Here is a 72,089-nt window from a genome sequence, read left to right on the forward strand (position 1 = left end):
AAGGCGTTCAATGTATATATTTTTTTCTGTATACTATGAAGAAATCGATTTAAACGTTTTTTTATTTCAAATAAAATTTAAAATAACGAGGAAAAATTTTACGTTTAGCAATAAACCTTTTAAAAAAAATTACATTGAAATATATTTTAACAATTAATTACAAAACTGATAATTTTTTCTACTGGCACACCTGTTTCTAATGTGTGCAGTATGAGTAAATAAACATTGCAATACTAAAGTTATAGTAGCAGAAATTAGAAAGTTAATTGAAAGCAGCCTGGAGACAGACATGTCCAGAGCTCCAGGAACGTTTAATTGTGACCTGTTCGTAATAAACAAAAAACCATACAACAGTACTAGTTGGTACGTTACACATAATCATAATTAGAGCATAAAATCAAATACAATATTTGAGTAACTTTTATCTTTTTTACAGTTCCTATTCAATAAAGTAAAATATATTTTATTTAATTATCCTATGTTCATATGTAAAAAACTTCATTTACAATTATCCGTAACATTTCTGCTATAAAAATGGTATTGTTAAATATTAAATTGCAATATTTTTAAAGATAATCTTGGTGAGAGATCTGAATTCATTTTTAATTATACCAACTGTATTATAATAATAGTCTATAAAAGATAAAATATTAGATAGTCGATAGGATGACTGACAAACATTTACTGTGTCTGATATCGATTTTAAAACAGATTGACCGTATCGAACATCAACCTAATTGATTTTTTATTCAATAGATAAAACCTACTCAAGATTAAATAAAAAATATGATACATTAAAAAATTTATATTTAAAATAAATGCATAAAATTGTATACGTATAATTGTAATAAATAATTTAGTATATAAAATTATAGCAAATATATTGTCTGATTTGCATTACAATATATTAAAATATGTTTTCTATTAAAAGGATTATGTATAATCAATTTATTCATTTCATGTGATGCAAATATACAAATTATTATTGCGCATAGCGGAAAAAATATTGTTATACTCGTATATAAATATTTTAATGTAGGAAGGTAATCAATTTTTATTTTATTAGATCTGTTTATTATTTTATTTTTGCTATTAATGCATTATTTACTTTAAAAAAGTATATAAATTAATATGCGGCTAGTATGAGGTATATTATTAGCGAAAGATGTAATATAAATAATAAATTTAAAGTAGTTAAAACTATTTATAAAAAAGTTTTTTAGTTCACGCTATACAGTAAATGTGAACCCACATGACTTCCTAGTACGCCTATTAAATAACATATACACATTTTTTTGTAGCACTTAATTTAAACTTATTTTATTTTAAAGTGTAATACGACCCTCCAATTCTTTAATAAACTGGACACTTACACTACTGCATTTTGTGCACAACCTTGCATCGCATTTTTTGTGGTGTCCGTATCAGCACTTTATATTAATTTATATATTAATTTTGTTTCACGTCGCTTAAGTAGTTAGGTAGTGTAAGTAAGAACGTATCAGATCCGTAACCATGCACACATCGATTCCACTCTGATTTCATGTACATATATTTTTTTAATGTTGTTTTTTTTTGACTGAAATTTATTAATTTAGTAATAATTATTAACCACTGTTAAGTTTTTTTGAATGAAAATGAAAAGTAAATAACATTTTATTTCACTAATAGCTTCTGATTTTTTAATATTTTTTTTTATTGTACAATCGGAGGTAAATAATTATGAATAAATTAATATGTTTAAATTAAAAAAAAAAGAAAGGAAATCAAGTCGTTTTCTAACCGATGTGCCTTCTCCTTGTAAGATCCAAATATTTCATTTATTTGGCTAAAACTCTGGAACCAATAAAAATAAGTATCTTCGTTGAAAAGCCCACAATGAATTACTGCAGTTACAAAAAAAATCCATATCCAAGTATTTTGGATTTTTTACTTTTTTTGGACACTTTTGATCCAGTAAATTACAATTAAAAGGGAAGGTGCACAACTAAATGTTATATAACAGTCCTAAATTCAAAATTTTAACATTCTACCGCTTATCGTTTTTGAGTTATGATATGTACGTACAAATATACATACTTACGTACGTACAATCGTCACACCGTAACTGGTCAAAATGGATTCAGGGATGATCAAAATGGATATTTCCGTTGAAATCTAAATACTGAAATTTTCCCAGACCATAATATTGCCTTAACTTCTTACAAGGAAGTAAAAATAAAGGAAACACGCGATTAATTAACCTCTGCATATAAAACTTAATAAATTACATTTCCTTATTTTTTAAAAATGTTTAATCATTGCCAATTTTTCGCAATAAAACGTTTAAACCAATTACATAGATCAATATGTATTTTGACCAAAAAATATTCCAAAAACCCTTGTGCAGTTGTACGCAAGAAGACAGACTTTTCGTTTCCAACGTCCTAACTACCAGGGTGGGCCATATTGATGGAACATATTTATATTTTAAATATTGCGAGCAATAAAATTCATACATATTTTTCATACAGCCTAACTGGAAGTGTCAGAATAAGAGTTCTGATACATGTTTCTTTTATTGTGGCAGGGAATCATCGTGATGTGGATCGCCGTTGAAATTTCGTACGTCGTGGAGGCGTTCTTCAGTAGTGAAAGCTCCATAATTACAGCACAAAGACATACACAAGGACATACACACAGACATACACAAAGGCTTTTCAAACATTTTAAGAAACGGATAGCACCATCCCGAAAGATCATATACACAAGGACATACACACAGACATACACAAAGGCTTTTCAAACATTTTAAGAAACGGATAGCACCATCCCGAAAGATCATACTGCGTGCTCTTCACAACTTTCGTGAGACCGGACGGAAACCAAAAACAAAACAGTGACCTAGGGGATCTCGATCATCACGTAGTGCAATAAATATTGAATGTGTGTCCGATGCCATGGACCAAAATCCAAAGAAGTCAACTCGGCAATTGTGTCGTGCACATTCCATGCACCAGTATGCGGCGAATCCTTTCTGCGAACCACATTCTGTGCTCATTTCCATTTCAGTGGTTATGTCAATAAACAAAAACTATCGATTCTGGGCTTGACAAAACCCGCAGCTGTTGAATAAAACGCCATTGTACAGTGTCAAGGTTACTGTGTGGTGTGCAGTGAGTCATGTCTGTGTGATAGGTCCCTATTTTTTTGAGAACGAACATAATGACACCGTCACAGTCACCACTAAGCGGTACAACACAATGTTAGGAACATTTTTCATTCCCGAAGTGAGATGGCGTGCCCTAAGGGACATGCGGATGCAGCAGGATGGTATCACCAGACATACTGCAGTAGTGTCAATGACAACCCTTCGACGACACTTCCTGGGACGCCTCATTTCCAGATTAGGTGATATCCATTGGCCACGCAGATCCCCCGATCTAAGCCATCGGACAATTTTCTGTGGGGTTATATAAGGAGAGGTGTATACCACAAAGCCCACAAGCGTCATTGAACTGAAGGACAGCATCCAAAGGGAGATAGCAGCCATCCCTGTTGAAACCCTGCGCCAGATTCTGCTGAATATGATTGTTAGGGCCAATGAATGTTCTCGTCAAGGAGGTGCCCATCTAAGGGATGTAATCTTCAAACACTGAACACAGTGCAAAACTCCTGCCCTGTGGCAATGTGTTTTACATAGTTGGTAATTATTATGCTGTGTTCAACATCCTCTATAATTACATTTTAAATCTGTCTAATCAATATGGCCCACCTGGTATTTTGATATCAGAAACGCACTACATAATTTCGGTTAAAGAATGGACCCTACTCACAAGAATCAAGTTACAATTCTCTCTACACTCTAACTCGCTGCATAAGCGTCTATGAAAAGTAAACCACTACACAGTCAAAATAACATCAAATTGAGGTTATGTTGATTGTTGTGGACCTTATATTAAGCTAACCTTATATTAAGTTAACTCAAAAACGACACAATCAATCTTCATCAAGTATTCAATGTACACTTCAGATACACTACTATAGCATATCAAAATTTCAATGATGATTTATAAGTTTTGGAGATTTTTGAGCTACAAAATTTTATACATGAATGGTATTTTCATACTCCTCATATCTCAAAAGGTAAAGAAAATTCATTTTCATCCATCAATCCTACCGTGCAACCGAAAGTAATACCGTACTTTTTTTCGAAATCAGCTGAAAATATTGTTGATACTTAAGCAGTAAACAAAAAAAAAACCAGTGAATCTTAAAAGGTTGATTTTATTAATAAATTGTAAAGTACAATCGTTTGTACTTCTATACAATTGTAAAGTACTTCTATATTTTCCCAAGTAAACTTTTAAGTATTACTTTTAAACTCAGTAATTAAGTTCTGAAATTTATCTATAATGTAAATAATTTTCATAAAAAAAAATCTTCATACAGATAAAATTACCGATTATTTTAGGATTATTTATCTTTATATGTAATAAAATAAAACGCAAAAACCCACCGCATTGGTCTAGTGGTAAACTCGTCGTCGTAAATCAGCTGATTTCGAAGTCGAAAGTTCTCAGGTTCAAATCCTAATAAAGGTTGTTGCTTTTATTCGGATTTGAGTACTAGATCGTGGAAACCGGTGTTCGTTGGTGGTTGGGTTTCAATTAACCACACGCCTCAGGAATGGTCGGCCTGAGTTTGTTCAAGACTACACATTTAGCGGTACTGTTACATTATACTGATAAGTCGCTAATAACTTTAATTGTTGATGCGACTATAAATAACAGTATTAAAAAAAAAAATCAACACAAAATGCTAAAAGGATCTTATTAATCTTAGATTATAAACCCATGACTGACTTTGCGTAACCTAATAAATTTGTATTTCACCAATCAATCAGGAGATATTTATATTAAAAAAAATGTATAATAATTTCATATTTTTGTTTTAAGTATGCGCGTGCTTATTTTGCATGTCACATAATTCGTCACAGATTTTAATATATTTTTAAATGTAATATTAAAGACAGAGTGGAAGCTAATGCTGTAATAATAAGGTGCCACAGAACGCTATGAAATTTCATGGTTTAAGTACGCAAAATTCAAACCGCACCATTACAAGCACGCACTCTGGGGGAGAAGTTGCTTTATATTTATTTATACTATTTTTGTGCTGTTATGCATAGACTTATATTTCATACACTATTAAAATGTTATTATGGCATTACGTAATATATCAAACAGTATGTCGACTAAACATAGTTACATCTAAAGAAAAATATACAATGAAACACGCATTCCAGTAATTTCATATTTAAAATTTCTGATCTTATTGTACAAAAATTGTCACTAAAATTATGTTCATAAATATCCTAAAAGCATATAGTTATTACAGCAATTAAATCGTAGATCAAATATATCCCGAATTAATTCCATAAATATAAATGCAAATGATAAAATAGAAAATAACTTCTTATCCAAATTCTATATTCTAGGTTTTTTTCTTTTATAAAGTGATGTCAAATGTACTTGACAAGGATATCGATAATGTATTTTTACATAAATAGGCTATAACTAACAATGCAGAAAATAATATCCATGGAAACGAAAATTACAAATTTAAAGTAAAACTTTTTTTTAATAAAAACGTACCACGTTATAGATTGTTAGTTATTTTTTAATAAAGTGTAGTCATTTTTCGATATTTTTTTTTATATATCCTAAGGAAAGAATTATTTCCTCATTTTTACTTCTCTGTACGAAGTAAAGTAGGTACTGTGATTGCGAAAAATTTCGGTTTTTCAGATTTCAACGGAAATATCCATCTTGACTAGTTTCGGCGTGACGTTTGTACGCACGCATATATCTCGTATAACTAAAAAACGATTAATTATACGATGTTGAAATTTTGAATTTAGGACTGCTATAACAGCTAGTTATGCACCTCCCTTTTTGATTCCCCTTTTAAAACTTGATTTTGGTATTTTTCTTAACTGCAGTAATAAGCTCTCATTGAGACCTTTGCAACGGTATATCATAAGTGGCACTTATTTTCATTTGTCCTAGAGTTAGAGCCAAATCAAACTTTAATTAATAAAATATTTGGATCATACAAGTGGAAAGCATATCGGTTCGAATCAGCTTCATCGCCTTTTTTTTTTTAATTTTTTCTCAATTTAAATATATTGATTTATTAATAAATATTAACTTCTGATTGTAAAAATGTTTTTCAATAAATAATTATTTAATAACAAAAACAAGAAAAAAATCAGAATTTATTAATGAAATAAAATTTTATGTAATTTTCATTTAAAAAAAAAACGTGTATATGTAACTTAATAGCTGTACAAGGAAGTCATGTGGTGTCCACATCAGTTTTTAAATGTTTATATTTCACGAAAATAAAGCATAAATTTATTGCAATGAAAACAAGGTACTTGTAACAACAATTCTTAGGATATAGATTTGTTTCGATTTCTGAACAAAAACCTTGTAAACCTTGGTGATTTTTTTTAAAATCTGTTATCTAATCTGCATTCTTTTTTATATCTGTTTAAAAATAATTTACTTTTTTTATCTGAATTTTTATGAAATAAATTAATTTTTTTGGTTAGCAAGTTATAACAACTTAGATGATTTAGACTGTTATTCGTAGATAATTAAAAAATCTCATAAAAAAATTCCAGATTTAATTTTCTGGGATATCAAAATATTCCCATTCCCATAGAAACAGTTAAGTAATAATATATAGTCTTCAGGATCACCATTAGCGTTAGGTATTGCTTCAGAGAATGAGATGAAATAACAATTTTGTAGTGTATGAAAATGCCATGGCGGGCCGGCAATCAAACCCGGGAATTCTTGATGAAAGACTCAAACATTACCACTCTGCCTCTATGGCGAGACTATGAAAACAACGTAATTTAAATAAATTACTACATAAATAGAACAATGAAAAAGATATAAATACAAAATTATTAGCGCATAAGAAACTAATACGGTTAACAGTGAATTAGAACCATTTTTTTTCAACATGATTACTTAAATCGAAATAAAATTACATTAAATAAATTTAGAATAGTGTGAAGAAATAAAGAATTTTTTATTTCTAATTTCTAATTTCACAATTAGAATTTGAAAAAGAAATTAATAATTTATCTACACATGAGCAGAAGAAAAGTGAGGAGGCGTGAAAATGTCTACCGTCTCAGAAAGTATTTCTGAGCAATAAAGATATGCCTCATTGTAGTAGGGCAGTTGGATGTTGTTATTCAATTGCAGTACTGAACGGCACTAAATAGTTTTCTCGCGAGCAGCATAAACGTACGAATGGAAAATGTATAGATTTAGTTAGTATTTAGAATAACATTCATAGACGAACATCCGTTAATAATTATCATGAGCTGATTGCACAATTTGGAATCAACAATATTGGAAAAAAACCAGATATATTATTCAATACTATATTTTTTTAAAGAATTAATTTTAAGAAAACATGTACGTTCATGTGTACTTGTATTTTTGTAAACTACCGATAGATAAATTTTGTTTTTAAAGGACATTACACTAAGATAACTATTATAAATAAAAATAAATACCACGATGTCAAAGATAAAACAAATCTGATTATGAAAAAATCCGGATTCGTAACCATGCACACATCGATTCGAATCCGACTTCATATACAAATATATATTTTTTTGATTTAAATCTATCGATTTATTAATAATTATTAACCTATGTAAAAATTTTAGAATTAAAATGAAAAGTACATGAAATTTTATTTCATTAATAACTTCTGATTTTTTAAATATTTTTTTTCAATCAGAGATCAATTATTATTAATAAATCAATATATTTAAATTAAAAAACAAGTTATAAAAAAAGGAAATAAAATCTGATTCGAACCGATGTGCCTTTCCCTTGTAAGATCCAAATATTTCATTAATTAAAATTTTATTTGGCTATAGCTCTGGGACCAATGAAAATAAGTTCCATCATTGTAAAGATCTCAATCAGAGCTTATTTATTACTGACGTACAGACGTCATGTCGAAACTAGACAAAATGAATTCAGGGATGGTCTAAATGGAAATTTTGAAATCTGAAAATCAAAATTTTTCGCGATCACAATACTTTCTTTACTTAGTACAAGGAAGTAAAAACTTAATAGTTGGAATCAGCTGTTAGGATTGACAACTTATGAAATAAATTATTTCAAACAACTTTAGATAAAATTAATTTTTAATCGTCAGCCATCTGTCGTTAACGAAGAGTTTCCAAATCTATGTTTACATGCACTTTCTTTAGTTTTACCAGTAGAACAAGTCCTGGAAGTTTGTTACATTCTTCATGAATACTCTGTACATAAAACATATGACTTCGGAAGTACGATGTAATAAAACTTCTGAGGTTAAAACATTTACTCAGAATAAAAAGCATCAAACGACTGAAATTTCATTTTTTGCAAATCATTATATTCCTAGTATAACTTTTTCTATTGAGTCAAACGTTTTAATATAACTACTTTATCCAACTATCATGATGAAATGTTCGATTTTATTAACATATTTTAGAGTTACAGGTGGGCAAAAAAATAACCAAATACACCCTTTCCTTAAGTAATGAAGTAAGTATTAAAAAAATAACAAAACGATCAGAGGATAAGGAAAATAGCAGTTATAAAGATCTCTGAAATAACAATCTAAAAGTAGAAAATAAATAATAAAAATCTAGAAACGGATTTTAGAAATATTTTATTAAATAAATTCGAAAAAGAAAAATCACATTTGGAAATAGCTATTTTTATAGTTAACGGAACGGGAAATATATGTGTATGTGTATATATATATATGAAGCCATGTAGAAAATAACATATAAAAAAGATAGAGTAAAATATATGACTACACTGAAAGAGAAATTGTTTTGAAGCGTAAGATTTATATGTTGAATAACAGACACATGAAAAATTCTTTCAAACTGTTAGAAAAAATTTAAAAAAAAAGAATACTAAAGACAAAATACGATAATTTATTTTATCACCTGTTTTAAAAGTATTGGATGTATAATTAAACATATTACCTTGAGAACTGATGTAAAATTGTTAAAAAGTAATAAACTAATGAAATTATTTTTGTCGTAAAACCAACTACCGTTCTGCACCCACTGATAATAATTAAGGATTCTTATTTTAACGCCAAGAGGTGATCGAACAAGTATTATTAAAACAAATTTTTTAGTAAAATCAATTTTAAATATATAACGCAATGGAAGCAATAAAATTAAGGTAATCTGTAAAGCTGTATAATTTATTATTATGAAGTTGTGTTCTTTTTATACACCTGTAATATTTTTATATTGAAGTTACTCGGTTCTTCTTCTTTTGCAATATGATCGATAAGATTTTGCAATAATTACATCACCTCTTACTGGTAAAGTAGACTTTATACTTTTGCTTCCTTTACTGTTATTTTAAGTAATTTGTAAATCAATTCTAAATCGTGTTTTGGTCAACCCAGCGATGAACAAGATTAGAATAATTAGGTGGAATATCAGAATTCTAAGTTTAATTCCACGATTTACGAAACTAAAAATCCTTTTTCTTTAAATAAGCTCGTATCGGTTGCAAATACTTTGAATACAGTAATCTTTTTAGGTGCACTTTAGGAAAAGAAATGTACGATGATCTTCCGCATAAAATGCCATATTTCTAAAAATTAAGAGGGAGAATTTACAACAAAAAAATGTATTGTTGTTTAATAATTACACTTTCGCAGTTCCATACCTATATATAACCTACATTGATCAAAAGATGAAAATTTACTCTTCTAATTTTTTTCAAAATTTTGTGTTTCTTAATTTCATCTTCAAGAAAATAATCATGTCATCCTAGACTATAAATCACAGCATATTCAATATATGATCTGATAATTAAAATAGATTGCAGCAGAATATGGTATAAAGATAAATATTATGAAAAAAAAATTAAGAAATATCAAAAATATTTGAGAAAATATGTAACCCAATAAGTTAATAAATATCTACACAATAAAAAGGAAAACTTTATCAGAAAAACAATACCATGTTACTTAGGTACCATACTTAACAGAAGAATTAGAAATCAAAATTAAATAATAAGTAGAAGAAGAATTAGAATAATAACAATAAAAATGGTTAAGGAAAAATGTAAGAAAAAATTGTTTTCCTTAAAATTTAAGGAAAAATTTAATAAGAAAGGTATTATTTGGAAGGACTTGAAGAAGCGTTATATTTGAATATATACTGTGTGGATATGAAACATAGATGTTAATAATAAGGGGAAAAGAGAAGCTGGAAGTATTTGTAATGTGGACATGGAGGGGAAACATGAAGAAGGATTTAAAAAAAAATTAATAAAGTGAAAAATTAAGTAATAAACATAATAAGAACAATTCAGAATAGAAAAGCTTAAGAATGGGAAATACTGGGATGTATAACAAGGGGCAGGATAATGATATAAACCCACCGGGTTGGTCTAGTGGTTAACGCGTCTTCCCAAATCAGCTGATTTGGAAGTCGAGAGTTACAGCGTTCAAGTCCTAGTAAAGCCAGATATTTTTACATGGATTTGAATACTAGATCGTGGATACCGGTGTTCTTTGGTGGTTGGGTTTCAATTAACCACACATCTCAGGAATGGTCGAACTGAGAATGTACAAGACTAACACTTCATTTACACTCATACATATCATCCTCTGAAGAATTATCTAAACGGTAGTTACCGGAGGCTAAACAGGAAAAAGAAAGAAAGGATAATGATATAAGTTTAGACGATTTTAAAGAAGCGATCAGAAGCTTATAATTTAAGCTGAGAATATATAAAAGTAGAAATGTACATGGTACAACCTGATTCCCGACAGGTAAGTATATGATGTAGAAAGTAAATTATAGATGTAATTTCTATAATTTGATATTTATTTTTTTAAATTTTTACCACAGTAATTATATTTCCTTCAGGAAAAGGTGATTTTTTTAAAAGGAATCATTCGTGTAGTTCATTTGTACTCCAGCGGAAAGAAAATTAAAAAAATAATTCACTGAACATTGAGTGTGTGTGACTTTTTGATTAATTTTCTAGCAACACTAACTTTTTCTGCTTTCATAGAGAAATAGGTTTTTTGTTTAACTTTAAATACAGAACGTGCTCTAAATAAAAAATCATAAGCAAAATTTCAAGAATAAATAAAAATTATTAAGAAAATAAAGAAGCTATTGTTTTTTTCTTGATGAATTGTTTCTAGAACATTAACGATTTGCAAAGTTCCTATACACTGGCACAAGTATTTATCTGTCATTTACTTTAAGTATATTCATTCTCTCAACTGAATTTTGGCGAATTTAATCATTTTGGTGAGTGAATGGAGAAAGCAGTAGGAAACCATTTCTAATTTTCCCTAATAAAGTTATTTATGGGATCCTAGTTGTTTTTAAGAATGACAATATGTTTTCAGGAATAAATTATTAAAGCTCATATCAAATGGTTAATAACAACCTACAACTTTAATTTTTAATTTTTTTTCTCACTAAATGAATTAAAAAAAATTATAATTAAAAGATTAAAGATAGTAGAATTTTTTATGAAACTGGTCTGAATATTTTTTAAACTACGGGCATAATTCAGTAAAAATTTAATATTAAACCTGTTTCTTATTTACGTAATTATCATTGAATAATAAAGGTTAGTCGTTTTAAAATCAGTTTTCTGTCTTTTACCTGAATGAATATATTATTTTACAGAAATTATTTAATATTTATCAAGCAAGCAAGTCGAAATAATTAATTTAGTTTTAATAAAAACCGATTGAAGTCTAAAACAACATTTATATTTTTACTTTTGTTCATTTAACTCACAATTTATTTATTTATACGCTAAGAAACTAGATTACTTTCAAGATTGCTCAAATGTTAAGAATTTTAACGAAAAAATAAAAAATAAAAATTGTTTTCAACAGTCTAAAGGCAAAAATACGAGTTAAAAACGAGTTGGGTGAGCAAGTTGGAAGGAAGCAGAAACAAGACGCAGCCTGTGATCGCTGAACCAAGAAAATGCCTTGTGGATCCTGGCCTTTCATCCAACGCAACGTACAAAAGCAAAGCAATACAATCTGAAAATACCCATCTTGTACATACATATATACAGTACATACCCATCCATACATATATATTTATATAAAATACAAACATATATACTTATGGGATGTCAACCTCTATGTTTAAGCATTTGTTACTTTTGACAGCCGCTGTCTCTGTACTAGACATGCCTGACAGACGGACAGACGTATAGAAAAGACCTCTTTAGCTATAAACATGTATAATGGTATCACGTAGTCCTATATGGACTTTGTAACAATCATTGTAAAATAATGATCTTAATATTTAACAGCGTCCCGCATAAACCTTTTATTTCATTTAAATTACGGCCTTTAAAAGAATATATTTTATTTAACTTTTATAATTTCTATGTCGCTGAGTAAATTTTAAAAATGAAATTATCAATAACATAGTTTTAATACATTGATCTGCATTTGATTGTCTATCTTATGTTTTAATTTGAAAATCCAAATTTATTGCACATCCAAATTCGATCGCACATTTATAATACTGATTTAGAAATTATTTCCAAAGTTAATTAGTTGATTACTGAAAAAAATTATGTTTTGGAATAAGTACAGTATTTGTTACTCGTAATATCAGGATCTATTTTAGTGAAAAAGAATGAAAATCGAAGACCAGACATTTAGGTTACAATAACGCGTAGAAGGCTGGAACAATTGGGATAAAGATAAAATTGAGGACATTATGGACTAGAAATAATGGTTAAATGATTGCTACATGAGAAGAGATGAAAAAGTGGATTTGGATGACGATGAAATAGTTTCAAGGTGACAAATAAACATTAGTGAAAGTGATTATTAAGGTATGTACCAAAATACAACAGACTAGGATCGGATTATGCACTTCGGCTTTTCAGTAAACATCGAACAGGAAACAAAATCCCAAGATTAATTGAAAGAAAATTTTTTTCCCTGCTTCCCGGAACCAGACCTCCCAATTAAACATGAACACGGTTCCGGGAGATGCCTTTGCCTCTAGTCGCCAGACGAGAGAAATGCCAGGCCCGGCTATGCCGTTCCTGATCTCTATCACCCAACAACCGGGACTCGGTCCTTTGTGCTTCGCCTCTAACGGGGAAACCCCCGTAGGGACGGTCCCGCCGAGATTCCGTCTTTTAGCTCAGGGGTTCGAGAGACCCCGTACTTTATCACCACCATCCACCCATGCAAGCACGAGCGAACGGAAGCTCCGTACGGAGTTGTCCCTTACCCCCTCGCAAACGATATTTCAGTTGCAGTATTCCCGAAAAAACCCCGACATAGTCCACCGAACTGCATAACATCGTTCCAACGATGGTCATCACCTCGAAATGCCCAGTTACGGCAGTACAGTTGCGGCGTTCCTCGTCCCACCACGGGCTATCAGACTATGTTAAGGACATACTTGCTCACGATCCTGATTTTTTGTGGCTTTATCTAAAACCATATAACCTCAAACGGTGAAGGGATTAAGGATAAGAAGAAAAGGACGGGAAGAAGGATGATCAATCCACGAAGGAGCCATATAGCGAGACAAATAACTTCCATCCAGAGGTTAGATCAAGATATTTTCCATCCAGCAGAAGCCCAATTCGCTTTCAGTTCTATAGTGACAGGAAAATTTTACTCATAAAGTAAGTAGATCATAACTAATTTCTAGAAACACTCAATTTTCTCGAATCTATTAGGGTATGAGCCAGAAACTAGTATACAACGATAAAAAAAAGGTTCATAAAAAGCAAGAAAAGTTGTTTCAGGTACAATTAGTCAACCCACCGGGTTGGTCTAATGGTGAACACGACTTCCCAAATCAGCTGATTTGGATGTCGAAAGTTCCAACGTTCAAGTCCTAGTAACTGACTTTTCATATTTATTTCATTCTTCAACCCATTTTTTACGTCTTTCTAGGCATAGTAGTAGTGTAACTGACCAAAAAAAAAGTAATATTTTGGGGGCAATATTGAGGGTGACGAAGCCGATCAAAGTTCAAGAATATCGATTTTTTTAAAATACTTCTTTATTATTTTTAATAAAAATAATAATAATATTACGATAAAATTTCATCGTATACCAAAATCAAAAACGAAATATTTTTTGGTTGTACGTTATTCAATGGAATTTTTTTTTAGTTTCTTCCATTTAACATAGTAAAAGAAAAATCAAAATGTTTCCTGGAAGGTGATCTAATTTTGAGAAAATTGATCCCAAACTACTATTTTCTCCCTGGATTAACGGATTTGAATACTAGACCATAGATACCGGTGTTCTTTGGTTTTGGGTTTTAATTAACCACACATCTCAGGAATGATCGAACAAAGACTGTACAAGACTACACTTCAATTACACTCATACATATCATCCTCTGAAGTAATGCCAGAACGGTAATTCCCGGAGGCTAAAACAGGAAAAAAAATTAGATACAATTAATCATTACTATCGTTCAAAACTATGAACAATAATAAATATGGAATTAACAGTGAGAAACTATTTAAAAATAAAAAAAATTGTCATATAAATTACCTGACAAATGATGACAAAAGTTTATGATATGATAGTTTTACAATTTTACTTCATTTTTTAAACCATGCAGTTATTTGATAATGGTGTTAATATTTTATTACTCTTTTATCAGTCAATTATTACTAAAATGACATATGTCAATTTATTAACAATTGACGTTACATGTTATACGAGATAACGTATGAAAACTCTTGTAGCATAAAAACGCAAGAGGTGGTTTATTTAGTGAAACATTTAATACAATTTTTATCACTATTTTTAAATTAAAAAACAATAATGTCTAAAAAATTAAAAAAAAAAATTATTTTTTCCCCTTAACCACTTTTAAGATCACCTTCCAGGAAACATTTTGATTTTTCTTCGTTTACTATGTTAAATGGAAGAAAAAAAAAATTCCGTTGAAAAACCTACACCCAAAAAAACGTTAGCTAAGATTTCGTTTTTGATTTTGGTATACGATGGAATTTTATCGTAATATTATTATTTTTATTAAAAATAATAATAAAAAAAGTATTAAAAAAAATCGATATTTTTGAACTTTGATCGGCTTCGTCACCCACAATATTGTCCCCAAAATATTTTTTTTTTTGGTCACACACTACTACTATGCCTAGAAAGACGTAAAAAATCGGTTAAAGAATGCAATAAATATAAAATGTTAGCCTTTTTGATTTTTGGGGTAGGGGAAAATTTAAAAAAAAATGGTAAGATAACACATGTGCTGAGCTCAATATAAAGTTTTATTATTTTTGCCAAATTTTGAGAAAACTGATCCCAAACTACTATTTTCTCCCCGGGATATATTGAACCCAAACTTTCACCAGCAAATTGCTCTATATACACACAAGTATCTATGTACAATTTCATCACAATAGTTTTATTTAGTCAACAGTTATTAACCCACCGGTTTGGTCTAGTGAACTGTCATTGCAAATCAACTAATTTCGACGTCGAAGGTTCTAAGATTCAAATCCTAGTAAAGGCAGTTACTTTTAAACGGATTTGAATAGATCATGAATACCGGTGTTCTTTGGTGATTGGGTTTTAATTAACCACATATCTCAGGAACGGTCGACCTGATCTTGTAAAAGACTACACTTCATTTCCTCTAAAGTATTACGGTGGTTCCGGAGGGTAAAAACAGAAAAAAGAGAGTCAACAGTTATTAAGCTTCAAAGACGCCAACACATGTATACAGGTATCATATTAACATAACCCCCAGTTTTTTTTTTTGGTGGGTGGGGGTGGCTGGTTCATGAAATTTCGAGAATTGAAAATAAAACCAATTCAATTTTCTGGATGGTTATACTTTTCTTATTCTAGTGTGTTTCTAGAGCAATGATGTCAGGAAAGTAACACACTATATCATTGTTTATAATTTATTTTTATAATAAATACGACACTATTTAAAACAAACCATTTGTAAAGTTTTTTATTAAAAAAAAAACATACTTTCAAATCTTCAGGATATTTTAATTCTACCTCCTAAAAATAGAAATTAAAAATGTTTTTTCTACCAAATATTAATATTTAAGAATACTATATTTACGATTTCACAATTTTATTCATAAAAATAAAATTTCTATAGCTTTTTAATAATAAATAAATAAATACAACTAAAATAAAATGAAGTAACTTTTCCAAACAATATAACTTACTTTTTCATTTCAATTTTATAATATATATAAATATAGATTTAAGATTTCGTTTTAACAATACATTTTGATTCAAATTCTTTAGGTGTAAGTACTGACAATAAGAAACAGAAATACATAATAATAACAATAAAAATAACACTCAATTGTAAGAGTATAACTGCTAGCAAAGCAAAAACAGGAGAACGGAAAACCGCAAAAATCAACTCGGCTGTGTAACCGCTCCGGATATTAAATTCACGACCTTCCGAAATAAGAGAAAGGTTACAACAATACGGTGTATACAAGAAAACGAAGCCTACTTTTGATACTAGGTTACGTTTTATTCAATATAAACGTGGAAGTCTCGGAATGAATAGTATTATTACGTTTTCTTTTACAATTCCCTTCTATCGCTCTTTTACTCTTCCTTCTAATTCCTCTCCCGAGTTTCTCTTTTCCATTCTTTCACTCTATCTTTTATCTTTTGCTAACTTAACGGAATTTTTATTACTTGGAAAGTCTTCTTTTATTTATTTTTTTGAATTGAATACGTCTTAACGTCTTATCTATTTTGCATGAAACTTTGAGTTGCAGAAAAGAAATTTAATTTAAACGATTTAAATTAAAATTAAGCCGTTACAATCAGTTCTTTTAAATCACCAATTTGATATAAGGAATTTATTTCCGAAAATGCTGTCTTGAATTATTTTTAAAAGTTAAATATTTATCTTGTGAATGAGATATTCAAATCAATTTCCAAATCCTCTGATTATGATTGACATTACTATGAAAATTATCATGATGAATGCATGTGATGTACGATTGTATTATATATTTGGTCATTTTTAATTATCGATCCTGGTGTACAAGTTCTATTCGAATAATTATAGTAAACTTATTAAAAACAAAACCTAATCGTTTTAAAAATCCGAACAAACCACCTATCAATATTTTATAGCGGGAGAAAATACAATGGACAGAAATATTAATGTAAAAGAAAGATTGGATATTTCAGAAGGAAATAATTCAAGATGTGAAAAAACAATTTAATATAAAGGTATTAGCTGAGGGGAAAAAACTGACTGGTATTAATCCGGTTAATTGACTGGTGAAAATAAAAATTTTAATAAATCATTATCATCATAAAAAAAATTATATATTTTCACAAAATCTTTCTTTCATTATCCTTCTCAACAAAAATAAAATCAAATTAAGCGTAAAAATCTATAGATTATTGTAAATTTATTTTTTCGGAAAATTATACTTTAAAAACAGAGAGGTAAAATGAAGTTCAGGTATATTAAACGTAACTATATCAAGGTTAATAACTTTTTCATGAATAATTATTAACTAAAAAGAAACTAAACAAAACTATCGTTATTATTTATTAAATTTTTGTAAAGCATGACCCGTCGGTATAAGTATATAATTAAAGTTAATATACAAAAAACTGCTTACCAACAATTGAATTCCAAGCATTCAAGCGCTTACGGAATTAAATTCTATCTATAGAAACTCTCATATTCGTCCTATTTGTAACATTAATTAAAACTTCATATGTAACTTACAAAAAATCGTGGTATTATTTAAAACTAACAGTCGCTTGTCATACGTTATAAAATTATGTCAACGTAAACGTCCTGTCAATTTCGTGGTCAAAACTGTTATCGTTATTGGTGACCGAGCAAAGCGTGCTACGGCCATAAAAACATTTTCAAGTTTTTATGAAATTCCGCATTAGGGTATTTAAGCAGAACGACTTTCTTTTTTCTGTTTAGCCTTTGGAACCACCGTAAGGTATTACTTCAGAGGATGAATGAGGATAATATGTGTGAGTGCAATCAGTCTCAGGTCGACCGTTCCTGAGATGTGAGGTTAACTGACACCCAACCACAAAGAACACCGGTATCCACGAAGTAGTATTTAAATAACTATAAAAGTAATTGCCTTTGCTAGGATTTGAACCTTAGAACTCTCGATTTTGAAATCAGCTGATTTGCAATGACGAGTTCACCACTAGACCAACCCGGTGGGTAAGCAGAACGACTTGGAGTAATTAGTTTTTATTATTTAGGCTGCTTTTATTTATATTTACTGTAATGGGAGTAGAGAGGAAGTGAAAGCAAAGGAAAATTGTATCGCCAACCTACCGTTGTTAACTGATAATAGGCACATGGTCTGCCCTGCACTCCTAAGTCTGAGCATTCACAATGTGTCAATGATCGCGTGCAATATACTCCACTGTTTCAAGTTTTTAATCCAAACAAGGGGCTCCGTACTGCTCCATAGCATCAGTAAATAAATCTAATAAATCTTAAATTAAATAAATCTCTCCATGTATGAAGTGTGACATGGAGAGAATCTGGACATTCTGCTGTGATGATGAATCTGAATCTGGACCTGACATCTTTTACGGGGGAGTCAAAACCAAAGCCCCGGTGAGGGATCCCCTTGGGGACTTTCCATTTGAGGTGTAAGGCACTCAAAAGACCGAGACCCGGTTCCTGGAGTGGGGATAAAAGTTACGGCATTGCTGGATCTGGAGTCTCCTCGGTTGGGGTTAGAGACAAGCATAAAGTAAAAGATCTAACCGGCGGGCCCACCTGCCTTGCCGGATGTTCAACTGGCGGGCGGGAAGGCCCGTTAGAGTTAAAGGACACTCCCTTGGACTGCGTTATACTTAACTGTGGGTCAGGCTCGGGGGATGGGATATATAAAAAAAAGAAGTAAATAAATCTTAAGTTATAAAAGTTATTTACTTTGATGTTCAAACGAGTTCCCTTCCAGACAGATTAACTGCGCGTCTACCCTCTTAGGTTTCATCTCCACTTAAAAGATTTTGTGAGTGATAGAGTCATGGACAATTTTCCATGGCTAAAAACTGGTTCAGGTAGTTAGATTCTTACTCGGCCCAGAATTTGTCCAAAAAACTTGGCATTATCGATAAATGCCTAACCCGTGAACTCGTCATCGGAAATTAGCTTATTTCAAAGTCGAGAGTTCTAAGGTTCAAATCCTAGAAAAAGCAGTTACTTTTATAGGATTTGAATAGTAAATTGTGGATACCGGTGTTCTTTGGTGGTTGGGTTTCAATTAACCACACATATCGGAATGGTAGACTTAAGACTGTACAAGACTACATTTCATTTACATTCATACATATCTTTCCTGAAGTAATACCTACTGGTGGTTTTGGAGGCTAAACAGAAAGAAAAGAAAAAAGAACGGTTAATGTCTTAATGGTAGGTAACTAACAAAGTGTTGTTATTAAAAAAATTATTGTTTTAAGAAGTTAAGAAATGTAGACAGGTATTGACCTATCCGCATTTATTCTTTTCCGCTTTCTTTATAAACGTCTTATCATATGTACGTACATACACTTATGATACACTTGCTATATTATTTCTTAGTACGTTAAACCAATCAAAGAACATATATAGATTATGCTTTCTTATTGGTTAATTTAATTAATAAAAACTTTCCCTCAAAACGTTATTAGGAATCGAGTGATCGAAATTGGTGTGAACTCACTTGATGGGATTTATATGATAAGTGTTCTAAGATCCAAACGAATTCTCTACCTTAATTAGTTGCTGAGATATCTCTATTTGAATACTACTGAGGTAAGGCTATAAAAACGAAAAAATCTGTATTTCCGTAAAACTTCTCTAATAATTGAGCGTATTCGGTGCATGTTGGTTATGTGTAGTGTGTTTTAATACTCCTATGAAGTCTAACTAAATTAGGTTTATACTACCTAAATTGTAGAAAACAATTTTTTTTTTTTTTTGCTTATCAAGTTTTTTTAATATATAGTTTAATTCTTAAGTTTATTTCCAAGATTTTTTGGCAAGTTCATTCTGTTAAGTTCGATGTAAAATTCTACATTCACAGGTTAACTAGTTTCCGTAATTTTCAAACAGTACATATGAATATACATAAAATATAAACACATACTATGGAACTGTTTCCCATTAAATACAATATTTTACACACATGCGTTATTTTCTTATTAGTAAATGTGATAGGTCTACCACTACAGTAAGACTTGGTTTACTTTTCATTAATTACCTACAATGAATTATTACTTTCACGGCAAATATAGCTAAAATAATTAATAGGATATTGGGTATTTTGCAAATACTTACGTTTTAGGGTCCAACTAGTGTTTCATGACAAAATAAACATATGTATTTGCGTACGTAAGTGTGTCGCACTGCTTTTGAACTTATATCAGAATTATAAAAAAATTTATGTCAGGATATAGACCAATATTTTTTTTTTTTATCTTATGTCAGGATATAGACCAATCTTTATTTTTTTATAAATCCGTGAAGGAGCGGGAAATATAGCGAAAAAACTAATTTTTTTATCAACAATTTTAGAGAAAAATTCATTAAAGAAAGCTTTTTACCTACATTGAACCTATAAATCATCCAAAAATCAATCCCACCTCTTAAAATTTAAATACTATGTATGTGTGTTTCCCTTCGGTTTAAATATTTTTCAAAAAATCTTTTTGAGAGTTTGTACTTCATGTATGAGCTATATAAAAAATCTCATTTATAATCGAGTTGTTTGTCCTCTTTTCCGTTCTTGCTACGCGGAGCATTCTTCAATAGGCCCATATTTAAAATGCGTCAATTTTCCTTCGGTCTTCTATCCTGATGGTTAAGGTCTCAATTCTATGTATTCTTCTGGAAAACTAGTACCTGAAGCAGACTCAGCTTTGTATTTCTCTTGATTGCCGTGTCCTTCCAAATAGCTGTCAACTTCATAAAAGCCTCCTTCGCCAAGATAATTCTTCTTGGTATTTTGGCTGACCAGTTCCCATAACCTTTTGTGGGTCACGAATGAAATTTAAACAATAATTTTAAAATCCATACGATAAAAGAATTATTATTATTATTTAGCAAGGGAGCGCTAAGGTGATTTACAGAAGGCGACGGGCAGGAGAAGACCGGGTGACCATTGCCAACGAGGAACGCACTCGCACGTTCCTTGCATGGCAAGAGACCTGGGACCACGAGACCAGAGGACGATGGACCGCAAGGCTTATTCCTCTGGTAGGACCGTGGACGGAGCGACGGCATGGAGAAGTGGAGTGCTACATGACCCAATTTTTAACGGGTCACGGGTACTTCCACGCTTACCTCCATGTCATAGGAAAAGCGCCGTCCCCCGACTGCCTGTATTGCCCCGGCGTACGGGACGACGCTGAGCACACCTTTTTCAAATGTGCTCGGTGGGCGGTAGATCGAGGGACACTAGAGGCGGATCACGGAGCACTGAGTCCCCACAACGTGGTTGCGATGATGGTCCGTGACATGAGCAGCTGGGAAACTGTAGCCCGATTCGTCGGGAACATTCTCATGGCCAAAAAGGTTGACCTGGATAGTCCTGAAAATTAGGTAGCACCTAATCAGGCTAGTATAGGAGGACGACCGGAAGTATTGTGTTAAACGGTTCCGGGTCGAGTCCTGGTAGAAAGGGGGGTGGTTTTAGTCGGTAGTCTGCTGATAGTGATTGGATAATACCATCAGCGGGAGCCCGACACTCCGTGCGTAAATGCATTTCCACCTCCCTCCTCAAAAAAAAAAAAATTATTATTATTATTATTAATATTATAAGAGGTTAAAAATATTTACAAAATTTTGTAATAAATCAAAATAAATTTTCTAGTTATTTAACAAATAAATGTATAATCGATTTTATATACAGATTTAAATAAGTCTCCCCACTCATAAATAGAACTATATATAAACTTGCTCAACTATAAGTAAATTAATACGTCTAATTAGACGTATAAAGCATAATAGTGCGTTATCTTTGATAGAAAATCAAATTCATCAAATCTGTAATAGTTTTTCAAACAATGTTTATAATTAAACTACCACTATATCCATGGTTACTTTTAATAAAATTGTTTAAAAAAATTCATACTTTAAATTCAAAATGATTGTACTTCATTTGGAAAAAATAGGAGAGTATAATGAAGACAAACAGTAACTGATCTTGACAAAGGATAATTAAAAATTGCAGTATGTGTAAAATTTACGTGTTAGTTTTATGGTAATTAATTAAATAATAATGTGATTAATATTTAAAAAGAACTAAATCAATTTTTGTTTACGGAATGAAATGTTATGTTAAGTTTTATTTTCTACATAGGTAATTATTTTAAAACAGCACGAATATCGTTTAACTTGAGGTAAGTAAATTAATAAATATATTATTCAACAAAACGTTTCTGAACTATATATTAAATTGCTTTAGGGTTAAAAAAAAAAAAAATAATAACTGATGATTCACTAATAGGATAGTCACAAATATTTCGTATTATTATGTCGTGCCGAAAGAAAATGAATTACTAAGAGCAAAATATGTTATTTAATAATATAAATAGGGTGAGAAATAATTCTATTAGAATAATTTAGACATGATTTTTCTCGCACCGATTAATTAAATAATTGTACAACTTACAGTTTAGGTCGGTCAGTACTATGCAATACCGTACGAACAAAGTATGAACTACAGTTTTGTAGTTGAATAAGTGAAAGTCAAAATGTTCTTTGAATATTTTTGAAATGACTTCGTGACTGAAACGGTATCTTTTAAAAGTGTTGCGCAACTGTCTTCATGCACAATACTAAAAGATTCCTCCGTGTCTTGTCTTTTTTTTTCTTCGTTTAAACGTATTACTTTCCGTCTCGACTACAATTATAATATTAACTAAATTTACTTTGTTTTATAATATTCACTGAAGAATATAAATCTTCTTTCTTATATTTTTCACGAAGAAAGAAACAGATTATTTTATATAATCATTATATTGAAAATAATGTAATACCCATGTTTCGAGTAGGTAAAGTAATCTTTTTTCCGTTAAAGAAATTTATTTTCACTTAATTTGCATAATCAACTTTCAAAAATCAATTCAATGACTATATTACAAAACCATAGTTTAGTAATTTACTAAGTAGGCAGTTATTTGCTGAAGGGTTTAATTTTTATCGTGAGTGCTATTGTCATATGACGCAATACAAAAATAAGCCGATTTTATAAAAAAAAAAAATATTCTAAAACAATTAAAATTAATATTATTCTTTAAATTGTATATCTCCGTAACGGAGGGTTCGAATCCCGGTCAGGCATGGCATTTTTCATACGATACAAAATTTCTATTATCGTATTTCTACACACGTCTAATTCTGAAGTGTGCAAGATTAAAAACATAACTGTTTTTAAAAAAAAATACCTTTAGAAAATTATAATGGAGCATGAATTACGACAATATGGAATTTTTATATCAAAGTTTTTTCTGGTTTTTATTTATATATTAATTCTTTATTTAATCTAGATTTAAAAAAACAATCTTCTAACATTGTCAAACATTAAATAAAAAATATATTCAATAAAGTAACTAAATAAACAGAGAGATTAGTGCACCATAATTTAATAATAACTGCTTTTGCAGTGCATATTAAAATTAAGATTAAAATAATATAAAATAAAATAATTTAGAAGATAAAATAATTTAAAAAAAATTAATTCATTTTTAGCTAATTTTATCGTAAAATTTTAACGAACCAAGCATTTTTATAGTAATGAAATTATTATTTATGTATTATAAAACCACGAGGTTGTAGATTAAGGTAGATTTATGTAGAGGAGGAATTACTCAATAGGTTAAAGCCGGATTACAGTTTCCATGTAGGTTATATACAATCTCAGGCTTACAGTCCTACATCAGACATTGCTATTCGGTATCTTAATAGCTAATTCTCAGCCGCAGGCATGAAAATATTGCAACTGTAATTAAGAAATGACAGAGTGTAACAATTTATATTAAAAGAAAGAGCACCGCAAAAAGGCTATTGAAATAAAATTGCAAAGAGAGAACAAGCTGAAGAATCGTTTATTAAAAAAGAAAAAGAAAAACCAATAAATGTTACCCAATTCGACTGTCGAAAAATATTCATCGGTAGATATTAAAAAAATAAAAAATAAATAATTTAAAATACACATACGTAAGTTACACTTACGTACATAATTTGATTATTCGTAGATATCGGTGATTCGAATAAGTAGAAATGGATTTTTATCTGTGTTAATCTAAACTTTCAATAAATGAAATCTTTTTTGTCATAAAGATCGATGCTATCTTTTTTTTTAAATTACACTAATTTAAACAGAAAACACGTTTGTTAGAAAACTTACAACAGATTACACATTCGGAATTCAATTAATATCACTTTAAAAACCGACATTATCATCGAAAAATAATTAGAGCTAATTTGTGTTTATGTATGTCCAAGAAAACATATCATCGAAAAATAATTATCTAATATTTATCGACATATACTGATCAATATTAACCTATTAAATCCAGTGACACCCATTAAAAGATTTATTCACAAGTTTTTTTCTTTTTTTCTTCTTTGAGCAGCTTATTTTTTTACAATTGGTCGCCAAAAGGATCGACCATAAGACCGCTAGGAAATTTCTATCCTTAAGGTTGGCAAACCTGTGTCGTTCATGGCCACGCTAGTAACGTACATCTTGTCTGTAAGTTGTCGCGTAAAAATCCGAATGGGATTTGCTTTGCAATTTTTGATGTGCCGTTGATGAAACATGGATTTCTTATTACACGCCAGAGAGAAAAACGGCATTCAAGTGAATGGCGACATCCTTAATCACCAACCAGACCAACAAGGTCAAGCCACAGCCATTTGGATGAATAGCATACTGCTGATTGATTTCATGCAGAAATATTCTGCGAAACTATAATAAGTTACGACGCGCCAATCACTATCGGCGACGTGGGCGGGTGACCGGACGCGTAGTCCAGCTGCACGGTAATGCACGTCCACATGTTGCGGGTCCGACACGTGATTTACCATTTGGATGGGAAGTTTACGATCACCCACCATAGTCCGGACTTAGCTCTTTCTGATTGATAAGCAGTTATCATGCGGGTGACGATGAACTTTAATCAGTGACTAAATGGACAGCGGCAGAAGAATACAACGAGGGTATATTTTGGACTTTTTCTTAACTGCAGTAATAAGCCCAGGGTTTTAAAACTTAAAAGACATTTTTATTAGGAATAGGCTAAATATGGAAAGCGTAGATTTAACTGCATAATGTTTTAGACCATCGTTATAGAGAACGTTTATCGTTCAACAGAAACAAATACCACTACACTTTTTAATTAAACTATGGAATTCCGTCAAAGATTATCAGTAAATTTCAATAATTTGTTATCCTCCTTTCTCTAGAGTTTTATATTAAAATTAATAGGGTTTTTTATTATGATAATAAAGAAAAACTGATATCTGATATAATCGAGATGATATTATATAAACAAGTAAAAGGTCAGAAATCAGATTAGTGAAAGTGATAATAATTGTAATGAACCAGGGTACGTATAAAGAGTAAGTGTACCACACAGCCACCGCCGATACTAACTAACCAGTCCGAGTATTATAACTATGCAGTTAGATCGTTCACCTGTTAGAAATGTTGGCTAGACTGTTCTACTATTTACTGAACCGCACCCTCTACAGAACTTACATATTACCATTAGAGCGCAAACACCAATCCTATGTTATAAAATGTACAACATAGTACAGTAATAATAATAATAAATGTAATAGAGTGCAACACGGAATTCCGTCGCAGGTCGCACGTGTATTCGATTGGTGTAGAGAAGGGTACCGAGGGGTAAATTATAAATTGTCATTACATTTATCATATTAATTTCGTTTTAGTCACGTTTCTATGGTAACCGATCGAAGCTATCGTAAAAAATAAATAATCATAAAACTCTAATATTACCTACGAATATTGTGTGTGTGCGTGCGCGCGCGCTACAGCCTATCTATTACAATAATAATTTATACTATAAAAAAATTCTACTTATGGTATTTTTATAGCATGAAGATAATAATTTGTTTAACTTTATGTAACTAAATATATCATGACGTAACATCTAAATATCTATTTACGGTGAATTAATAATATTAAAATACTTTTAAACATTTTATAAGCATTAAAACATTTTAAACATTTATTTTTTTTATTAAAAAAAAAAATTCCTTTCGGCACGCCGGAACACGGAGGTAGATTTCACCAGTGCTAAGGAAGGGATAAAAAATATTTCCACCTTAAAGTTAAGAAGAACTTCATTACTGAATACATCAATACATCCATGTGAAACAAAATTCCACATATTTAGCATACGACGAGCCCCATCTTACCCAGCATCAGCAATATTTTTGTCATCCCTTCCCGTAAGGGTTGGTCACATCAAAAATTATTTCAGACAAAAGTTTTAAGAAATATGTAGAGGACTAACGATCACTTTAAACCGATTCGATACTGTGCCTATTAAGGGAGGTATGATTTTTTGTCTTGAAAATCCCTCTTTTTAACCCCCCTACCGGAAAATATCGACATATCTTACTCGTCTCAAATCTTTGGACCATGGGTGTGGGGGAGCTCAAATGGTTCTTAAAATCTCAAATCGGGTGTGAGGGAGCTCAAATTGTTCCTTAAAAGTAACTCGTCTCAAATCTTTGGACCATGGGTGTGAGGGAGCTCAAATTGTTCCTTAAAAGTAACTCGTCTCAAATCTTTGGACCATGGGAGTGAGGGAGCTCAAATGGTTCCTTAAAAATAACTCGTCTCAAATCTTTGGACCATGGGTGTGGGGAGCTCAAATTGTTCCTTAAAAATAACTCGTTTCAAATCTTTGGACCATGGGTGTGGGGGAGCTTTTTCGAAAAAACAAAATATCGCTATAACTTTGGTGATGTAAAACGTATTTTACATTCGCATCGGTGGCATCCTGTCTGAGGCTAGACTGAAGATGTCAATGCCGAGGTATTGAAGATGACCTCTGATAAAGTCTTTCCTGTCTCAAAAAACTTTTAGATATGAATAATTACTTTAGCTTTCTTCAATTAGGTAAGAAAAAATAGAAGACGGTTGTGTGTATTAGTTTTTACCAATCGATCATTGTTTTGCTAACAAAGTAAGCTGTTGTAACCTGTTAAAATTTATTTTTAACAGCTTAAATGTTCGACTCCTGTGATTTACTTTGTTAGCAAAACAATGATCGATTGGTAAAAACTAATACACACAACCGTCTTCTATTTTTTCTTACCTAATTGAAGAAAGCTAAAGTAATTATTCATATCTAAAAATTTTTTGAGACAGGAAAGACTTTATCAGAGGTCATCTTCAATACCTCGGCATTGACATCTTCAGTCTAGCCTCAGACAGGATGCCACCGATGCGAATGTAAAATACGTTTTACATCACCAAAGTTATAGCGATATTTTGTTTTTTCGAAAAAGCTCCCCCACACCCATGGTCCAAAGATTTGAGACGAGTTATTTTTAAGGAACAATTTGAGCTCCCCACACCCATGGTCCAAAGATTTGAGACGAGTTATTTTTAAGGAACAATTTGAGCTCCCCAACACCCATGGTCCAAAGATTTGAGACGAGTTACTTTTAAGAAACCATTTGAGCTCCCTCACTCCCATGGTCCAAAGATTTGAGACGAGTTACTTTTAAGGAACAATTTGAGCTCCCTCACACCCATGGTCCAAAGAAATGACAATTATCAGCAGCTACCAAGTTTTAAAAAAGTAAAATGTTATGACATTTTACTTTTTTTCTAATTATCACTCATTTGATAGATTTCATGTTATTGTCCATTTTCAGTTTTTAGCATCCATAAATTTCTTCATTAATAATAGTTTTAATTAAAAATATTTTCTTCGTTCCAGAAAAGTACACATTTCCATGGAAACAACGGTTTTCACACGATTTTTATTTATAAAATGTTTACGATGATATTAATGATATTTAATGAAGGAGTAAATATCTTTTAGAAGCTTATAATTTTTAATTAATTAAATACAATGTTTGTAATAATAAAATTAAATCCTTGAAATACCTATATTTTTGTAGAAATAACTGTTTACAATTAATTTTGTTTTTCAGATAATTTCGATGAAAAATTAAAAATTAATTCTTTTAACAAACTAATTCTTTATAAAAACAATTTACTACACTTTTACTTCCTAGTACGAAGTAAAAGAAGGATTGTGATCGCGAAAAATTTTGGTTTTCGGATTTCAACGGATATATCCACTTTGACTATCCCTGAATTAATTTAGGGACACGTAAATTGATAAGCGAGATACGTACGTACGTACGATTAGCTGTAGGATGTTGAAATTTTGGGTTTAGGACTGTTGTAACATCTAATTGTGCACCTCCCATTTTGATTGCAATCGACTGGATCAAACGTATCCAAAAAAGCAAAAACTTTTGGATTTTGGACTTTTTATTAATCTTTTGGATTTTTACATTAATCTATCAAAGAGATGGAATATCAGTGAGTGATTTTACTAGATTATTCGAAGGTTAATTACGTGTTAACTTTAATTTGATATGAAATGTGACTTTTACTTCTTGTACGAAATAAAGGGAAGTATTATTATCGCAAAAAATTTCGGTTTTCAAAACGATTAGCCTATAGGATATTGAAATTTTGGATTTAGGACTGTTGTAACATCTAATTGTACACCTCCCTTTTTGATTGTAATGGACTGAACCAACCAAAAGTGTCCAAAAAAGCCCAAAATCCTAAACAATTTCGGTTTTGTACTTTTTGGTAACCGGAGTAATAAAAACCTCATTGAGAGCATTTCAACGATGTATCGTTGAAATAAGTGGTACTTATTTTCATTGGTTCCAGAGTTATAGCCAAATGAAATTTCAATTAATGTAATATTCCCCTTGGATCTTACAAGGGGAAGGCACATCAGTTCGAATTAGATTATCTCCTTTTTTTTAACTTTTTTTTTAATTTAAATATATTGATTTACTAGTAATTATTAATTGCTGATCGTAAAAAAAATTTTACATAAATAATACAATAAAAAAAATTATGAAAAAATATCAAGAAGTTATTAATGAAATAAAATTTTATGTACTTGAAGTCATGTGGTGTCCACATCAGATTTTTCCAATATATTTTTATAAAGCTCTCAGAATTCCAAACTCAGGTGTAATTTTTTAATGAACGTACTATAGTTTGTTGTAGTTATCCTTCGATTAAATGCATACAAAAATCTTCAGTAGTTCAGCACAGCGTAAAGTGGTAGCATGAAACTGGTAGCATTAAACTAATCTTTTTTTTTTTTTTTTTTTGTTAAAATGTTTTCCACCAACTGAAGTGCATAAATAAAAAATCACCAATGTCAAAAAGTAAATGATTATATCACGAATTAAAAAAACAAAAAGACAAAACCGGTTATGAATAATGTAGTACTAGATCATCTTTGAGCAATATAATAAATCAAGTAATTAATACTGGAAGAATGAATTGAAAACGTTGATCGTTTTGCTGCTTGTAACATCGGTCATAATATGGAACAAGACGAAGACAACTGTGATGAGGACGAATGATGTTCATACGTTCATTTATAGGTAGTTAACTACGTAGTTAAAACTCCTGTCAAAATTAACTCGTTCTGACTAGATTAAATAAAACAAAAGCAATTTACTTATAATAAATAAATGTAGATAGCAATTTTTGTTAATATACTTATATATTATTTAAAATAATTTGCATGACGTAATCAATCTGTATTGATTTAAATCACTTAAGTGTTAAAATTAAAAATTAAATCGATCAATCGAAAAGAAAAAAAAATACTCTTTTTTTATCACCCTCCTTTTACTTCCCGACGTTTACAATACACACAACAGAGGGAACATATTCCTAATGATTTAAAAGATCCTTCATCCTCAAAATGTTTTAAGAACATGTTTGAAAAAATAACTAAATAGAATATTTATTACAAAATTAATGGATATGTAATGTTTCAGTTATTAAGGTGTTTTTTTTTGTACGAAGGAAAGGAAGTATTGTTTCGCGAAAAATTTCGGTTTTAAGATTTCAACGGAAATATCCATTTTGACAATACCTGAATCCATTTTAACTAATTTCGGCGTAACATCTATACGTATGTGTGTATGTATGTACGTACGTACATGTGTACCTCGCATAATTCAAAACGATTAGCTGTAGATGTTGAAATTTTGGATTTAGGACTGTTGTAACAACATATAGTCGTACACCTTTCCTTTTGATTGCAATCGACTGAACTAAAAGTGACCAAAAAAGCCCAAAATAAAAAAAGATTAGATTCTTAATTGCAGTAATAAGCCCTCATTGCGAGCGTTTCAACGATATAATAAGTGGTACTTATTTTCATTGGTTCCAGAGTTATAGCCAAATAAAATTTTAATCAATGAAATATTTGGATCTTACAAAGAGGAAGGCCCATCGGTTCAAATCCGACTTCATATCCTTTATTTTTAATTTTTTTTTTAGCAATATAAATATATTGATTTATTAATAATTATAAAACTCTCAGAGTAGAAGAAATAATAATTCAATAATAACAATAAAAAAAAAGATAAAATATCAGAAGTTATAAATGAAATAAAATTTTTGAGTAATTTTATTTTAAAAAATGTGTATATGTAATTTAATAGCCGTAGTCATGTAGTGTCCACAGCAGATCTTTATTTTTTAAATTAGACGTGAATTTTGAATTTGTACGTATATGTTTTTATGTATGTTTATGTCTTACTCTTCACCAAATGGATGGATCGGTCTTCATAAAGTTTGCTTTTATTTTGCATAGAAAATTTCTTGAGTGATGTTATTTACATAGAAAATTTGAAGACGATATTTTCCAACCATTATTATTCACTACTGATTTATTAACATCTCAATGATATATTTTGCTTGATATTTTTATTGTGATTCAACTCTTAAATTATTTGTAAAACTCGAAAACTTCAAAAAATCAATTGAAAAACTTATGGACAATATAATTCCGCATTCCAGAAATTCTTAGATCACAATCTCTGTATCTTGTTACCTTCCATTCTATTTTTATTTTTCATCTTTTACTTTGCAGATTTCTCTTTTTTGTGAACGGTTTTTTATACGAATGTTTCAAAAAGGACTTCATAACATCAAAAGTATATACAAATTTATCGAGATAACATACAGATTCGATAGAACTGTACAGTAGAACTATAAAATACATCCAGTTTGTCAGACAACATTCATTCACTTTGGTTTGATGAGGGTTTCATTTGTAATGCGATATACATTCCACCTGAAGTCGATTTCATTACTGTAGCTAGTATGTCGAGCGTTACCTCTGCAGCTGCAGCGTTTACTCGGAGCATAACAAGATCAGCAGGCAAATGTGGTACATATATCCGATCTTTAATGAAGCCTTAGAAGAAAAAATCTAGCGGGGTCAAATCTGGGAAGCAAGGTGGACATGCAACTGGACCTTTATGATCAATCCACCGACATGGGAATCGAGTGTAAAGAAAATTCCGGACTTCTAGACGGTAGTGCCTTGTTTTGATGTTAGTAATGGCATCCATCTTGGTCATCATCATCTAACAGGAATTAGAAAATTTTGAAGCATGTCTAGATAGATTATACCATTTACGATCTTAACGAAGGTTTGATGCCAAAAGTAAATTGTATGCCTACTAGGCATACAATTTACTTAGTTTACAATGTATGTATGTTTACTTGTTTACAATATTCTCTACGAAGATTACATTGATTAGCAGTTGCTGACTGCAAATCGTGAAACAAAAACATACTGTGAGCACGTTTCGCACCAGCAAATGTATTAATTTTTACCAACACTAGTGACAGTGCTGGTGGCCAAGTTTGGTACTAATGAACTAGGTGAATCAAAACTTGACTATAAAATAAGACCTCAACCGAATCTGTATGTTATCTCAAATTTATAAATCCTTTTAAATTTGTGGAATCTACTTTTTGAATCACCCGGGTAGCGTTTTATAGATACCATTTTCTTTGGTCTACCTGCATTTTAATTGGTTGTTTGGTTGGTTAATCATTAATTTACTCACATGATTACAAAGATTCTGTATTGAAATATGGCATAGAAGTTTCGTAGAGTGTAAAAAATCTAATATGTACATCACATGACTTCCTTGTACGCCTATTACGAATTTTTTTAAAATGAAAATTATATAAAAGTTTATTTCATTAATAACTTCTGATATTTTATTTTTTTTTTTTGGTTTGTTATTATTGAATTATTATTTATCGTATTTTTTTACAAGCAGGGATTAATAATTATTAATAAATCAATATATTTAGATTAAAAAAAAGAAAGAAGATAAAGTCTAATTTGAACCGAATTTGTACTGAACTGCTGAAGATTTTTGTATGCATTAATTCGAAGGATAACTACAACTATAATACGTTCAATAAAAAATTACAACTGAGTTTGGAATTGTGAGAGCTTTATAAAAATATATTGGAAAAATCTGATGAGGATACCACTTGACTTCCTTGTACGCCTATTAAATTACATTTTTTTAAAATGAAAAGTACATAAAATTTTATTTCATTATTAACTTCTGATATTTTTTCATAATTTTTTTTAATTGTTATTATTTATGTAAAATTTTTTTACGATCAGCGATTAATAATTACTAATAAATCAATATTTACTAATAAATCAACGTAATTAAATTAAAAAAGAGTTATAAAAAAAGGAGATGAAGTCTGATTCGAACCGATGTGCCTTCCCCTTGTAAGATTAAAATATTTCATTTATTAAAATTTCATTTGGCCATAAGTGTGGAACCAATGAAAGTAAGTACCACTTACCATATATCGTTGAAAAGTTGTCAATGATGACTTATTAGTACTGAAGTTAAGTCAATGTCCCAAATCCAATTTTTTTTTTGGATTTTGGGCACTTTTGGTTCAGTCGATTGCAATCAAAAGGGGAGCTGCACAACTAGATTTTACAACAGTCCTAAATCAAAAATTTCAACATCCTATGGCTAATCGTTTTTGAGTTAATGGAGATACACAGTACCGTACGACCGTACATACATACACACATACGCACAGACGTCACGCTGAAATTAGTCAAAATGGATTCAGGTATGGTAAATATTTCCGTTGAAATCTGAAAACCTAAATTTTTCGCGATCGCAATACTTTGTTTACTTCGTCAAGGAAATAAAAATAACGAGAACTCAAACTCGGGATACTTCGTTACTCAGGTGATATTTAATTAAAAATAAAACTTAGAACTATGATCTAAAACATAAATAAAACGCATAAATTCAACTTTAATTTTAGAATCATTTTCTCATTTCCAATTTTTAATATCAGGGATAAATTAAAAACAAACAATTACCAATCAAAAAACCTGTTTCCTTTTGAACTAACGCCGACTTCAATAATTATAAATTTAAAGTGAGTATATATTTTTATAAAATTGATTTTATTATTTAAAAAATATTTTTTGAAATATGATTTTTAATTTTATATAGGAAGGCTTACAAAAAAAAAAAAAACACTGTCTGATACATAAAAAGACCACCAAATATCTTTCGAATAAACTTTTACACAAAAATAAAGTAATTCAAGAAAATATTTAAAGACACTACTGTTAACGAGTGTGAACTAAAACTGTCGTAAGACATACGTAAAAAAATATACGCTCAGTTTTGCATACTAGATATATCAATTGTCCTAGCAGAACTAGTGAATTATTAGCAGTTATTATTATTTAAAAAAGAGTAAAATTAAAAAAAAAAAAGATACTTTACCTACTATACGTGTAGGTCTATATCAAACAATGAAAAGCAGTTATTTTTTTTTAATGAAAAAATTATTCATGAAACTAGGGAATGTGTTTATAGTTAATTAGAGGTATATGGAATTAAATTAACTGATCGAACGTTCAGAAGTAGCTAGAAACAGCCGGAATTCAGAACCATTAGTTCTGCGTTATTTTAAATTACGAGGCATCGTTTGCATTCAGAATCTAATTATGTACACCTTCTTAGTACATGTCGCCCAGGGTAATAATAAATATGCGTGTAAGCAATGTATAGTCTGTATGTAAAAAATTGAAAAATAAAAAAACACATCCTACATTAACTTAGAAAGGCTATGTCAAGGATGAAGAAAAAGGTACTGGTAAAAAAAATCTTTTTTTTTCATTTTGAGTTAAATATTTTTAACATTTATGTTTAAATCTTTTGTTTAATGAATTTTATAAATATATATATATATTTTTTTTCTTTGTAATGAATTTTCTGTTCAAACGCTTCCGAGAAATTTATACTAATATTTTACAAAACATGTTTTCTTAATAACGTTTGTATTTAGAATTGTTTTTTTTAATTTTTAAATATTTTATTCACAATGAATGAAAAAAGTGACAACCATAGTTAAAACTTAACAGTTCAGGCTTACTGTTTTTTAATAAACTGCTTAAAACAGAAATCGGTAACACTGAAATTCTAATTCAGTAAAACTAACTCTACTTTAAGGTAGACTGAAACATGTAGGAAATTACTTCTTGTTAATTATTTGTTAGGAATAAAAAAATTATAAATTTAACTTAATTGAAGAAAATATTAAAATCGTCTCGGAACAACACCGAAGAAAAAGATGCTTTCAAAAAACTTAATTATGCAAAGAATTAATATTTCATGCCAAAAAGAAAATAAATTGATACAACTGAATGCAAACTAAAACAATTTTAAGCAATAATGATATATCCATTAATATTTTTTTAATGCTATATTTTACCAGAATTTCTGGGCACGATGATAATTTCAGAGCATTTAGTGAAAATTTTATGTTTAGATGATTTCTGATTTACAGAAAGAGTAATATGAAAATTTAAGCATGTAAAAATTCCCAAGCTTCATACAGTTTAAAATTTGGAAATTTGCGGTTGTATTTTATAAATCGCGCAAACTTCCAGCCCATACGAGATCCACAACGCATTTAGTGTGATTAATACAGTGTATCACGAATTTCTCCCGGGACTTTCATAACCTTTACTGCTTGTAAAAATAATGGAAACTGTTCATAAAAACATGTCGTAAATTGCTTCGTTTGCGAGTTACAGCTAGTGAAAAGTTTCGCTCAGATTTCAGCTACTCCGGGGAAATGGGGATAAACTGAAATTTTTAGGACAATAATCAAGGGGCAGAATTAGTGATTTCTTATGAATTTTTTTATATCTGAAAAATTGAGTTTTTTATCCGAAAAATTGTGTAAAATAGGTTCCAGAACCGTATTTTGCAGCATTTTTCGAGAAATCTCACCATTTTGTTCAGACTTAAATTCTCAACAACGTTTTTAAACTTTATGTGTGTTTACTACACGTTTAACAAAGTTATTTAACGTTGATATCTGAAACCTATTTTATTCAATTTTCTGGTCAGAAACCATAAGATATCACTAATTCTGCTACTTAATTAAAGTCCTAAAAATTTTAGCACGATCTTTATTTCACCGGAGTAGCTGAAATCCAAGCCAAATCTTTCACTAGCCGTAACTCGCAAACGAAGCATTTTAGGACATACGTTTATTATGAACTGTTTCCATTATTCTCAAGAGTAGAATATGTTATGAATGTCTCTGGAGAACTTCGTGATATACAGTTACTCTGTATACAGTTAATTTTCACTGAAATTGGCAGAAGAATTGTTCTTTACTACAGGAATAGAAAAAATATACTACGGTAAAGAAGTATTTAAAAATATATTCCTTCTGAAACTTCTTTAAAATTATTTTGCAAATAAAGTTACAAACTTTTATTTAAAGTACATATACATATTATGCTGTCAACTCTAATAAATTTTTAATTTTGAAAAATTAAATAAATTTTGAAAAAATGAGGCAAAATATTCATGACTTACCCGGTTATTAAAAATAAAAAACTAAAAGAGTTGACGGAATATTTATTTTTAAGACGTGGAGAATAAATTAAAAAGAATTTTTCTAAAATAATATTCATAATCTAACACCCCTTTCAATTAAGGCTAAAACTAAAAAAGAAACTTTTCAAAACAACTTTTCTGCATTTTAGATCCAGGGTTTAAAAAAAAAAACCTTGACATTTCTTGATAGCTCTATATATAAAGTATGAACTTTCAATAATATTTAAATCAAAGTGAAATAGAAAAAAGAACAAAAAATTGCATTTAAATTTTAAGAGATGGGGATAGAATTTTGTAATAAACGTTTTGGATTATTTAAACATGCACTGCAGCTAAGAAGTTTCCTTTAATGAATTTTTCTCTAAAATGTCTCTGAAAAAAATTGAAATTGTTTTTTTCGCGACGTTCCCCACCACTTAACGAACTAAAAAATAAATGCAATATGATTAATGCTCCGTAAATATAAATATTTAAGTCAAATTTGAAGAAAATCGGTTTGGTCAATCCTGAAATATAAATCCAAAAACAGGCGACACATACGTACGTGCAATACATACGCAGCAGTGGGATAAATACATATATAAATACAAGTTTTTTTTTAATATAGATGATAAAGAAAAACCCCGATACTCCGTTTCTGACCACCATATTTTCCATTTTTGTATAGCTATTTTACCTATATTCATCGGGAAAATAAAAGGACTAACCATATAGGGTTTTTAACAGATTTAATTATAATCTGGTATTAAAGTGGGTTAATTTATCAGTTAACCATGTTGAGATGTAATCACCGTTCGATTGTGCATATGAAAGTGCGTTTACCACACATAAAAGTATATCAAAATTTTTGATTCTTTAATGCCTTAATAATTTGTAATCGGTACTTAAATTTTAACCAATTATAAATTATTTCTATAGTATATCGTAAAATATATAATTTTTTTATTATAAATTTGAATAACCGATTTACAGACAATATAATAATAATAATAATCTATTAAAATATCTCTTGTAACATTTTACCAAGGTACAATAATTATACTAGATATTAGGAGTTCCTTTGTCCTTCATGTTTTATATATTTATACAGGATATATACAGGTCTAAGCCCAAGGGTTTTAACATATGCAGTTGACAGCTTTTCTACAGACTTTGTCATGTTATATAAAACAACCTTGTATAACAAGTCAAAATTCTAAACTTGTTTTACTGCCAAAATATTTCATTTTAGAGATTATTATAAAATATAATATGTCTATATAACTTGACGATGTGAGTTAAATATTTTTATTTTAAAATGTAATAAATTGAAAAAAGAGTTAATAATAAAGGAAATATTGAATTATCATGTTCATAATCAAAGTAAACTGATTTAAAAAGGAAACTTAAAAAAAGTACTTCTAAAACCTTTTGTACATGTTAGTGAATATCTACAAGCAATACTGCAGATTTCATAGAAATATTTGTTGAAAACTTGAAAGTTTCTTAAAAAAAATGAAAAAAATAACCATATTTATAAAATGTAGTAATTAATGATAATTAATATTTCCAAGGAAAGAAATCTTACAGGAGTAAATTAGCTCCTTATAAAATACAAGTTACGATAACAAGAAATATTTATAGCGTTGTATAACTATACAAATTGAATCATCTGATATATAGCTTATGTAATTTTAAGGTTTCTGTTAAGAAACTTAAGAAAACTAATTAACTTTTCTTTTCTTTCTTACCCCTCTACAAATAAATTAAAATTATTTAATAAAAGTAAAATTCAATTAATACATAAATATAAAATCACTCACATTAAAAACTATTGAAAATCGTATGCGAAAATAAAGACTTTTCTTTAACTTAATATTATAATCACTCATTAAAAAATAATTTTAAAAAGTTACTATGGTTTTAATAAATTTTTAATATCTCTATTGTTGGGTAAAATAATAATTTTAGTTACTTGAAAAAAAAAAAAAAAATTAATTCTTGTTCATGTTTTCTCTACAAAACAGATCGACTTCAATGGTCAATTTTTACCGAATTTTCGAAAGAAATACGGTATTATTTTTGATCGTTCGAGTTAAGGAGGGTGAAAATAAATTTTCTTTACGTATTGAGGCATGAGGAATACAAAAATAACCATTCACTTAAATTGTATATTCATTTTAAATGTAGAGGCTTACGTATAAATGTCTGTAACCCGAAAATCTCCAAACTATTGGATCTATTTCATTGAAATTTATATACTCTGCAGTAGTGTATTTGAAATTATGCATGTAAAAAATTTGATGAAAATTGATTGAGTCGTTCTTTAGGTAGGCTTAATTTAAAGTGGACAAAATTTTAGCGGGGCAAGTTAGAAGCGTTATGATCTGCAAGTCGAAAAGTTGACGTTTCTTTATCTGCAGCATTTATTTTTTAGTGTATTCAAATAGCGTTACTTATTTTGAGTGTCATGATGACACGTGTTTGAGCGGAGCAAAAGGAAAGAGAATAAAAAATTCGGTCTTCTTACGTAAAACTACACAAGAAGAAGTTTTTATTTTATGAAGAAAATTCCTTCCATTTTTTTTCCAAAAGAAATGGAAGGAATCATTGCTTATTATTGAATAATTATTATGATATAGATTTATGTCAGTTTCATATTTAAAGTACTTATGTAATAAATACAAATTTTTTGTTGCAATATTTAAGATAAAGTAAGTTTTAAAAAATATCGGTAATGAGCAGTTCTTTCAAATGATTTTCTGGATTACTTTACTTAATATCAAGAAACAGGTTTGTTGTCTTTAAGTTTCATGTATATAATTTTTTGACAGTTTTTGTTGGTGAATCCATTTTTTCTTGCGTAATTAACATCATTGCTTTAATAGAAAATAATTTCGACTGATCAATCTTATACACGCTTGCGTCAAAGATTTAAAATAAAATTAGATAAACACTTAAAACAAAAATTTACTGAATCTTTTTGCTTTAAACAATTCGTCACAAACATTGGCTCAACTTACTTCTAGAACAGAGCTCATTCATAAAAATTTTTAAATAATAATTCTTGGTATGCCTCGGGGATTTTTATATAGCATGTGCCAAATTTTCAGCACTGGTTAATAAAGATGATCACAAAGATGTAGTGATTAATAAAAAAAAATGGAAAAAAAATAAAAATCAGACCGTCCATCTTTTTAAGAGTTTCTTTAACATAATTAAACATTAATAAAAAAAATTTTAAACTGAATATGACATCTACAAGTGAATATTTATGTCTGCAAGAAACAAAATATAATTAAATAAAAAAACAAAATAAATAAAATAAACCCTTACATTTACGAGATGAAAATTTTAATTAAATTAAAATTAAAAATATTGTCAATAGATAATATTAATTATAATAAAACTTTCAAAACATTCTGGGTAAAATTATGTAAATATGGAATATATGCATCTCTTGCCATTTTATTATAAAGTTTTTCTTTTAAATAAGATAGAATATATTTGTAATCTAATGTAGAACTTAGGTAAACTGCTGAGAAAGAAAATTAATAAATAAACAATAACGTTGTAATTAAAAGTATGCAAATTAAACTGGGCTCGGTATATTATTTTTAAATGATAAGTCTTCATTTACTTGGGCAGTTTATTAGAGCTTGTTTTCAATATTTCTGATAATTTCTGGGACATATTCAGTAAAGGAATATAATATCCCTTCTTGTTTTGAACATATTTTTTTTTCAGAAAATACTGCCGATATACTTTTTTCATTTCTAAATAAATATATCATTAGAAAAAAATCTTATATTTGTTTTATTAAAGCATTTAAAGAAGAAACTGAGCATATATGTAAATAAATCTTCTTTTACAGTATAAAAAATTCACGACATCTCCATTTTTAAATATCTTCGGGTTATTGTATTATATCTATGAACTTTCAAGCTATTTAGATTTATTTTAAAGATAAAATATCCTCGTTTTTAGGTTTTAATCTTAAAGAGTAAAGCAATAATCAGATCAGTTGATAAGATTTTACTTTTGTCGATGTTTTTTTCTGTTATACAAAAATAGCATAAAGTGTTTCCGTTCGAATGGTTTATGTCAAACTTTCATAAATACTCTAATTTCAAGCTAATGAGGTAACTGTCAGTACGTCATAGAGCTAGAGAGCTCTATAACGTATTACACAGAGGTGTAATAATGTAAAAGATAACCTTTGGGAACTCGCGTTGTTGTATTTCGAACAGGTTTCAGATTTTTTCTATGTTTTAAGCACAAAAGTTATTATTTTTTTTACTTAAATACAGATTTTACGAAAATTCATACTCTCCGAGGTACGGGAATTCTATTGGAGACATGTTAGAATGTTGTATAAAAACAACTCGCAAGTGCCGATGTGACGTTGGAATGTTGTACTACGTCAAAATTTTTATGATATAATCAAAATTTTGTATCAAAAGTTTTGATTATTTTATTAATTATATATTTGATGCGATTTTAATTTTGCTGATAAAAATATCATTTGGTCAAATGAGACCTAAAGTGTTTTATTAAGCAATAAAATTTTATCAATCTCTTTAAAATACATTTTTTTGAGTTATACTACTGAAATGCATGCAATATTTACTAAAAACTGTCAGTTGTATAAAAGAGAATAATTGTGATAAATCTTTGGTACGAGTTCCAGAAAATTAAAAGAAGTAAATTTCGATTTTTTTTTTTTCAGCCCGGCCACAAAAATTTATTGATATTAATGTTACTGTAATAACCAGATCATCTGTTCTCGAATTATAAATTGAAAAGTCTTTGGTATATAATTTTGATATTGTAGAACATAGTTATTGTAGTGGCCAGATATCCATAATCATCTGTATATCAACATTCTGGTTGCGTCTCCGTCACATAAATATGTGTCTAAGTAAGACGGGTTTGCTCTGCGCTCATATCTATTTCGTAATTTAGTGAAAGCCTACACAATAAAGATTTCACAATATTGGGATTAAAAAAGTTAAGCGTTTGAGTGACAAAGTAATGCTGGATAATTGAGTAATTTCGCTGTACGCACTCTATAAATTGTGTTTAAATTACAGTTATACTGCCCGGTCATACGGAGATTTGTATTACGTTGTTGGCTAAACGGTCGAGTACGGCGTATATAAAATAATCTGATTTTTACTTTTTTCAAATCTGTCTTATGACAGGTTCTATATATCTTCCTCCTGGGATAGTGCTTACCCGGAGATCCGATTGTGGGCATATTATTCCAAAAAATTTCTTCTCAGGAACTCCCATACTTAGAGCATAATCCAATGGGAATAGAAATATAAAAAGGTCTTTAATGCGGTTTCCTTTTGCCTTGTGCATCCTATGCCGTTGAACTATTGGTTTCACCCGCCTTTGCGATAGAAGGGAGGGCAAGAGGATGCTCTGCCTTCCATCGCTACTCCACCCTCCATAGAGGTTGTCGGCATTTATAGAATGGGATCTCCTTATCCCGGGAGATGCTCTGTCTCAGCCTTCGTTAGCCGCTAAGCAGTATATGTAATCGTTCCCCATCTCTACCACGGGTTGGTGAAGGTCCGTAATTTTCCTTGTTATTATACGTCGCTAAATACTCATTGCTAAGGTAGAAAATATCTGAGCTGTACTTTTATCTAGAAAAAAATCACCTGAAAGACTGGAGAAACGTGCAGAAAAATATTCAAATAGAAGATTGATCAGCTACTATATTAATAGAGTAAATAAATTAAGAATATTGATGATGTAAGAATGTAAAAAAAAGGTTTTATTTTAAATTCAGCATTGCGTTGTCAAAAAAATGTCAGTAGCGAACAATAATAATATTAACAAATTCGTAATACAGCTATCTTCAATTAACATGAACTAATATCAATAAATCTCAGATTTCGGGGGTCCAAGAGAAAAGACCCTTAATAATTTTTAATTTATTGCTTACTTTTAGGACATATATAATTAAAAATAAAATAAAATTGTAAAAATAGTGAAATTCAAACACCACTAGATTCTTTGAGAAACATCAATTAATTTATATTATTATACAGTGAAAAATTTAATAACACTGACTATAAATTCGAGCTCATCTCTTCAGCCGAAATTTTTTCAGCCTAAGGTTGAAATAATTCTTCATGATGTCCGGGAGCAAATAAAAAAAATATAAAAATTATTAACCAGTTATTATTTTAAAATAGTTAACGATTCAAGAATCAATGAAGCTAAATTAGTAGAAATAATTTGAAGGAGAAATCAATTATATGCATATATTCTAAAAATTATTTAAATTATATTTTGCATTTTTTTATAATGTAAAATTAAAGAAAAATAAAATAAATATTTAAAGTACTCGAAAGAGTTAGTTTTCTTTATCAAAGGATAATTCAATTTCTCGACTATTTTTTTTGCTTTAACACTTTAAGGAATTTTTTAAAGGAATAAATATTAGAAGAAAGAGATTCAAACAAAGATTTTTAATCTATATTTAGATCTTAACTTTAATTACAGTGAACTAAAACAATTATTTACAGGCGCTTATTATTTTATTATTACATTTATATTCCGAGATAATCAACCGATGAACTCAAGTGTAAGTTTTAATGAGTAGTATATGATTGTTACACACAAATCTAGGTCAAATAAATTGAAAAAAATATATATATTAAAAAGAAAATTACTAGTCTGGAAAATTCACGGAAATAAATTATGCATAAATAAAATTGAAAAAAAGTGCCCTATATTTGCACGATATTACATTACAACATGCTAATTTTATTGCTTTATTACTTGAATATAACAAAAAAAAAACGTGTGGTGTGCGCACACGAAAACATATATATATATATATATATATATATATATGCATACTGTGTTATACAAAAATTTATTGAGAATTCTAATTCCTGGAATACATACAAAAAATTTACTCGTATTAATAAAATTAAAAAATATTCGATTTGTTTATAGTTTTCTTTAAAGAAAAAAAAATTAAGATCTTTTTTATTTGCATTATTTATTTCTTTATAATGCAAAAGTTAAGTCGGTTTTTTATTCAAACCACTTATTGCAAATGTAAAGTAAATAAACACAGAATTTACCTGAGCTTTTTAGAGAATAAATAAATTATACATCACGTATAGTATTATTTGATTTAGAATAATTTAACCACATGCTGGAGAGGTCGTGTTTTAATGACTATTTAACATGCTTCATATAACTGCTATCCAGTTTGTGCTGCGATCTAGTGAGTAAAATAACAATTAAAGCAAGCTGTTTTATTCGTGCGTTATAGGTTACACTGCATTAATCATATTGTGGAACGGGAAACGGTCAGTGGAATAACGAATGATCTTTACAATGTACTCTCACTTTTATGATACCAAGTTAGGTACATGACCTTTAGAATCATAACATTTAAAATTCACCTGTAAAATTATTTGAATAATAATTTTAAACAAAAAAAGTCGTTATATTAATAAACATACAATTGTTTTTTTAATAATTTTATTTTTCCTTGTAATATCTAATTCCTATCATGGTGTATTCTTAAATTATTTCTAGACAATGCAACAGATTTATTAACATGGCGTAATATAAAAATTTATGTCTGTTCTAATATGAATTATATTTTTGAGGAATTACAAGATTATTTTCTCTGTTCTTAATAAAATAACAATGGAACTTTTTATTTTTAGTAGGGTCATTTATTGATATAAAAGAAAGTTTATAAAAGTTTTAAAATAATTACATATTAACTTGTGATGATCAGTTAATTTGGTTGAACACGTCGAAGCAGATATTTACACGTTTTCTTAATGTTTTTGCATAAATTTGAATCCAGATCCTGCCGGCTGGTACTACATTTGTTCCTTTTTTAGTATGTGACATACCCAAATATTTTTTTGTGTGTATACGCTAGTATCTGCGTCTAAAAATCTCTGATAATTGTTTACTACGCATGTCAGTATAATTCAGCTTAATGTGCAAATAAATACATTTCAAAAAGATTCATTCTTGCAGCATAAACAAAAAAACTAGAAATTGGGGGCTGGAGAAAAATCAAAGAGACTTTTAATAAATTTTATTCAAATATATAATAACGAAACATGACTTCTTGGACGCATTTAAGCCTTTCAATTAGACTCATCTCACCTAGGGAGATGCTATGGATAATCAAATAGGGAGAACACTGAAGGAAAACTCCAGGTTTTGACCTAATAACGCAAAATATTTTAGTTTACAAAATATAAAAAATACAAAGTTGTTAAAGTATATTGATGAGGTATCTTTTTACGAGTAAGATTATTGGACTTATAGTAAATTTTATTTGCGGGAAAAACCCCAAGCACCAAATTAATGTGTTTTTGTTTTTAATAAAAAACAATTTGCAAATTAGTACTAAATATGCATCTCAATTTAAAAATTATAACACCTGTGTATTTCAGATACTCTGTTTCAGAAACTATTGATAAATAAACAGTAATAATGAAGAATTGCTGCTGAATAAATACAGATTGAATAAAGTAAAAAATAATTCACGGTTAATCAAAATATTCCGGGTTTGAATCTCAGTATTATATATATAAAATTGTTGCTAATTTGAAAGTAATCGGTCAGTTGGTTCTGGTGTGATGCAATAACAAACAAAATCCTGTTATTGATTTTTTAAATTTATTTAATGTTACTCGTATTTTATTTAACAAAAACTTATTTGTACGTATTATTTTTGTAATATTATTCGTTAGATCGATTTGAATCTTTAGTTCAAACCGGCAAATTTCCGCTACTATATATAATTTTATATATACATTGTGTTACTAAAATGGTGGGCTGGCTATACATTTTATGATTCTACTTGTAAAGTAAACAAAAAATATCCATAGGAAAAAAATGGCAATTCGTTCTCAGGACTTAAATACCTTTGCAAATTAAGGCGGCTATGTTTATCGTTCAATTTACTGAAAAATAATTTATTGATTACACTATCCGAACTAGATATAAATTTTTATATAAAAATAACAAAATGGCGAACAGGAGAGAACGAAGGAGAAATTGTCATTTTTTCCTAAGGATATTAAAAAAAAAAAAAAAAAGTATAGCCAGCCCACCATTTTAGAAACACTCTGTATACAAATATTTTCGTGAGGCAATGTATCTGAAAACCTTCTCAGTTATGCTAACAAATATGGGTAAAAATTTGGTTGCGATTGATCGAGCATTTTTTTTTTTGTTTATCCCGAACAAACAAAAACCCTCTCTCTTTATATAATAGTATAGATATAGATGTCAAAGTTTTCTTTTTTGTATTTATTAATCAAGGGGTCATTGAAACGTTGAAAAGCAAAAAAAAAAAACCATGTGTGCAAACTTTGACAAATTACGAGCCCTAATTTTGATATTTAAAATGTTCTGTATTATCTCCGGAGGTTTAAGTATAATAATCTGGATTACCATCAAATGTTTTTAGTATAGTAGATAATTCTCCAATACAAATACCTTACACTTAACTGGGTAAAATCTAGGCTACTTCGACACTGCGAATGCTTTATGCAGATGGCATAAAAAAACAAACTAGATGGCCTGTAAAATGCCTTTACTCGTTTTTTTTAATATAGAAAAATACATTATAGAGTAAAAAGAAATTTTTTGTCGGTAAAAGTAACGCGTATTAACACAGAAGTAAAAATTCTGCGTCCATCCCAAGATCAATATTTATACATACATGTTAATAAATAAAAAACGAAAGATATAATAAACGTGCACAGAGTGTCACGTACAAATGTATCTTGATACCATATTAACATTGTATGTGATGTCTAATAACTAACGACACTATATAACTATGGATGGCTTCATATGGTGGTGAGATAATGAAGGTCAGCATATAGAAAATATTTGCATGAGTAAGCGAGAGGGAATATTACGATCATATTCCCCTCCTCCGTTGCACAATTGAACTCTCTTGCTCTTCCTCGACCATTTCCTACCATATAAAACCGGACGTGTGAAGTTCACAGAATCTCTCTATCTTTATCTTTTATACTTGTATAGAACTATAGTATAATGCTAAGCTATGCGCAGTGTCATGGCATGCTATTATAGTTCCTGCCTGTCTGCTCTATGATCAAGCGTGCGAAGCGACCGGTTTTTTTTTATTATTATTATTATTTGACCACCAACACAAATATTTTAAATATAATTCCCTTATTTTATTTTTACTGAGCAATAAATATCGATCCGCATAAAAAAAAAAACAGAAAAAAAGATAATTGAACAATTCGTAAACCAATAATTGGGTCAGAAAACTGTTTAAAATTTCTAAAAATCATAAACCGTTTTTTTATATCTTAAAGAAAGGTGCGAGTTAAATATTATAATAAAAAAGTTGAAAATAGTTATATACTTTCAGAAATCGTTCTCAAAATTTTTTTAATATAATATGTTGTTATTCCAGTTATAATATCTAAGATTATCAAATTTAAAATTACATTTCTCTTTCTAAAAAAAAAAGTAAAAAATAAACTAAAACCTAAAGTTGCATGATTGTTGAAAAAATAATATATATTACTTAAAAAAAATAAAATGTATAAAGAAACATACTTTATAAGATATAAAATTATAAACTTCTTAATCCCGTAATAAAATAAACGAAAATCAACATTAAAATGATAAAGAAAGCTGTTTTAAATATAAATATACGCCTAAAATAATTAAGATATTGTATTTTTTTTTAACTTTATTATTGTATTTACTTTTGCGTTATAATTATTTTTGAAATGTACGAATTTGATCCAAAATTTTAGAAGAAAGTTCAGTACATAAAAGTAATTTCATACATATATTAACTTCAAACATGTAATTTAAAAATAAATCTGTAGTAAACATTAGAAAAAAATATATTAAGTCCGGGGAGAATGGATGTATTTTACTTTAAATCAGATTCAAATTAAATTTAAGTCAATTTAAGGATAGATTGACTGAAATAAAACGTTAATTTCATGTTTTTTTGGTTTAGGTTTGCGATAGAGAGTTAAGACTGATAATATTATTATTTTTTATGCTTATAATCTGAATACTAAACAGAATTCATTTTGAGTAAAACTGCAGAGAAATTGAAAGGGAGAAACAACATTATACATAAGCTCTGTGGAACAACGTGGGGAGCATCGGCTTCCACTTTGCGCACATCGGCTCTGAAAATCGTCTTCTCGGCTGTAGAATATTGTGTGCCAGAGTGGCTTAACAGCCCTTATGTTCATAGAATTGTTGCTCAACTTAATATCACTATGAGAATCATTATCGGGGTTATCAGGTCTACTCCTGTCGACTGGCTTCCAGTATTCAGCCACATACCACCCCCAGATCTGCGTCGTATGAATGCTCTTATAAGAGAATACAAGAAGATTATGGACAATCGAAACCTGCCAATACATGAAGACATTGATGAAACCAATCATGGTCGCCTTCGATCTAGAAAGCCACCTATCAAAACGGCAATTGCTGCCACAGAGGAAGGATGTAACCTGACTGACGCCTGGCTTTAAGAATGGACCACAAAGTAGAATAACCAAATCCCATGTATTACTCAAAATCCGCCGAGTTTTGACTTGCCACATAAGACATGGTCGACGTTAAACAGAATACGAACTCAGCATGGTAGGTGCGCCTATTTCCTGTAAAAAAACGGGTAATACACCGACGCCTCCTCGTGAGAATTGTGAAAATCAAACTCTTAAACACATCACAGAAGTTTGCACTAGGACAGCTTATGAAGAGACTCTTGAAGATTTCCTGATGGCGACTCCAGAATCAACAACTTATATTAATTTTTTAAATGTCTATTTGTAATTTTTGACTGTAATTGGTGTTGTGGCTTGGTGCCATACGCAAAATAAATAAATAAATATGGGTAAAGTCTGTTAATAACAAAAATACCTAAATATTAATCTCATAATAAAAATCTTAATAATTACATATTGCATTAAAACAAAAAATGGCATTTAAATAATTAATATATTCCTCCCTATTATGAAAGAATAATTACATATTGAATTTCTTTCATAATAGAGAGAAAGATATTAATTTTTAGCTTATCATAATTTATTCCCAACTTCCTTACGATGACGAGGTAGTTCGGATAATACCCTAACTTAATACAGAAGTACTGTATTAGTATACAGAAATACAGTAAGTACAATTGACTATATTTACATCATACAGCTTATTCCTGTGATAAGCAGAATAATTATGTTATTTTTAGAGATGAATTTCATCATAGTTTCAATGAAATTTATAAATGAAACAACTTTGTGTTCAATTCAATTAAAAACCTACCAATCAAAGAACCAATCTGACCTTAATTTTCTGCTTAGACCTGACGATGAATTCTTATGTTTTCAAAGAAAGAATAAACTGATGATTTGTATTTCATTCTAGATTGTCTATATACTGTTAGACCTTTAATCACAGATCTAAAGGTTTGATTATGATCGTTAATATATTTTTAATCGTAGGTTCCAGATACAACAGAAAGGAATAAATATTTTGAATAGAATTGATCAAAATTGCAATAAAATTAAAACTTTTATACACTTATTACTAAACATTTACAGAAATCTCAGAAAATAACTTTAATAATAATAATAATAACATTTTTGCTGAATTCATTCATTTACTTACAATCAGCTTCTATAATGATGTTATAAGTAAGTAGCGGATGACACGGCGATCTTGGCGGCTGACGATAGCCGCCCGGTTACTGCCACGGAGAATTTGCAATCAGCAATGGATGCTACCAGCGTATGGTTGCATACATGGAGGATAAAGGTTAATAATAAATTGTATTAATTAATAAAAAGCTATAAACACCTGTGATTATATAAAATATGATATCGCTTCAAATATTTTCTTTTTATCCTAGTTTTTGTACTTGTTATTTCCATGTTCACAAATTTTAACAGGTTTTGCGTCCTGATTTCGCTGTTAAACAGTAATATTCGCATTAAACCACAATAAAATTCGTAAAAATTAACACACTTAGCTACTATTATTTAATAGATATTTATATATTACACTAATTATGTAATACTTTTTACTTCATATATTATTTTCCTGCCGTTATTATTATACAGCTATGCTGCAAGAAGGAAAATATGGTAATCGGTCAAAAAAATGGTTTATAAATTTTTTTGCATTTCTCGACGTATCACGGTACCCCAGAAAAACAAGAAAACCAAAAATGGGGATAATTTCTGCATTTAAATTTTTGGGAGAAAATTAAAAAAAATTGCCTGAACAACATACAGTTAAAAAAAAAAAATAGGTCTCATATTACTAAATAATATTTAATAAATACTATTTTTTTACTAAAAATCATTTTTATTACTAAATAATATTTCGAATCAGCCTTACACTTTACGTTATTTGTCTTGATTTCTTCCTTTTCTTACTTATCAAGAAACATGTCTATAATCTTTGTGTTTTTAGCCAACAATTTTTTCAAATGGTCAATGTGTTTAGTAGGCCTAGAAAATTGTTACAATAAAATTAAATAAAAGTCATTTAAAATAAATTTCAAAAAACTTAAATGTAATAAAACAACGTCATACCTGCTTTTCTTGTTAAATTTCGACTTTTTTTAAATTCGGTATTAAATTAAAAAAACACTACCTACAGACTTAACGCTAAATTTCTATTATTACTTTATTTTTAAATTTTCTTTACTTTCAAACTACATTAAATTTGTTGTGCTAAAAAAAATATTATTTTCAAGTAATCATTAACATATTTTATATTATTTTCGCAGTAGAAACCTTGATTTTGTAATGCTAATTAAATCCAGAAGCTATAATATCAGAAATATATTTATGTTCTACATTTTTTTCCTACGTAGGCGTAAACACAGCATTAGATTTTATTACTTTGAGTATAACAATAAGTACATATATCTTACCTTATAAAAATTCTTTAATTTATTAAACGCTTGTTAAAAAAAAAAAACTAGAATACGACATGATTATTTATTTATTTCTAAATTATAGGTAAATGATATTTAACAAGTCGTACATATAAGGTAACATAATAATTATCTTAAGGTACTTTCTACACTATTATTATTATTATCAACATTTGTAAGGAACAAGTTTTAAACATATGCAATCACACATAACTACACCCAAATAAGAATAATCATATTTGTAAACTTAAAAAAAAAAATGCGTATGCATGCGTAGGCACTTCGGCGCGCGCGTTAACACACACACACACACACACACACAAACAATTAATAAAGAATACATCATTAAGACCAGTGATTTAAAAAAAAAAAAATTAATATGGTTAGGAAGTTAATAGACACATTTTGATATTACATTTTACTTAACACGTCATCTGTTGTATTAGTAATTAATGATAACACAATGGTTAATACAGATTCTTGAATGGTTGTCAATCTTATACGAGCAACATTTCAGATTATGATTAAACTGACCTTCCTTTATACCAATATGGTAATCGAAACCTCCCTTTCACAAAGTTCAGAGTAGTGTATGAATTATATCCAGTTAAAAGCTTAAGATTTACTTCCTTTTTTTATATCAAAAGTCAATATTAACAGTATTTTATATAAACTAAATAATAATAATACACTTAATTAAACTGAGTAATAACCTTTAAGTTAAATTTATCACACATGTTTGTCATTTGCATGTCTATTTATAGCTTGTATATATATATATATATATATTGAAATTAATATTAAAACAGATATATATAAAAGAACATATCCGTCCCGCGAAAATTACTAGATAGATTAAAGAAAATTTGTATACATCTCTTATGGTGTAAGGAACACTAAGAAAGGATTTTTGAAATTCTGAGTTTAAAGGATTAAAATGGAGTAAAAATGAATTTATTATTTTTTTTAATTTATCGTTAACGAATGAAGATATCATTTTGATTTTTGGTTACACACGCCAATCTTCATGTGAATATCTAAAAATTAATTTGTATATTTTTTTTAAATTCGGAGTTTAAACTGTTAAAATGGATTATTTTTTTAAACCAGGCTATTTCTTTAATTCCTCTGTAACAAATGAAAATATGAATTTGATTTTTGGATATGTGTGTAATTCTCATACAAATATCTAAAAACCAGTTTCTAAATTTTCCAAATTTGACCTTGAAAGGGGCGAAAAAGGTAAAAAAAAAAATACCTTTTAGCACGCCGGAAGGTGGAAATAGATTTCACCGGTGCTAAGTAGGGGATAAAAAAGATTTCCACCTTAAAATTAAGAAAAAATTCAAATGTACTCAATACTACAATGGATGCATGTGACAAAATTTTTACATGTTTAGCATACGACAAGCCCATCTTACAATTCCAGCAAAATTTTGGTCATCTCTTGCCATAAGGATTAGTCACACCAAAAATTGTTTCACACCTAGGTTTTAGGTAATGTTTAGAGGACTAACGACCATTTTAAACCGATTTGATGTCCCTATTAAGAGAGGTATGATGTTTTTTGTCTTTCAAACCCCATTTTTCCACCCCCTGGGCCAATGGTTGGTGATATCAAAAAACTTTACTGATATAAGTTTTAGGTCCTTATCCAAAGAATAGTAGGAACTTAAACAAATTTGATATTTTGTTTAATAAAAACGATATAGCGATATTTTTGTTATCGAAAAAAACCCTTCCACTTTCATTCCCATGGTCCGATTTTGCTCGTTAACAAATTCGGCCGAAATTTTCGGACGAGCTATTTTTAAGGAATAATTTGAAAGTGATTGGCGCAAAATTATCGTGTCCACAAGAACGTGAAAAAAAAAAAAATATATATATATATATATATATATAAACTTTTGAGCTGATAGTGGTTTTGGGGTCTGGAGGATGTGAAACGCGAAGATATATTGAAATTTCCGGATGTCGAATCATGGTACCAATTACAATAGGTAGCTTTTTTTATGAAATATACCTAAACTATTAGACTGTCCAAAAACATAATGAAATAAACTATTTTGTAATTTGTGGGGGGGGGGGGGTTACTCATTTACAACCTCTTAAAACTGAATAATTCATTCGGTTTGAAAAATAGATATTTTATATAAAAATCAAAACAATATTTTATTTATAATTATTAAAGATCTCTTATTGATTTTGAATAAAAGTCCATTTGAAATCATGACCTCGTTTATATTACACATCGGACCTCTAATTATTAAATATCACGTCATTATTTTCAAGTTATTTAAATGCAAAGTGTTGAGTTGATATTAATGTGTAAGCTGCCCTATTCTATTCGTATTGCATTATAATATAATATTAAATATAATTTGTTTTTCATATTATAATTTATTGTAAGCTTATCATAACACGTGTATTATTCGTATATTTTTATAAATTCTGTTTTTATAAGGTAGGCATTTTTCATATTATTACGTTCTATTAATTGAAATGTTTTATCTCTTTAATTGTTAAATAGACAATCTTTTTTTTCCTGTTTAGCCTCCGGAACTACTGTAAGGTTTTTCTTTAGAGGTTGGTTATGTATGAATGAAAATGAAGTCTTGTCTTGTACAATCTCAGGTTGACCATTCCTGAGATGTGTGGTTAATTGAATCCCAACCACAACGAACATTGGTACCCACTATCTAGTATTCAAATCTGTAAAAACTTAATTCTTCTCTTTGCTATGATTTGAATCTTAGAACTCTCGACTTCGAAATCAGCTGATTTGCGATGACGATTTAACCACTAGACCAACCCGGTAGCTGTACCAATTAAGCCTGCTATACTTTAAGATCTGCGAAATCGAATTGTTACAGTAATGAATTCAATAAACAGGGACCAGTTATCAATAAAAATAATTTGGACCAATTAAAATAACAGTTATTTATAAATCTCGATTTTTATATCCTTGTAAGAAGTAAAGGAAGTATTTGATCGCGAAAAATTTCGGTTTCTCCTTTAAAATCCCACTTCATATCCTTTATTTTTAACTTTATTTCTTTTAATTTAAATATATTGATTAATTAATAATTAAAAAAAAAAAAAAAAAAAAAACAGACCTTATTAGTAAAATAAAATGTTACATACTTTTCATTTAAAAAAAAAAGGAAATGAAGTCGGTTTCGATTAATTAAAAATTTATTTGGTTGTAACTCTGGTTTCAATGAAAATAAGTACCACTATATCTTTGAAAAGCTCTCAATAAGAGCTTATTACTGCAGTTAAGAAAAAGTCCAAAATCCAAACGTTTCGGATTTTGGGCTTTTTTGGAAACTTTTGATCAAAAGGGGAGATGCACAATTATATTTCACAACAGTCCTAAATCCAAAATTTCAACATTGTACGCCTAATAGTTTTTGAGTTATGCGAGATACATACGCACATATGTACGTACAGAGGTTACGCTGAAAATAGTCAAAATGGATTCAGGGATGGTCTTGAAATCTGAAAACCAAAATCTTTCGTGATTACAATACTTCCTTGTACTCATACAAGAAAGTAAAAAAATCGTTGCTAATAAGTGCAGAAAAAAGTCGCAAAATGTGATAAAGTTTCCAACATTATTATTTTTAAAATTGTTATAAAAAATAAGCAAAGCACTTTTGCAATAAAAATTATCTGCAAATTAATCTGGTGTATATATAAGCAATAAAATAATTACAGGAGTAATAGTTTTATATTTTAAAAATAAAATTGATAAAATATTTTATTTTCATATAAAAATAAGAATGGAAACGTAATCCAAATTTATTATAGTTTATAAAGTTGTTTATTGTAAAATAAAGTCTGCAATTATAGTATAACTGTAAAAATAAATAAATAAAAAGGTTTATTTTTAAGTGTCAATCTATTAATATCAATCAGCTTCCATTACTGTAAATTTTCACATATTTTACATATGCTACTGCAGAATTTTCCTGTTAAAATTGCCTGCTGATTGCGTCAATGGAAGTTAGTGGATAAATACAGACAAGTTGACCTATGTAACAACATATTACACATATGAACATTAATTTATAACCTTACATTAGTATAAAAAAATATAATTTGATATCTAATAAAACAAGATTTAAATATTTTAGTAATTTATTGCTATTTATTTCACAGTACGTTTAGAATTTCACATTTTTAAATCGTTATAAAATCAAATATGAAATATTAACAACACGTATGTACGTATGTGTATCTGGATATGTGGGTGTGTACCGCTTTAGTACTCCGGTTACATTTTAAAATTAAATCAGAATAATAATAATGACGTATGCTTATATATTTGTTGGCTCCTGTTACAGATCAATAAACACACAGATTTCCTACTACCTATACAGATTAGTTAGTTGTAGAAAAGTGCAAGGTTGTTCAGATTGCATTCCAAGGTTGTTTTATATTATTCATATACATTAAACAATATTACAATTTTATTAAATATATAACTACCTTTATTAACACCAAATAGAAATGAATAAATTTATTAATAATATTTTATTTACTTAAATTTACTCTACAATTTCGTTTTCTAAATTAAATCTTTATTTATACTGATGATATTTTTAAAGTATAGGGAATAAAAACTAACATACAATTTTTTTCACCGATTTATTTTTTAATCGACGTAAAACTCAGAACAAAGAAAAATCATATTTCAATACAAAAAATAATTAAAATGCAACAAGGAAGCTAGCTAATCTTTAATAAAATATTTTTTTCGTCTTCAGTCATTTGATTGGTTTGATTTTGATGCAGATCTCCAAGATTCCCTTCCTAGTGCAAGTCATTACATTTCGGTTTACCTCCTACAGACTACATTCCTAATAAGTTTGTTACATATTCCAAACGTTGCCTGCCTACACAATTTTTCCCATTTACCTGTCCCTCCAATATCAAAGCGACTATTCCAGGATGTCTCAATATATGCCCTATAAGGCTGTTTCTTCTTTTAACTATATCACTTCATCCATTGAACAAGTCAATGAACGGACAATAACTTTTTTCTTTAACGTTTTTTTTTTTTATTTCTCCATGGTAATTATTATCATCTGTTTTATAATTTATTTTCTCGTAAAAAATTTAATGTCAGTCGCTTTCCCCGGACAACATTTTTTTAAATGTCTACAATTTATTGTTAATTTAAAATAGACAATATATGAATTTAATTAGTTACTTCTAAGTGCATCCTTCTCTACAATATGAATAACAGATCATCATTTATTCCGTTATTTATTTAGCCGATTATAATGAATATAATAGTTAAATGCAATGCAGCTAACCATAGTGTTTATCTAAGATATGGGTGCTCCTATCGTCAGAGAGTGATATCTTAAAGAAGTGGTACAGTCGCTTTAATTGTGTGTATACGATTATATGACTTAATCGTTACCTCAGATTAACAAACTTATAAATTATATTTTTATTATTAATGATCGAATATGAAATCACATCTCTTTATCTAATAGTATAACTTCAATATTAAAAAGATATGTATAATAAAATTAATATGACGTACTTAAGAAAATAACAAACATTGTGTAATAAATAATTATATTAGAAATGAAGTAATAATATTAAAATACATCTTATACAAAAATCTCAATATCTATTTATCACGATAAGATAATTTACTAGAATCAAATAAAAAGTTTAGTTCACCGTATCAGCAGTTTGCTGGTATTCCAACTAATAGACTAACGATAAAACGATTTTCCAACTAATATACCAAAAACAAAACATCATATTATTCTAATGCTCATAAGTACGTAATATCTGAATGTCTATTTCTAATATGATTACTGCATTTTTATTGTTAGTTTATTTATATAACTTACATTAAAAAAAAAAATAATAATAAAATAAAACAGAACCGCTTTTAATTTTTAAATTATTATGTATATAATTTACCTAACAGCGACGGATCAAGGAGATTTTTAAATTTATATCTAACTAGCAGACTCGGTAATGCTTCGCTATTCCTAGATTTATATAATATAGATATATATATGTAGATTAAATGAATACAATTGAAAGTTTGATAAAATATTAACAAAATGAACATTACGAAATTCTTAAAATTTAATCTTTCCCTTTTTCCCTTTTACCTCCCTTTTCCCTTTTCTTTTTCCTTTTTACCATATTCCTTTTCCCTCCATTTCCCTTTTCTTATTTCCCTTACCATTACCCCTTCCCTTTCCATTTCCTTTTCCTCGTTTTCCCCATTTACGTTTTTCTCTACTTCCCTTTTCCTTTTTTCCCTTTTTCCCTTTTCTCCTCGCGCGTAAATTGATCCAGATATTTTTTTAGTCTACAGCGGACACACATATTGGAAACATTGAAATGGAATAGGAAAATATTTGTGTGACGTATGTTGCTTTTACGTCCAACAGATAGCGCTGTTTTTAAAAAAAAAAAACATGTTTTTACCTGTCAGGTGTGACATCTTAGGTTTATAAAATACGCGTGTATTCGAATGAAACTTGTGTCAAAATTTCAAAGCAATTGCTGAAGAACTTTAGGAGATTTAAGATTTTGAACAAACGAACGTTTACATTTTTATTTGTATAGATTTCTTAATATCTTGTTATGAGTTGATTTAATTAAATTTTCTGTTACATTTGGTATTTGCATAATTATCATTAACACGGTTATCATTTCTATGTCAGTAATTCTTTAGAAAAATATTATACAAAATAAACTGTTATATAATAATTATATAACTATTATATAACTTGTATGTTATATTTTGCAAGAAAAATTTTATTACAAAAAACATTCATACAACAAAATATTCATTTGTTTAGGGATATAAAAAATATAATTAAAAATGGGATCTTTATATACTACATGTGCTAAGCACGAAATAATTAAAAATATTTTAAAGACTATACATTATTAAATGTTAACCGTAACTTGAATTTGTATTATATTATTTGTTTGTTTTAGTCATTTGACTGGTTTGATACAGTTCTCTAAGATTCCCTGTTTAGCGCCAGTCGTTTTATTTCGGTATACCTCCTTCATCCTACATCCCTAACAATTTGTTTTACATATTCAAAACTTTGCCTGGCTGCACAATTATTCCCATCTACATGTGTCTCCAATATTGAAGGTTTTTCAGTTGGATTTACATAGAAAATAAGAATATGATTACAATAGTATAAAAAGATTCGAATTATTTAAAACATTAAATTTTACACATTTTTTTAAGGTAAAAAATTTACTGGAAATTTATTTTATTTTTTAATGGTATCACCCTAAAAAGTCTTGGAAAACCGATTAATTCAATTTCTATGTTATACAAATAGGAGATGAGATATGGAAGTTGAAATCTTTTGCTTTTTTACCAAAGTTAGATTTATCGTCAAAACTAAATTTGTAATTATTTTTCCAATCATTTCTGAGAATAAGTAAAACTTCTAATCGATCTTTACCGATCATCGTTTTGAAACAATATAAATAATTATTATCGCGTTGAAACTTCTCTTTAATAAATAATGCTACTGCAAATTTAAAGTTGCGATGTGAAAAAATAATACAAAAAAAAACAATTGTAAAAATTAAAAAACACGACAGAAAAAATATTAAAGAAATCTTTTTAAAAGATGTAAATTCATCTAAAGAAAACAAGGTATTTAAATAAAGGAGTAAACATAGTTATGCGGTATTTAAATACTAAATAAAATAATGGGTGACCAATCAACTTTCAGAGAGTTTTAATTTTTAAATGTATTTTTACTTCCTTGTACGAACCAAAGGAAATATTGTAATGGAAAAAAATGTCGGTTTTCAGATTTCAACGGAAATATCCATTTTGACCATCCCTGAATCCATTTTGACTAGTTTCGGCGTGACGTCTGTACGTACGTATCACGCATAACTAAAAAACGACATGCCGTGGCATGTTTAAATTGTGGATTTAGGACTGTTGTAAAATGTAGTTGTGCACCTCCCTTTTTAATTGCAATCGACTGAACTAAAAGTGTTCAAAAAAGGCCAAAAACCCACAAAATCAGATTTCTAGAGTTTTTCTTAACTGCAGTAATAGCTCTCCTAGATAGCTTTTTAACGATATATCATAAGTGGTACTTATTTTCATTGGTTCCAGAGTTATAGCCAAATAAAAGTTTAATTAATGAAATAATTGGATCTTACAAAAGGAAGGGACATCGGTTCGAGTCCTATATAGTATATATATATATTTTTTTAAATTTAAATATATTGATTTATTTATAATTATTAACCTTTGTTAAAAAATTTTGTACGATAAATAATAATTTTATAATAACAATAAAAAAATATTAGAAGTTATTAAAGAAATTAAATTTTATGTACTTTTAAATATGTGTATATGTAATTTAATAGGCATGATTACATATGTGTATAAAGAGTGTTTCTAAAATACTGGGCTGGCTATACTTTTTCGGATTCTACTTGTAAAACTAAACAAAAAATATCCTTAGGAAAAATGGCAATGTCTCCTTCGTTCTCCCCCTGCCTGCCATTTTGTTATTTTTATATAAAAATTTATATCTCAAGTTCGGATCGAGGAATCACATTAATATTTGGTAAGCGTCTTGGTAATAAATTTTTGAAATTATCAAATAATCAGGACAAATACCGTCGTAAAATGGCGGCGATGCGATGTTTATTTTTCAATCCGTTATATTTCCATAAATGTTAGTTTTAGCTTTGCTAAAATATTAGGCCTTTTATTTTGAACAAAACGACATTTCATTTTTTTTAAATTGGTTAACAAACAGTCGAGTTATGGGAGAAAATCGATGTTGAAATTTTATGTCATAATTATTACGTGAGGAAATTATTACTTAATTTTATACATACTAGAATTAACTATAAATAAAAACAATTAATTGAACTGAACGTAGAGTGAGGGACATGAAAACAGACACAAAATTACAACATCGATTTTCTCCCATAACTCGGCTATTTGCTAACAATTTAGTATAGTAGTACTGTAGTGTTGTATATCAAGCCAAAGAAAGTAAGAGCTCCGACACTATGGTGTTAGTATAAGACACTGACATATTTAGTCTTTCTTTCGTGTCTGGTAAACTAATTTTAACAAGGGCTAATATAATGTGAAATTTGTAGAAATTCTACCTCTTTGGGATAATTAAAGGGAACAGATTCCATTGTTTTTGATCCTTTGATTCTGTATACTCATATATATAAGATTTTAACCGTTTAAAGAACTATGCTAGTAGTAATTCACTACTAATATTATGTATTACATAAACTAAATTCTGTAAGCAATTATATATGTGATAAAAATGTTCTAAAGACTAGAACTAAATTATTTTTGTATTATTGTTATTATTATAAATTTTTCTCACTATACAATTAATAATTTTGTTAACAATATTGATTTTATCAGTGATACTCGATTATTTATAGCAATACAAAAAACCGGAATATGTAATATTGTTAAAAGGAAGTCAATCAACAATCAATCTATTTGCGACCACAACATAAAATCTTCATTGAATTATTATCATTTTACTACTCCAACAATAAGTATGTTATGTAAACAACAATGCCGATAGCATCAGGTCGGCAGGTTCATAGGTCATAAGACTGTAATATTACAAACAAGCAAAAATAAAAAAAAGGTGCCAAACGGAATCTGCTCGCGCGATATGTGGAGCAGTAGTATAAACAGCGTGATCAACACAATACGGCTAAACCCATAGGAGGCAAGTCACGACATAGTATAAAGTGAAAGTGGTTTTTATGTTTGCTTAAAAATCACTCATAACTCCCTCAACACGTTGGAAATGGTCGGGGCGTGTTAGTATGCAATGTGTGCACAGAACATAAGTTGAACTGTATAATAATAACAATAATAACAGTAACAGTAAAGTTAACACAATGAGTATAACACACAATTATGGCATTATACAATTTTAACACCCTCAATTCTTTTTTTTTTCCTACCGTTACTGATATGAGTTTCTCACTCTTATAAACTCCTCCCCGTACACATAAAATTCATCAACTATCTCAATAACCACCCCACCACCTTTTTTTCAAGCACGACATTCAACCATTAAAAAACATGTTTACTTTTATTGAATGATTTTAAAACCAATATATATATATATATATATATATATATTTATATAAAGTAAAAAAACTGATAAAACGATGTTTACGTCATCTATTATTATATACTTCATTGTTCTTTACAGTATTTGATTTAAAACTTTCAAATTGGATGACCTAAAAATACCGGTAAAGAAATAAGGAAGAAATTAAATAACCAAACGTAAACCGTGTTTCATCCTAAAAAAATTTCCTGTTTCTTAAATAGAAAGATAAATTATTGCACGATTCCGATTTTATGATTCGTTTTCTTTAAGAAAAAAAAGGTTAACCATAAATTTTGTTTAAAAAGATTTATGTAATACTTCTTTAATGTATTTGTTTAGCCAATTATTTTTAATTCATTTTTAAACTGAACGTATTATTATTAATTAATAATTTATGTTTACTTTTATTTCGTTAGTCGCTCAAGATATATCATGATAAATCAATGTTGCTTGGAATTCAAGGAAAACGGGATTGAATCCGGTTCAGATCGGACTAATTTATAACATATTAAATGATTCCCAGGCAACATAGTATTAATTTGTACTTTGATCACCTATAACAACCCTAATGTATAATTGAACATGAAATAAAGTAGATGGAATTACTTCTTTCTTGGAGGTCTCTAATCAGTTAATAGAAATATGTTGCTGGACATTTCTATCGGTGATTTTTTAGTCTTTATTTATAGTAAGGTTTATTCGGATATTTTTTCTTTCAACTTAGTAATTTGGTTATTTTTTGTCTGACCGGGGTGTCAAAGCTCAAAACCACTATTAGAACTTAACCCCAATTCGTAATCATTTAATTTCATACAACCTAATTTCTTGTTGAACTGTGTTGTACTTATCCAACAAATAACAATAGATGTCATGAAACAATAGCTGACTATTCAGGATAAGAATCAAATTTTGGCCTATCCCATATCATCAGGTCCTTTATTTTCTGTTTAGCCTGGGAACCACCGTTGGATTACTTCAGAGGATGAATGAGAATATGTACGAGTGTAAATGAAGTGTAGTCTTGTACAGTCTCAGGTCGGCCATTCCTGAGATGTATAATTATCCACGATCTAGTATTCAAATCCGTATAAAAGTAACTGTCTTTACTAGTATTTGAATCTTAGAACTCTCAACTTCAAAATCAGCTGATCTGCGAAGACGCGTTCACCACTAGACCAAACCGGTGGATTTATCACCAGGTCCTGCCAACGGATAATTTAACACAAGACAGCAGCTAATCCTAAGCACGTCAAGCGTACCTTAATCAAGCAGGGCGATCTAACTTCTAACCCCACTAAAGGGAACACATTATCATAACAACTGCACTCTACAACATGGAAGCGAGGATCACAAACACCAAGGCCCCAACAAAAACGTTCTCTCATGATGATTGATCACACAATACACACCATTACCTCGAAAAAGACAACCCTGATGGCTTGACAAGCTTAGGATGATTGCTCGGAAGGATTACCCGCTGTCGGGCCGTCATTTGTACATGATGTACCGAGGTGTCTTCAAAAGTATGACTTCATATGCTGCACCCGTTTAGGCGCATAGGTTGGAAAGAAATAGAGCACTTATTCAAAATTTAAGAAGTTTTCAGCCCAATCGATTTAGTGGTGAAAGTTTGGGCAGCCATGTGGAAGTTGCAAAGAGGTAGGGAGGTCGAGGCATTTGGAATGCGGTTTCGAGCCGGGCCAGTACCGGAAGGGAACGGTGATTGCATTGCACCGGTTCTAAATTTCGAACAGTTGCCCATCTCCCGTCTGCGGAGGAGGCTTTACAGCCTTGCGATGGAAGAATGGCACGCCACAAGTAAGGGTAGATTCTTGTATAGACTTATAAAGGACTTGGAGAAATGGTACGCCTCTAGTTCGTTATTAAGGGAACGGGAGCCTAAGTGCTCTCATCCACGCAAATTTGAACGGATATTTGCTTCGGTTCCACCTGGCAGATGATGAACTGTGCGTCTGTGGGGAGGTCCAGTCGAACGAACACATGATGTTTGATTGCCCAGCTCTTGGGAGGGTCAGAACTCAGGCTAATCTGGAACTTAGAGGTCACGGGGAAAATTTTTCATTCATAAGCGGCGAGTCAATGTGGCGTGAGCCGCATTGTTGGACCGTGCGGGAGTTCCTTGGTGCCGTTGCTTTGTTCAACCGGTATCAGTAGTTTAAGCGGTAGAAGACTCCTACCGCTTGCTATAGAAAGCTATCCTTGAGAAATGGCTGGCCATCGGTCAAATATAGCTCCAAACACTGTAATATGGTTGATAGGTAGTTGTTGGTATTCAGAGAACAAGGCGTGGTTGCAAATTGCTGTCCTTGACGGAATAAATTTTAATTTATTGACAATTCATATATTTTAGTACGTAGACGGGATGCGCTTACCCATTTTAGTAATATATGATAAGTGAGCTGTGGGACACGCAAGCGAGTGGTGAAGGACACCACGCTTATTCCGCTCACGTAATTATGTAAGCTCTAAGAGCTAATTAGGATATTGATCGCTAAACCGTTTTGTGGCGCAGTAGCCGTTTGTGCCTCGGACATTCGTGCGACCGAATGGCGTAGTGGTGGGAGAAATGCCAGACAAACCAAATGTAACCCTGATGACTTAATTGAACCGAAATGAAACAACCACCACAAACACAAGAGTTTTTTTTCAGAAAGTACGTATAGCTTCACAAATAGTATCAAAACCCAACACAATTCATCTGAAACTTACGCTCTTGTGTATCATGAACCAACTCCGGAGTGAGCACACAGCTGTACAGCTGCAGAACCAAAAACCGCTGAAAGGCTTTCTAGCCAGACAAACCAGCGTTTGACAAGTCCACTGCCAAAGAGAGTTGAGGACAAAACCACCCCCGTCAGCACTGCCTACCTAGTGTAAGTTACCTGTCAGATTCCAGATCTGACAGGTAACACATCAAGAAAACACATCACTCTTTTAGCCTTGTAGCCGTATTAGAATTGCAATGGAAAAAATCGTTTATTTTCTGTTTAATCCAGACTTTGTTAAAATAATGAAGTATATTAAAATGTATTTATATTGACTATAAATACATATATAAAAAACATAGTGAGCGAATTGATAAAAAATTTCAATCAATACCCTTAAGAAATTTAAGCTAAGTATTTAAGTTTAGTATTTTAAGTTAAGTATTTTTTGTTTTTGTTTTATTAATAAATAATTTAAATGAAATTTATTTCAATTTGCATAATTATATGTTCTCGATATTTGTATGATTTTTTTGAAAGAAAAATGTTGTAATTAATCGTTCACATATCAGTAGAATTATAATTTATAGGTTGATCGGTGACTGCGGTTCACTCATTTAATTTAATGTAATTTTTTATAATATTTTTTTTTTATAAATAGATCAGACCCTCATAATGAGCAGTATTTATTAAAATTGATAAAAACGATAAATCTCCTAAAAATGCTTCTTTAGTAATTTGAAACAAAAACAAATGATACACGCAAAATTATAGACTCAATTTGTTATTCTCATCCGTATGTGATGGGACCAGTTCGTTAATTTTAAAACTAGTTATTCATAAGTATTATAGTGGAGACGTTAACATAATTAAACATTAATTTTGATGCAGGTTTTTTAAATTTAATGTTGTGACCCACTTTCTAAAAAAAAGACGAGTTCTCTTCTTCTAGTGGATAATTAAACCCTACTATTATTTACTACCACCTTTCTTCCAAAATTTTAACAGCATAACTATTAAAACGAAAACTTTGAAACAAATCATTCACTTTACAAATACATTTCACTTTCAGGTTTGCCCAAACTGTCAGGAGCATTTCTGTTGCCATTTCTATTTTGTAACGCGATTGATATACGCAATTTTACTGTTGAAATATTTTTCGTTCACAGCAAGGCATTCAATTAGTTGAATTAAATCTTGATTCAAAAACAATGAAAAATGGTAAGAAGATTGAAATGGTTTAGAGATGATCTCCCTTTTAAATTTTTACATAATTGTAAATGCATGATCATATTTAATCAAAATGAGAATCATGCACAATCTATAGCTCCGTTGTTTTTTTTTTTTACTAATACAAACTATTTAAATTGAACATGAGAATTTTCATTTATCAACGTTTGCAGATAATACTATATGCAGAGTGTATCACAAAGTTCTCCCGGAACATTCATAACCTACTCGACTCCTGAAAATAAGAAATATTACGGCTAGTAAAACTTTTACTCGGATTTCATCTACCCCAGTGAAATAAGATCGTACTAAAATTTTTAGGACATTAAATAAGGAACAGAATTTGTGATTTCTTATGGTTATTTTCCTAAAAAAACTGAATAAAATAAGTCCAACAACGATATCTAGAGTAGTTTTATAAGAAATCTGAGGTGCAAAAATCAATAAAATAGGCTAAACCCCCTGTGTTTTTTTGTTTTACGTACAATAACTAAGTTAAATGGGAAATAAACACATAAAACATATAAAAAAAATTTGTAGAGATTTAATTCTGAAAAAATGGTGTTTACTGTAAAAAACAAAAAAAAAAACAAATAGCTTTTAGATGTGAAAAATTCATAAAAAACAAAATTTACTGTTAGAAATAAAAAATAAAAACTGGAATTTACACAATTTAGAAATAAAAACTAAGTTGGCAATAAATTAACAGCTGATCAAAAATGCGCAATACTGTATTAGTGTTTAAATCTAAGATACATTAAACTGTGTTGTCGTTAACGAAGGATTTCTATGAATTTTGATTTGAAAGTAATCGGTTTGTCATTAAAATAATAAGTACCAACTTATTTAAAACAGAGGAATACGCTGATATGGTAGTCATTTTTGCTGTGAGTAATGGTAATGGTACACATGCTGTAGGAGAATATGAAATACGTTTTCCTAATCCCAGGATTCTAGATCCAAAACAATTAGTGCTACTTTTGGCTATGTTCGGGAAACAAGTTCACTATCTAGTATTCATACGAGCTACAAATTATCTCTCCAACACGGCTGTATTTAATGAAATTATTATCGATGAAGTTCAGCGCAGTCCAGGCGTCAGTACACGATGTCGTTTTAAGCGGATCAGAGTTTTACATTTCAATGGTTTGGAGGACATCAAACAAAACAAGTTTTACCTTATCATTAACAGCCTGTTCAACATCTACATCCAGGAAACGGTCCACTTCGTTTGGAGTTGGGCAACTGGTAGAATACATATCGACGTCTCTACAAAAATGTTTTATCTATCGACGAGGCAAATTTCACTCGAGATGGCGTCAAAAACTTACGCAATGAGCATACATGGACAGAAGTAAATCCTCATGAAACAGTGGAAGGCAATTTTAAACATAGATTTAGCGTAAATGTAAGGTGTGGTCTTTTTCACAATCAACTGTTTGAACTTTTCATATTACCTTGCCGCTTAAATGCTGAAGTCTACTTGCACATTCTTGGAGATAATTTCTGCAGCTGTTTAAAGATGTTCCTAGCGCTGAGACGCAAAGTATATTTCCAGCTTGATGCGCGCCTCCCAATTTTTCTTGTGCCGTTTTCACTCACTTAAGTCATTATTTCCCTGAGAAATGAATTGGTCATGCTGAGAATGGATGAAATATATTGTGTATAAAAAAAAATTCATTCTCGTTACGAAATTAATTTTCCCAATTAAGAATGATGCGCTGTGAAAATTAAGAAAAAGAGAAACACAGGCAGTACAAAAACTTACAAGCCAAGAAATCTGTTTAAAATGGCGAGCTCATTTTTGAACATTTTTTATAAAATGGTACGTATAATACATTTTGGTTTAGTGTACGGTTTCTAAATAAAATTCGAAATTGTACGAAAACATAAAATACATGGTTTTTTTACTACAATTTATTGGTTTTCACCCCAGATCTCTCAAATCCTTTCTACAGGTAAGATTTAGGAACCTATTATATTTAATTTTTCAAGTCAAAAACCATAAAGAATCACTAATTCTGCTCCTTAATTAATGTCCTAAAAATTTCCTCATTTTACCGGGGTAGCTTATATGCAAGCGAAATTTTTCACAACCCGTGCATGTACCTTTTCAATTATTTTCACGAGTCGAATAGGTTATGAAGGTCCCGCGAGAACTTCGTGGTACACTTTATATACAGTGAATCTGATTACAGAAATGATTCATTGTGATCTTCCAGCAGTAAGTTGTATAAAGCAAACGTTCTTCAAACATTAATATTGAAAAAATTCATACATTTTCATTATAATTAGATAAGAAAGTTACAGGAAGACTGATCGAAAAGTTAGAATATTTTGAACGTTATAACACCTAAAACGTTTTAAGTTTACAAACTGGATTGTTGATAAATGTGAAAATTATATTAGTCGACCATATAACGTTTCATTGCCGTTGAGGCAATATATTTATTCAATCGTCATTAAAATGTTTTATTCCGCTTAAGCATATTTTTAATATATACGAATTTAAATTATGAGGAAATCGCCTCAGAGCACTTTTTTAAGTTCCAAAAATAACTGTTTGTAAATGAAAAGAAAACACGTTTTAGTATAAATTCCTTTGTATCTTATTCTTCTTCATACTAAAACACATCAAGTTTTGATTCACGTAGTTTATTACTATCGTATTTGGTCACCAGTGTTGTTAAAAGTTGATAGATTTACATTTTTAAATGTTTTTAAAGTTGCGAATTCTTTTTTGAATCACCCGTTATTATGTTGTATTACAATTATTATTAACCTGTTTATGATTCAGATTATTGTTTAGCTTTTATGACAAATAAAAACTGATCATCAAATAAGTGAAAGCATTTTCAGTAGTTGTACAAAAAAATTACTGTTTTTTATAAAAACATAAATCAGTATAAATTACAACATATACGTTAACAATACGAAAACAAAATTGTTATCAAACAATTTCAACAAAGGAGAACTAATAGGCGAATGGATCGTGAGTCAATGAATCGACAAAATACAATCATTTGATGGATCAGTTAAATTGGAGTGGGGGGAAAACACGTGTAAATATGTGGTTGTCGATTGTGTAAACATTAATGTGAAATTCCAGTAAACAATATAAACTGTGTTAACGTTTAGAATTATTAACAGTGTTCCTATTTTCCAATTTTTCTAATACTAAGATACAGATATGATTTTGAAAAAAAGACCTCCTCAACATGGTTGTGACATAATGTTGATCACTGGTTCGGGTCAACGAATACGACTTTCTACCCCGTAATAAAATTTATCATTTTCTTCCTTAATAAAATCTTCTTTATGTCAAGCTACTAGTACTTTGAGCCGTTTTCTTTCGATTATAAATATTTTTATTAGTTTAACAGTGTACAAGGAATATTCTATTAATTACAGTGTAAAACGATAGATACTTGTATTCCCGTCGCAGCTTCGCCCGCACAATACGTCGCAACCCTTAAAAAATCGAAATTACAAAAAACCCGAAAATAATTTTTAGATATTTACCGAAAGAGTATTTACAAGCTAAAAATCTAGTGAATATTTCGTTCAGTATAGTCAGAAATGGGGAAAATTTTCAACAATAGTTCAAAATATTTTACCTTTCTTCCTCCCTTTCAGAGGGGAATTTCTAAAAATCAATAAATTGGTTTTTAGATATTCATATGAAGTTACACGCACCAAAAATCCAGCTGATATCATTACTTGTTACCGAGAAATTCAAAAAGTAATCGGGTTTCAAAAAAAAAATTCAAAAATTCAATTTAAGCCTTTATACTCGGAGTTTAAAAATATTAAGAATTTTTTTTAGATATACATTCACATTCGTTTGTTGCCGAAAAATACAAAAAATAACAAATTTCATTATTACTTCATTTTAACACTTTAAACTCAGAATTTAAAAAACTCTTTTCTTAATGTGCAATTAAACCATAGGAAGAACGTTCTCCCGGCACTTTCAACCAATGAAAATAATGGAAAAAAGCCATATAAATACTCGTATGTTCTCAAATTAAAATTTTAAGATGTTAATTTGGATTAGGATTTTTAATACGTCCCAGAACTGTATCTCCAACAGCTTTTGTAAAATGTGGGATAAAGACCAATAAATAGAGATAAAAATCACTGTTTTTTATGTGTCGTAGAATAGTTTTGTTAAATGGATAATAAACCATCTAACTTTTAAACAAAACTTGTAGAGAATTTAATTCTGAACAGAATGGTTTAAGATAAGTTGAATAAAACAAAGAAACGTTTCATTAAGAAACAGCACACTGAACCAAATTGCATCATACGTACCAGTTTATAATACATGTTAAAAAACGAACCCGCCATTTTCAACACATTTCTTGGCACGCTTCTGAGTTGCTCTTTTTAGTTCTTCAGGACTGTCATAAATTGCTCAGCAGTGAGAGGAATGTGGACTTCTACGACCAATCTATTTCTCAGAAAATGATTTAAGTGAGTGGAAACGGCACAAGAGAAGTGATGAGGCGCGCCATCGTGCTGGTGTATACTTTTCGTCTCAGCGCTAAAGGAACATCTTCAAGCAGCTGCGGCAATTCTTGAAGAAAGTGCAATTAAATCTCACCATTTAAGAGGTCAGGTTATATGAACGATCCAAACAACTGATGTGAAGAAGACCGCCCCATATATTGACGCTAAATTGGTATTGAAATTTTCACAGTTTCATAAATCTAAACTGTGTCTTCCACAGTTTCATAAATATATGCTTCTGACCATATATGCTCATTGCGTATTTTTTTATTTTAAAATTGTTTTGTAATCACAAATTTTTTTAAATTTAATTATTCTGTTTATTTAGTTTTATTTTACAATTGTTGTGTAATTTTCAGAATTTTTTAATTTTTTTAACATTAGCTTATAACATTACATTTTTTCACAAATTTTTCTTTTTTGTTTACATTAAATAAGTACTTTTCTGAAGTGTGGTAATGTACTGTTACTAAATAAAATTCGAAGTTTTCTACTTTTATTCGTTTTCTTCAAATTGTCTTACCCTATTTTTATCAGAATTGAATTCTCTATCGCGTATTGTTTAAAAGTTTTATGTGTTTATTGGCTACCCATTTAACAAAGCTACTTTATTTCAAACATAAAAAAACAGGGTTTTTTACTCCCAAAAAAAACCATAAACCATGTGTTTGTTTTCACACCCAATTCTCTCGACCAGTTTTATTAATTCTTCAGATAAAAAACCATAAGAAATCACTAATTCTGTCCCTTAATTAACGTCCTAAAAATTTCAGTACGACCTCATTTCACCGGGATAGCTGAAATTCGAGTGAAATCTTGAACATATTTTTATATGTAGTCTTTTCATTATCTTTACCAATCGAATAGGTTATGAAAATCCCGGGAGAACTTCATGATACACCCTATTTATATTTATAAACTATACACACACTCACACACATTTGAAAGAGTAAAATAATAACAGCCTAATGGGATTATATTCACTATATATTTTAATAAAAGTAAATAAAGCAGCCAATATTACTATATAAAAAAAATCCTTAAACACTTTGTCTATACACCTCTAAATTATGTCAAAATATTAATTATGTCAACATATACAAGTAAGATTAGATTACTTATATCACTTTGAAACTTTTATCGATTTCACTTTGACAATCTTAATATACGCGTGTATATATATATATATATATATATACATATATATATATATATATATATATATATATATACATATACTTCATCATAATACAAGTAAGAAACATCTTATTCAAACATTTTCTGTGAAGAAAGTAGGTTACGTAACCCAGTTTTCATCAATCTTCAAGAAGTATAGTTTATTTAAACTTTCTAGTAGTGATCCATTTTAAATAAAATTTATCTAAAAAGACAAGGAATTGTCGTACATTTCATATAATGAAAAGAAACTTTTTTCTAAAAAAAATGTTGGTGCTGATTAAATTAAAAATTTGATTGAAAAATATAATTATGAAAATTTAAAACTTCATATGGCAAACGAAACAATTAAAATAGTATGCATTTAGGAATAATCAAAATGTCTATTGTTACATAATTTATTTACTTTTTTAAAAAGTCCAGTTATAGTCGCTGATGAGAAATTAATTATGTAGCGAGTAAAAATTCTATCAAGCTACTCGTATTATAAGAACCGAATTCAGAATATTAGTAAAGTAGTAGTAATAGTAAAAAACAAATCAAGATAAAAAATAAAAGTAGAATGAATATGACGTTGAAATAATACTAAAAATACGTTATATTCACAAATTACTACACGGAATTATCATTAATTAAAATAAAAATGTACCTTAAAAGACTATAAAACAGGACATAAAATATATTAGCACAAAATATTAAAAATTCATTCACGTGCGGAGTTAATTATCCGCATTATGGATGCGGTTGAGAAATTTTATGACAGTCTTAAACTGAAAAACCCACCGGGTTGGTCTAGTGGTGAACGCGTCTTCCCAAATCAGCTGATTTGGAAGTCGAGAGTTCCAGCGTTCAAGTCCTAGTAAAGCCAGCTATTTTTACACGGATTTGAATACTAGATCGTGGATACCGGTGTTCTTTGGTGGTTAGGTTTTAATTAACCACACATCTCAGGAATGGTCGAACTGAGAATGTACAAGACTACACTTCATTTACACTCATACATATCATCCTCATTCATCCTCTGAAGTATTATCTAAACGGTAGTTACCGGAGGCTAAACAGGAAAAAGAAGAAGTCTTAAACTGAAAAGAATAACAAAAGCAGCTCAGATGCGTGCCAAAATATGTGCTGAAAATGCGGGCTCATTATTGAATATTTATTATAAAAAATGGTATGTGTAATGCACTAGTCTAATGTAATTTTTCTAAATAAAATTCGAAATTTTCTATGTTATCTTTGTTTTATTTAACTTATTTTATACCATTTTGTTTAGAAATAAATTCTATACATGTTTTGTACAAAGATTTAATTTGCTTACTATCCATTTAAAAATATTTTTGTACTGAAACATAATAAACAGAGTTTTTTTAGCCCAATTTATTGGCTTTCCACCCAAGATTTATCAATAACTACTGCACATAGAGTTCTAAGACTTAATCAACGTCCTAAATATTTCAGTACGATCTGAAATCTTTCACTAGCTGTATCGGCGGTATCAACATTTTTCTTTTAATGTTGTAATTTAAGTGTTCAATTTTTTTTCAACGACTAATCAAACAATTTGAATTATAAATATTTGTATATATACGCTGTAAAATACAGCGTTTTCATTTTTTAAATGTTTTGTTTTATAAAATCGTTTTTTCCACGAAATAACGCTATATAAATGAATAAACACGTTACACGTTTCTTTTTAATAGAGACAGTTTATAAACAGTAGAATTAGTCAATAAAGCAATTCGTAAAAATTAAAATAAGCCATTGAATGCCTATAGCGTTTAACATTTAGGTGTATAGATTTTAACTTATTATTATGTTAAATTCTACTTACTTTAATTTTTACTATTCTGTAGTGGTCTTTATAATTTTTAATGTTTTGTGTTACTATAGTAAAAAAGATTAGTAAAGTTAATTAGGCGTGAATATTTTTTTCTTAATTCCGCTTCAGAAAGTAAATTAACTCATTCATTCGTTAGGTGTGAGCGTATTACAAACTCAAAAATTGTTTAAAACCAATACTAAAGTAACAACATTGTTAAACGCGTATTGAATACATAATGTAAAAGTTTAGAGACCAATAATAACAAAAAGGTAAAAATGTTTGGACTAGTTATGTCAAATAATTACGTAACATATTTCTGTTTATTTCTTTATAATAAATTAAAAGATATGAATATTGAAATGATGTGACAGCTAGACCACTCCAT

Source organism: Lycorma delicatula, chromosome 7 (genome assembly GCF_047948215.1).
Source record: "Lycorma delicatula isolate Av1 chromosome 7, ASM4794821v1, whole genome shotgun sequence".
Classification (NCBI taxonomy): domain Eukaryota; kingdom Metazoa; phylum Arthropoda; class Insecta; order Hemiptera; family Fulgoridae; genus Lycorma; species Lycorma delicatula.